We start from the raw sequence: 72,089 nt of genomic DNA on the forward strand, positions 1-72,089 counted from the left end.
CTCAAAGAAGCCCTCAATCATCCTCAGTAGAAGAAAGCTATGATAGTAGAAATGGAGGCTCCAAAGAAGAACGAAACTAGGGAACTGACTATAGAAATCACATTTCAGTGAGCTCTTCAGACAATATTCTACAAATAGCTAAAGCTTTCGTACTTTTTACTTCATATATATAAATATATATATATAACTTGCAACAAGAAAAAACAAGGAAGCACCAATTTTCAGATATCCTAACGGAGAAAAGTTTCTTCATTGAACGCCATTCGCTGGTAGAGTTCATATCCAAAACAGTCGACGCAATGGGCTGACATCAACTTTGTGTCAGCCCCACAAGAATCTAGCCTAATCTCGTTCGAGTCTTTTATGATAGTGAATTCAATGGACCAAAGGACACGACATTGATGGAAGATACAATAGTTCATTTCTCTCCAAGAATGGAACAAACAACTTCGAAGCGGGAGGCAATCGCATCATCGAGCAACCCAGTCCACATCACTTGGAGGATGTGATTCAAGTCATAGCAAAGCCTAGAAGCAGTTGGCAAATTTCACGAATCGGCATTATGACTTTAGCTAACAAAGACATTCTCTCTACCCATACTTGTGGTTATATGTTGTTAAGAACAGAATCATGCGTACCTTGCATAATGAAACAGTGTCGAGGGAAAGGGTGTTAGCCACATATTACATCACGCAACGCATCCCACTTGGCGTAGGACAGATCATAGTAGAACAAATAAAAAAGCATCAAGGGAAAGCCACATGGCCAGTTATATTTTCCATGGTTTATTTGTGCATTGTGTGAGCGAGTTGGCATCCCCATGGAGAATGACTTTGAAGAAATGGAAGGCCTAATGGACCTAATTCTAATTCGGCGTTTGATCAGGGTATCGTCGTATCAACCAGACCTTTCACCAAAACCCAAAACCTCCAAATCTCAACCTTCAAAATGAAAAAGGGAAAAAAGACGCATTGAGACATCAAAAAAAGAGCAAAGCAATGAAGCCTCCCTTAACGAAGAATCTAAGGCTGAACTTGTGTTAGAGAATGAAAAGTCTAAATTTTTGGACTTAAACCATCCTCCACTCATTGAAGAACTTGAACACAGGGAAGAAGACCTTACCTTACCTCCTTCTCAAGACCTTCAAACCCAACTTCTACCTTATCTCTATAAACCAGTAGGTTCAGAAGTCCATGATGAAATGCAAAAAGACTTGGTTGGTGAAGTAAGCCCGCCGCATTCACCTCACTACTCTTTGCCAACCACATTTAACCCCCCCCCCCTGCGACCACCTATGAACCAACTAGGCTTGGAACCAGCAATGCCCAAAATTTGCAATGTCCAGTTGGTGAGATGCAGGAACGCTAGTAGCAGACGCCTGAGCCTCACTCTAATCTTCTAACACCATCTGTCGTTAGCTTTAACATGGATGACCTCAAAGAATTCATCCAAGCCCAACTTAGACAAATAGCCGCATGGCTTGAAATGCTTCATCTACAACAAGCAACACTTCAACGTCAGAACGTTGCATTGAGTGATTACCTACACCAACAAACGTAGAGAAATCAGGACCACTTTGACTTCAACATGCAATACATCAATCAAGTCTTGATTGGGATGTTTTCCCCTCCTTCACTGCCACAAAATATGCATGATCCCCTTCGGTTTATAGATGAAGACCCTACTCCTGAATGCAAGGACGATGTAGTGCATTGTGATTAAATTTGGATGTGACGGTTTATTTGTTTCTTTTGTAATTTCATTTCTTTCTTTTGTATGTTTTGATCATATTATAAATTTTATGAATGTAATTTTAATATTTTGTCTACTTGTGTTTGTATTAAGAATTCCCTTATGCTTCTTTAGTTGCTTTTCTGTCTTGTGTCCTACATTGATACATCAATGACTATACCAATGTTAGACGACTAAAGAATCTTTTGATAGGTGTTAGAATTAAGTTTAGGAACTTCTCCAAGTAAAATATATCTTTGATTTTTTTTTTATGCATACAAGCCTCATTTCAAACTTCTTTTCGAAATTTCCTCTAAATTTTTGGGGGGGGGCGGGGGGGGGGGGGGGGGGGAGGAGGGCGGAGAGGTACAAGTTGATGCATTCACTTTAATGAAAGATCCTTTTCATAAATACATATAAAAAAGTTTATTTAAAAAAAATAACAAACTTCACTATAAATGCAAGGAAAAACCAACTAGATATGAGTTTAGTTGTGAATGACACTTACTCGTAGTTGGATATCCACGTGACACTCGTGGGGGCAAGCCAAAACGAAGGTAGGTAACAAGGACCAATGCTAAGCATAAAACATCCCAAACTCCAATGTCTAAGCCTAAGAAAAAGAAAACATATAGCTTAAACAAGAGTTTAGTCATGAAGGGTACTTGCTCGTAGTTGGATGCCCGCATGACACACATGAGGGCAAGCTAAAATGAAGGCGAGTTCCCTGAATCAATGCATGAAAAAGACATTAAGCAATAACAATTGGAAAAAGAGCTTTTAGAAAAAGTGAACCTTCCAGTACATTTCTGAATTTGAAAGATAAGAAAATCAATGATATATATCTTTGAAAAGGAAGAAAACTTACATTACTATATGTTGATTTAAGACTCTCAAGTTGGAAGATGTGATGAAAGGTTGAACTGGTGCATTGAGACTAAGTGAGTTGTAAAGGAATTATTTTGGGAATGCTTGAGGACAAACATTATTCAAAATTTGGGGGTGTGATAACTTTTAGAAATACAAGTTATTGTTCCCCTAAAGTTAGAATAATTAGGGTCAAATAATGAGAAACACATTCATTTCAGTAGAAAAGCAGATAAAATTATATATATGCATTCAATAATACAAAAGCACCCTTGAAAAATGCACTACTAATGCTTGATAATGCAAGAATCATGGAATTTCACTTAAATGTTGCAGAGAAGCCAACAAAGGAAGCATGCATTGGAACCCAGTAAACACAAGATGATACATTTCACTCGTGCACTTAACATTAAATCTCAACTTGCAGTATAGGAAACTTGAGAGACGGTATCTGAGCAGATCAGAATGGCAGACGGCTACAACAGGGTATGGAAACTAATGCTATCACATCACAAGTTGCTGAGCCCAAGTGCCTATAAAAGGAAATGTTGCCCATCTGAAAAATAGTTAGAGAATTAGAAAGTTAACCACTTCATAATTAGAAGTAGACAGTAGAATCTCCGTACAAAGTTAGTTTTTCAGCTGCCTGCAAAATTAAGAGGAGTCTGACTACCATTTCCACTACCGAATACAGAGGTTCTGTCGAAGTTAGAGCTCGAGAGAGACAACCATCAGCAGGTCCTCACCCCAGTCACAACAGCAAGCACTTAAAATCAAGTCAAAAGGAGCAAGAGATTGACTCCAGTAGCTTGAGACTTTCCATTCCCTTAGTTATCATTTTCTTGCATTATTTGTCTTGATTGAACTGGAATTCTGTAAAAATATTTCATTAATATTAATTCAATCATGATTTCATCCATTTCCACATTCCATCCATTTTCACATATTTTCTCTTACTTTCCTTCATCATGGGTAGCTAAATCCATTGTGGGTTGGGTGAAACTAAATGTTAATTTACTAAGTTATATGTATGTGCATCCAACTTGCTTGATGTTTACTTAAACGTTATATGCTTAAATTCCTCTGATCAATCGATTTGAGTAGTAATTGTGGAACGTATTTAGTAATTGGGTAGCTTTAGAGATAAATTTAGTCATATTGATCGATTCATATTAGTAAATGCATGCATTTTAGAGATTAGATAAATGTGACAAACGCGTCGAGAGTTGTTGGAAAGACTTAAGTAGAGAACAAAATCTAGATGCATCACACATGTATAGTTAGGGATTACCAGTTAGTATTCCCAACCCCATCTCATTCCATTGATTTCATACAAACTTGTTGTCTGTTACTGAGAAATCATCACATTCCATTCCAACACATTACATATTTTGTCAATGCATCCCATTTCTCCAACCTCTTTCTCTTGCATGTACGCTGTCTTAGTTTAGTTTATAATCTCAACAAACATATGTATACTTGAATCATCACTGCGAAAGATCATTTCATCATCTTGTTAGCACTAACTAATCCCTATGTTCAACCTTGGGCTTTCCAAGAAACTTGGCTAGGTTTATACTTGGATCTATTTCAAGAAAACTTATATTCAACTAGATCTTTGCATGAGATTTTAATCTCTGTCACCTAACGCATAGTCTCAAATTAAGATAGAAAACAGCACACGTGTAAAGAAAATATAAAAATGCAACATAGCACAAAAAGTGGATGTCTTCCCAAAGTTTATTATTGGACTTTCAATATTGTGGAATATGTGATTGTCGTGTTCGATCCATGTACTCTAGAGCATGCACTAATCATGCTAGTCTTAAGAATCTTTTTTTATCGATGAGTGTTTAGTCTGTATGAAGAATTCAGTGATATAATCTAGAGGATTAGTGAAAGCAGAATTTAAAGCACTTCTAATAATAGACCATACAACATTAGTATAGAAGCAATCAATTGTGCTCAAAATCTTCTCCACTATTTTTGCATATCAGACATCTATTTGAGATGAGATGCACGCATTAAGTTTATTGCCCCAAACTCATGGTTTTTAAATATAAAAATAAACCGTTGACTATTAATAAATTAATCGTTATTTTATTTTATATTGTATAATTCGATCCAATAAAAAAAATCCAAGGTTATTTATATGTGACTTGAACGATATGTAGTTGACATATAATAGATTTCATTTAGGTTATGAACCACTTTGTAATCATTACAAACGATGTAATCCAAATCATTCAAGTAGAGACATGTTGTTGGCATTTTAAATTGATGCGATGAAATGCCTTATGGTGTGCTTCTTCAATATGAATATTTCTTAATCTAGATGCAATGCTTTTTTCTAGTAAAATCCAAGTATAAATCTAACTAGAGTTTGACTCAGTGTGATCCAAGTGTCGAACTCAGGGATATGCAATTAAAATGTGTGATAAAGTTTTGCTCGATCTTGACGTAGTGTTTTGATTATAGAGTAAGCGATGAAAATGTATATATCTAACTATCCTATTTAATCTAAGCGATGTGATGGATGAAATAGATGCAATGATAATTGCTGTACAAAATAAATGAGTGTGCAACGAGAACGAATGAAATACAAATAGATGAATAGGGTTGAGAAAGATTCATCAACATTCTCCTAAGCAGTGTATAAGTTAAGTGTTCATGCTAGAAACTCATAATTAACGAACTTCACCTCTCAGTTCTGATGTCATACTACCCTATCTCTAGGATGGATGCGTTGAGTTTTGATTGCGAAAGATTATCTTTATCTCCAAAGTTACTTCTTTCCTTGTTAAACAAGTTTCACAATTGCTTCCTTTCTCAAGGCATTAATTGTTTTGTACTTAGATCAAATCTCAATTTAATCTTAGCAATTCGATAAGCACGTGTTAGAATAAGATGAATGCCTACTTATGCATCACTTAGTGAGGAACGATAACTACTCTCCCTCAACCCATGGATAATTTAGCTACTTATGCTTGTGGAAGAAAACAGAAATGTATGAAACATGAAAGGAATTACATTCATACTAAAAATAGTATTCTTCAATCACTACACTTAATATAAAGGAACAGAGGATGCAAGAAATAAAAGATAAGTGAAGAAATCAAGTCGTAGGTGACAATCATTTGCTCCCTAAGGCTCTTAGTGGTAACTGCTTTACAGGCATAAAAAAGTGAAGATCATCGCCTCATTTTAATGATGATATGATTCCTCGCATTAAATTTTATGTCTTGTTGCGCTGCCTACTACGCGTCAAAGATCCACTGGCGATGCAATGAACCTATCACATCGACCATCAACTTGCTCTATTTATTTGACTTCCACCGCTCACGCATTTGTCATTTTCTTTTTGTCATGTTTTGTTTCATTTAATGGCGCTATGTGTTGTAAAGTTGATATCCACGTTGATGCATTTTTGGTTGCTGCTTATTTTACTTTCTTTTTCATTCATCCTGCATTCAAAAGTGACATATTTCATATTTTTTTTCAAGGATTGTTAGTTTTGTAATCTCATGATTGCAAAGTATAATTATTCGTGTTGATTCTTTGTCAAGTTGATGCAGTTTCTTTTGATTTTCTTAATTGTTCTTAATAAAAGAGCAGAATAACTTGTACTTCTACAAGTTATCACACCCCCAAATTTAAAACAATGTTTGTCCTGAAGCATATACTTAAAGTCTCAATATATCTCAACTTACTATGATGCAAGAGATAAACCTCTCAAAGCGCATCATAATTCAAGTTTTATTAGATTCACGTTTCTTTTTAGCTTTATTTTCCTACCTACGAAAATGTTTCTAAATCTTAGATGCGACAATCTTATTCTTAAAAAATTCCTTACTCATTTCCAAGGCTATCTAAATATTTCTTTTGTTTTTTTTTTCAATAATGGGCTTTATAGTTCAAAATTAAGAAAAAAATTTCCTTGATATTTCTTTATTCTGGTTTAATTATGCATTGATCAATGCATCTCACCTTAGTTTTGGCTTGTCCCCATGGGTGTCATGCAAATTTCCAACTAAGAGCAAGGCGACCTTTTGAGACTCAACTCATGCCTTAGGAAAATTTTCTTTTTTTAATACAGGCAATGGAGTTGCGGTCAAATATTTTCTACGTTAATCATGATTCCAACCTTGATTTTGGCTTGCCCCCACGTGTGTCATGCAGACATCTAACTACGAGCAGGTTTTCTCTTTTAGAAGCTAGCAGTATCCTCATTATTGAAAACTAAATTATGTTATTGCTTTGGAAAATTTTTTGCAAAAGAGGTTTGAGATAAAGCTTGCACGCATAGTAATTGCAAGAAATGTTTCCTAAGACAACATCCTAAAGCTAAGTACTAAATACTCATCGTAGTAAATCAAGTATTGGCTAGCACAAGTATCATCATTAAGATTATTGGCAAAACACATAAAAGCAAGGGGAAATATCAAGATAGTAAATTTAAGCAAGGTACAAACGCACAGAAAAGGCATGTGGTCAATGAGTAACTTGTCAATTTATTCAATTCGATTAATATATAAGGCGATTTGAGAATACAAAACATTGAATCAAAATTAACAAATCCTACAAAACACCTCCAAATTTAGTTTCCTCCCACATTTTTGTTATCATTAGGCGGGGCAGGAAAGACTTCTTCAACTGGGAAGTGTAGTGGCGTTGTTGAAGATGCAGCGAGATAGAGAGGCCATTGATTAATTAAGCAAGCACTTCTTGAATGTATTGCACAGTGAATCAAAATTGTGTATGCTGCCACTACGTCTGATATCGGTTGAAGTTCCTCGGAGCTGTTGTTGTTGTTGTGTGAGCTCTTGGTGCTATCACATGATTATGGCTTGTTGGTGTGTCAGCTCATCAAGTCCTTCTAGGAGTGGCTCTCGGACATCATCGTGCAAGAATTGTTAGAACTCATCAAAGTTCGTGTGTTCATCTTTAGACATCTAAGGAAAGTGGTGTTGAGTTCACTCTTCGGCATGTGGTGGACGCTTGCTAGCCTCACCAATGCCTGATTCTTCCCCTTAGTGAAAGATAGAAGGTGGAAGGCTTGGGTCATCAGTAGCAGACGTTGAGAAATGGGCACCTAGAAGATGTTGCTAAAAAATTAGATCCTTGCCCTTGTTGCTTTCAGGTGGTGGATAAGGTGTGTTTTCCCTTGGCTCATTTGGTAGTAGGGGGCAAAAAGGATTTTCATTGAGGACAAGAAGGTGCTCATTCAAGTCAACATTGAGTCTAGGTAACTCCTTCCTCACCGCTCTTGAGGCGAAGAGATGAGCTTTAGAGTCATGAGCGGGTGAAGGAGTTTACTCCCTAGACTGCGACATAGTGGATCTTTATTCAACTTCTTCTTTTCCTTCAGGCTAAAGGCAGAGAGACAATGATCGCATATTCTCTTCAATCTTGGGCAACTCAATCACAGTTCTTTCTTCCACAGAAGAGGAAATGCGTTGTTTGGCTCCGTCAATCTCAAGAAACTTCTTCGTTAATCTTTTTCTTTTAGGCTGCAACGGTTGTATGGGAGGCACCTCTTGAGAATTAAAAGACCACTTCTTAGGATTTTCTTCTTTGACCACCTCAAGTTAAAGCGTTGAGTTTTTTAACAGCCTACAGAGAATTTTATTTGTAATGATTTCCCGCATAGGTATGTCTTCAACTTCTTCAAACACTCCCTGGATTACACAGAGCTTGGTGATTAAGAAGGGAAATAATAGTTACCCCCTTGGTTTAAAGAATATGGCCCCCTTGGTTTAAAGAATATGGCCTTCATTTGGGCTGCAATGATGCACCCAACATCAATAGGGATGCACCGCATTGTGCAGTAGATCGCCATGACTTGATACCTTGAGATAGAGCTGTAATGCATGGTGGGGAGCAACTTTCTTTTAACGAAATACATCCACACGTTCACCTCTGGAGTGAGGCTATGTGGTGACAGTGTTTTGATCCCCTCTGCTAATACTGTCCACTTTGTCCCAAGTATGGCTACCATTTTCAATGCTTCATTAATTTCTTCTCGCATTGGTTTCTCAATGATTCGATTGCCTTCAGTTGTAGGGTTCGTGGTTAGGTTGAAGAATGTGTTGATTACTTTGATGTTGAATCTAACCTTTGCATCATCTATCTTGAAGACTATTTACTATTATGGGGGGTTCCTTCACAGAATGCATAGACCATTGTTAGGTTTTTCAAGGTTGTATATTTTCTATGTTAATTTTCCCAAAATTGTGTTGATAATTTTCTTTAAATGCTAATTTTGTAGGTAAAACAGTTCCCGGAGCGTTTAGGAGTCATTATAAGAAAATCGAGCCAAAAAGATTAAAAAATGACCAAGAAAATCGCCAAATTGAAGAGAATTGAGTAAATACCCATAATTACATCGAGTAAGACTGTTGAGTAATCGAGCATCGAGTATTTAGCATAATACTCTCGTGTATAACCGAATAAGAGTTGTTGATTAATCAACTATCGAGTCATTGAGTAAATACCCGTTGAATCTATTTTTTGGGATCTTCAGTCTACAAGTTGAGTTTTCCTCATGGTGATTTATCTCTCTATAGGCATGAGTCCCATCCTTTTTGAGGTTTTGAAAACCTTCTCTCTAGCCAGTCTTTTTGTCAAAGGATCTGCCATGTTTTCATCACCCTGTATGTGATCCACTCTAACTTCACCAGTAGTGTGGCATTCTTTTATGGTACTGTGTTTATGACGTATTTGTCATTTCTTTCCATTGTAATAATGGTTATGAACTTTTACGATTACTGTAGTATTATCACAATGGATTAATATTGCAGATACCAACATTTTCCATAGGGGAATCTCTTATAGCAAACTTCTAAGCCAATCTACTTCTTCACTAGCTATTACTAGTGCTATCATTTCTAACTCCATCGTAGATTAGGCTTAGATGTCTGTTTCTTGGACTTCCAAGAGACCACTCCGCCTACTATATTGAAAATATAGCCACTTGTAGCCTTTGAATCATCTGAGAGGAAGTTTCAGTTAGCATCACCAAACCCTTCGGGGACAACAAAAAACTTTTGATAATATAATCCTAGATTATGGGTTTTCTTCAACCTCATAACCCTTTTTATAGCATTCCAATGCTCTTTACTAGGTCTGCTTGTAAACCAATAAAGTAATCCTACAACATAAGATGTATCGGGCCTAGTGCAGTTAGTAGCATACCTAAGACTGCTATGATGCTCGCATACTCAAATTGATTAACACTATCACCAATGTTCTTGAATAACTTAACACTAGGGTCATAAGAAGTACAAGCTGGTTTGCATTCAAAGTAATTGTATTTCTTCATAATCTTCTCTATATAATGAGATTGATTCAAAGAAATTCCATTTTTAGACGTAGTTACTTTTATACCTAAGATTACATCTGCTCTTAAGTCTTTCATATTGAAATTTTCATCAACATGGATTTCACATCATTTATAACATGTAAGTTTGATCCAAAGATTAACAAATCATCTACGTACAAACATAAGAATGTTCACATATTTTTTCAACCTTATAGTAGATGCATTTGTCAATTTCATTGGTTTTGAAACCTATAGACCGGATTAGGTTATCAAATTTTTTATGTCATTGCTTAGGAGCTTGTTTCAAGCCATAAAGAGATTTATCTAACTTATAAACCTTATTCTCTTGGCCATGGATTACGAATCCTTCAAGTTGTTCCATGTAAATCTTTTCTTCAAGTTCATCGTTCAGGAATCAGTCTTTACATCCATCTAATGAATTACAAGATTGTTTAGGGCAACTAAAGAAAACAACACAAGGATCGATGTGTTCCTAGTCACAGGAAAGAATGTGTCAAAGAAATCTATGTTTTCTCTTTGTCTGAAACCTTTAGCTAAAAGTTTGGCTTTGAACTTGTCAACTATTCCATCAGGTTTGAGTTTCTTCCTTAGGATCCATTTGTAACCTATTGCTTTGCAATCAAGGGGTAAGTCAACCAAATGCGAAGTCCTATTTGACTCAAGAGAGTTCATTTCATTATTTATAGTTTCTTGTCATAAGCTGGCATCTACAGAGGACGTTGCTTCTTTTAGGTCTTTAAGGTTTTTTTCTATGTTATAGGTCTAGAAGTCATTCTCAAAGTCTTTGACAATTCTAATTCTTTTGTTTTTCCTTGGCCCTGGGTCAGCTTCTTCATTAGTAGTTAGGCACCTAATAGGTGGTAAACTACTAGAACTCGAGCCTCCACAGTTCTTAGATTTAAAAGGAAATTTTTCCTCAAAGAAGTCAGCATCATTTGACTCAATGATCACTTCGTTTACTCGGTCATAGAACCTATAGGCTTTACTATTTATGACATAGCCTATAAAGACACACACCCATAGGCTCTACTAGCAAGCTTTCTTATTTTGAGGTAAGGAATTCAAAGGGTAGACACCCTCAAGTTCTAAAGTATAACAAGTTATGTTTCTTATTCTTAAGAACATCGTAGGATGAAGGTTTTTAGATTTTGGTATTCTATTTAGGACATAACACACAGTGAGGATGATTTCACCCCACAATAAGATGTAGCTCCTGAATTAAGCAAAATAACAACTACTAATTCAGATAGAGTCTTATTTTTTTTCTTTATGCTTTTCCGTTCATTTCAGAAGAATATGGGGTAGTCTTTTCATGTATTATTTCATGCCAGTTATAGAAAACGCTAAAATTGTCTGAGTCGTACTCAGTTCCCCTATCACTACGAAGTCTCTTAATCTTTCGGTTAAACTGGTTTTCTACTTCAATCACAAACAATTTAAAAACATTAAAAGCATCACTTTTATTTTTCAGCAAGTATATGAACATGAAATCCGAATAGTCATCAATAAAAGTAATAAAGTATCTTTTACTATTCCTAGTCAAGATACCATCAAATTCGCATAAGTTAGAATGAATTAAATCTAGAGGCTTAGATATCCTAAGTACAGATTTATGCAAAATCTTAGTTATTTTAGCCTGACTACAATATTCACATTTATCAAATTCATTCATACAAAATTTAGGAATCATTTCCAACCTAATCATGTTACTAATTAAACTTTTATTAACATGATAAAGTCTAGCATGCCAAACATTAAAAGAACACAACATATAAATAGAAGATTTCATTTTATCTAAGTCTAGGTTTAATTTGAACATGCCCTCAGTTGCATAACCCTTCCCTACAAATACATTATTCTTAGTGAGGATGTATAAATCTGCCCCTATTGTCTGAGTAAAGTCGGCCTGGCTGAGGAGATAGCCCGACACCAGATTCTTTCTTATCTTAGAGTGTGCAGGACTTCTTTCAAAGTGAGAGTCTTCCTGGAGGTAAACTTGAGGTCCACCTTGCCAATTCCAAAATTTTTCGTTGATTGATGGTCCCCCAACAGTACGTTTTAATCCTTAGTTTCAATATAAGTTTTAAAAGACTAAGGTCATGACAGACATGGCGCATAGCACCAATGTCTATTCACCGCCCTTCAAAGCCATCAATCACATTTACTTCTGTAACCATGGCTACTAAAGGCTTCTCTGTTAGGTTTGCTTGCTCAGTAGGACGAGCCTGTTCCTACAGTTCCTAGCCATATGCCCAAGTTTGTTATAGTTAAAATAGAAGAACTGTACCATTTCTCTAAAAAGGGTTTCTATTTCTTCTAATTGTTCTGGTTGTTGGATCTATAGTTTTGACCTTTCCTCTTGGTTTCTTTTTGCTTTCGGTCAGTTTTCATAGCAGCTGAGGTGAGCTTTCTCGATACTATGTTTACCTCCTCCTTCTAGTGCTTCTTTCAAGCCTGCTCCTCAATCTTTAGACGGGTGATCAGACTCTGCAAGGAGAGTTCCTTGGTTTTATGCCTCAAGGTATTCTTAAAGTCTTCCATAATGGAAGCAATTTGTCAATAATAACAACAATTTGAAATTGCTCATTTAGGGGCCTACCTTCACTTATAATTTCATGGGCTGTCTTCTGTAATTCATGGGACTGGGCATCTATAGACTTGTCATCTGTTATTTGCTACTTCAAGTATCAGTTGACGACATACATTTTCAAACCGCCTCATCGGTTGCGTACTTTTTCTATAGGGCATCCCATACTTCTTTTGAAGTATTCATCGTTTTATGATAATCATACAGATCATTAGTCCAACCATTTAATATGAAGTTTTTAATAAATAAAATTTTCTCGAACGAAACTGCACTGGAACCGGTTGGAAAACTCACACCCTTTAAAGATTGGTATGCTTGGTAAACCAAACACGTAAAGCAAGAAGAAGGAATTGGGAGAGAAAATGAGAATGAGATTGTGAATTTTCTTTTTGTTGTGTCAAACTGATGAAAAGCTCGTGCCTTTTATAGGCCTCGAGGACTAGCGGTGGCACGAAACGGAGTGTGCCTAACCTCTGAACGTGCACGTGTAGACTTAAATTAAGTGTGTAATGTCTTAATCTGACTTATAAAAAGATGAAAATGCAGGTGTAAAAAGTTGAAAATAAGTTTTGCCACTTTTTTTTCCCCTCTATTTGAAAATAAGTTGAAAATTGATTTCACTCGTTAGGGACAATGACTCACCCTATCCGATAGAGGAAGGGATATAATTTTGATAGCATTTGTTAGGGACAACAACTCTCTAACTATCAACACAATGATATGATATTTCTTTAATTTTATGTTTCGTCTTATTTTTTGTTTTCTAAAAATCATATCGAAGTATAAGAGTCATGATCAATTAAAGATGACATAGGAATATAGATGATTCCTTTTTAAATAATGAACATGTGGTACAAGTTAAGATAGATCGGTGAAGGACAAAAAGTCAGAGGTTAGAATTTTCAACTTCACTTATTTATTAAAGACCTAATTTAAAGGTCTAAATGAATCAGAGGTTAAAATACCCAACTCATATTGTGGAACTCAAAATTATAATAAGAATAATAGTAAGAAATAAATAAAATAATTTTTCATTTGTAAATTGAAAGCAAAAAAAATTGAGTACGAAAATTTTATGCCTTCACACAACCATATAATAACATTGTCTATGAAATTTTGACTAAATTGCACTATATTAAACCGAAAAAAATGTTTAGTTTTAAATTATAATTTTATATTTGTACTTTAGTTTTTCTCAATTTTAAGCTTAATTTAAGGATGGGATAGTGTTTGAAATAATTGTTAGTAGTTGTCTTTTGGTGGTAGCATAAAGTGACATAAAAATAAAAAGTTGTTATGAAATAGACAAATAAAGAATATAGAAAGCCATATAAAAGTAGAGAATCGACTCAGAGGTTTAACTTAGTTCATTAATAGTGTGTCAACTACGTCCATAAGGTAGAGAAATAACAGTTTTATTACATAGAATAATACAAACTACATAACTGAGACATCTCTAAATCTCGACTTCGGACCTTAACTCGTTGATTGGGTAGTGAGACTCTCGTATTTAATCGTCCGAAGCACCTCACAAACTAGATTCAAAATATTTTAACAAAAATAAATAATAAATTGTAAACGATTAGACGAATGAATCATTAAGATGAATTATAATAAAAAAAAACTTTTTAAGACTTGAGTAAATAACTTATTTCCTTATTTCTTTATATAGAATTTGTTGACATCAAAATTTAGATAGAAAACTCTTCACGTGACAATAATAATAAGTTTGTTTGACAGGTTGGTTTTGGACGGTTGCGATACTTGATTATTAAGAGATAGGACGTGTCCACCGACTGACCATGCAAGTGGTTGGCCAGCTTTGGTCGATTCAACAAAGTAAAGGGAAATAAAATACTAAAGGCCTAAAAAAGGAGGAAAATGAGAAAAATAGAGAAACAAAATAGAGAAGAAAAGAAAAAAAGAAAAAAAGAAAAAAAAAATGGAGAAAAAAAGAGAGAGAATTGGAAAAGAAATAAAAAAAATGTATGATTTAAAAAGAATGAGGTAATCATTACCTTAAAAAATAGATAATGACTATCTATATAAACCAGTTGCTGGTTTTGAGACCCCAACCCAATTGGTTTGTCTTCTCTTTTCCATCTTTTTTTTAAAAAAAAAAACGTTGTGTTCCGTGGTTAGATCTTGAAAATATCGAAGATGTCATAAGAAATTTTGGAAAATTTTATGAGAATTAATGAAAATCGGTTCAAATGGTTATAATTAGTTAATAAAAATTTTATTGTCGTTGATTAGATTATAATTGATCATTTTTAATCATCATTTCTATAAAATAAGATAATATTTAGATATATATTTTAAAATATTTGTGTAAATGTTGATGCAATGGCAAAAATTTTAAAAAATAATTATCAAATATTAACAATTGATTATAAAATTAAAAGACATGAGATATTTGTATATAAAATAATTATAAATTATTTATCAACAACATAATAAAAAAAGAAAGGAAAAAAACTCTACAAGTAGATAGAGTTTGAGATAAAATAAAAGGAATATTAGAGAACTCACGTTAATTCAAGTTCGAGGTGAAATAGTGTGAAAATTCAATAGAAAATATCTGAATGAAAATATGTGGTTTTTTTAAACTAAAGATTTTTTATGATAAAATAGAAAAAGCTTCTCTTGCACTTCCCTTGAGCTAGCGGAGCTAATTGCTAAAAAAATCCTCAAAATTTCGATGGAAATATTGAAATATTGACAAAAAATTTGAAATTTCAAGAAATTGAGGAAAATTTTCTTAATTCGACTGAAATTTTGAACTACGGGTGAGATCAATTTTCCCTTCAATTTTGAATACTCCTACTTCAAACCTTGACGAATAAGTGTATGTTAATTATTGTTAAGTTTTAACTCATTTTAATAAATAAATAAATATACATATATATATATATATATACACACCCTGATTTGATTCATTACAAGAATTCTGGGCTTTAATGTCGACTGACAACCGACATTAAAGATAGTGTTATTAAAGTCCTTTAATGTCGATTGTCTTTAATGTCGATTTTAAACTATTTTTGAAGTAATTTCATTCCAACATTAACAAATTTCAATAAGCTTAATCATTGGAACTAAACATAAAATTAATGAAATAACACTTGAACCACACCAAGTCAAGCTTAATCAACCAAGTAAGGCCAAGTTAGTTTATATATAATTGAAAGAAAAGGATTTTGATATACACTTGAACCACACTAAGTAAGACAACCAACCAAGTATATATTCTTCAACTAATTTAATTTCAACATTTCAAAATTTCAAGAAGCTTAATCATTGGAGCAAAACATAAAATTAATGAAATAACACTTGAACCACACCAATCAAACTTAATCACCAAAGTAAGACCAAATTAGTTTATATATAATTGAAAGAAAAGGACGTTGATATATACTTGAAACACACCAAGCAAGACTATCAACCAAGTACATATTTTTCAACTAATTTCATTCCAACATCAACAAATCTCAAGAAGCTTAATCATTAGAACAAAATATAAAATTAATAAAATAATACTTGAACCACACCAATCAATAATCAACAAATTTCAAGACTACCAACCAAGTATATATTCTTCAACTAATTTAATTCCAACATTTCAAAATTTCAATAAGCTTAATCATTAAAATAAAAATAAAATGAATGAAATAACTTTAAATTACTAAATTGAAAATTCATATGAAAATAAAAAAATTTTACCTTTCCAAGCAAACAACTTAAACAACCATAAAATTGAAGAGATCTGAACCGGAGCTCGAAGATTGGAACGCCGGCGAGCACAGACCCTTGCAAACAGAGTTGAGCGGGCAGATCTGACAAACGGCGAGCTGACCACGACGTCGGCGAACCACCTCTACAACTGGAACCAGCTAGACGAACGATGAGCTGACCCACCGAAAGAACAACCACAACGAACAACCACCGGAAAACCAACTGGAGAACAACACCATTTAAGGGCCACACGCCGGCGAAAAACACCCCGAAAGAACACGCGAAGAACCACCGGAAAATGTGAAGAACAACGGAGAACCCATGTGCCAACGAAGAACACTCTGAGAACACCAATGCGCCGACGAAAACCAACTGAAAAACAACTGGAGAACATCCACGGCGATGACCCACCATCGGAAGAAGCCCACGACGATGGAGATCCAAGCAACACCAGTGACAACCATCCACAGGAACACCTCGAGAACACCCACGCATCGACGAAGACCAACCGAAAAACAATTAGAGAATACCCACGACGATGACCCACCACCAAAGAAGCCCACGACGACGGGGATCCAAGCAACACCGATGACGAACACCATGAAACTGATGTGCACAGCGAAGCTAAGGAGAGAGGATAGGGTTTGGTAAGAGAGGGTTTAGTAAGAGGGAAGTGAAAGGAGAGAGAAGATTTCATTTAATTTGAAATGGATTTTTATTAAAGTAAAAAAAAAAAAAAAAAAGAGGCCTTTAATGTCGGTTTTAAACCGACATTGTAGTCCATCTTCAATGTCGATTTTAAACCGACATTGTAGCCCATCTTCAATGTCGGTTTAAAATCGACATTAAAAATCCATTTTTTTAAACAGACATTATACATCCGATTTAACTTTTTTCAACCGACATTAAAGCCCAAAATTCTTATAGTGATTAAAATTTTTTGAAAGTATATAATTGAGGTCTTAATTTTACAAAACTTTCTAAGCAAATATCTATAAAATGTCGATGTCAATAAATATTTATGAAAAATTATACAAACAAAAAAATTAAAAATAAATTTAAATGAGTAAATAAACATTTTTATATGCTTTGGACAATGACTATCCTAAGACTATAATAACCACGTATTGCTACAGTAAATATTATTTTGTATTCTCTAATTAGCTACAGTCAACATTATTTCAAAACCCTCATTTGCTATAGTTTTTATTCTTTTACATCCATCATTTTTTAATTCTTTGTCTTAGTGTTTACCATTTCATTCTCAAACTAAAATAGTTTATACTTTAAACACATACTATTATAATCCAAACTAAAACAATCTACATCTCAAATATAAATCATTATATCCCAACTATAATAACCTAGGACTATAATAACCAACTTCTTACTCCAAATGCTCCCTTTAAGATTTTTAAACAAGTTAGCATGTGTGTTATTTATATTATATTTTCATTTTTGACTTTTTGTTATTTATTTTGTATGTCAAGTAAATTTTTTCTACGATATAATGAAAAATTCGATGGATCCCTTTTCTAATGTCGAATTTAAAAAATATAAAATTATTGATGGAAATATAAATATATCATGTGAAATGTTATAGTATTAGGTAAGAAGTCAAAGTGGCATGTATGTGGCATAATTTTATTTCAACCCATGAATCACTGTCATTAATAATGCCACAAAAGAAGGGAAAAAAAAAAAAAACCACATGGGTATGGGTCCACTCAAGTATGATGATTCTAATAGGAGAGAATAGTTATCCCAAAAGAGGACAATAAACCATATAACATGAGTAATTGAGGTCTTATTTTTTATTCTTGATCATTTTTTCTAATTTTTAAAAATTAAATTTAAAAACATTACTTCTATCTAATACTATCTACTGATATTGATAAATTATGTCTATCAATGTCTATCGATGATAGGCAATAACATTTTGTTATATCTAAAAATATTTCTAATAGTTTTGTCCCAATTACCTTTTTTAATTTATAGATTTATATTTCTTTGATATTATATTTTTTAAGATAAATTATCATAACAAAACCTAACTCCTCACCTAATTGTCAAAAAAAATTGTCTTCATTTTCCTCTCTATATGTTGGAATGCTTTCATTTTTTATTTGGCATTTTGAATGACAAAGCACAGGGTCTTTTAGACTCTCTAACTAACTCGATTAGCACCTTTGTAATTTGTAATATGGTATTTTTCTCTCTAATAATAAAATTATTCTCTCACCCGCTTGTAGAGGTAATTAATATGCTATTAGTAAACTAAGAAAATCTCCGTGTCAATTACTCTATTGTCTACATTCTTTGTTTTTCTTTATTTGTCGATTTTATAACAATATAAGATTTTTTTCTAATGTGTCTATTTTATTTTTATTTTTATTACTTTTTTGTCTGTAAGTTTTCTTTTCGTCACCTATTGGAATATCTTGTATCTGTTATCTGGCGCTTCGAACAACTAAGTTATTTGTATATTTGTCATCTTTTTGTTTTTTATGTTTTTTATCTTAGGGTTTAGAGAAGTACACTACATAAACTTTCTAACCGTAGAGGTGTCTTTATGTATTTCAAATTATTTTCTCTGATAAAAATTGTTCTTCTTTTGCCCTATAAATGGAGTTAACACTGCTAGTGAATCACATAAAATTGTGTGTTGATTCTCTACTATTTTATATTTGTCTACTTCCTTAATTTGTCAATTCTATAACATCACCAAATAATTTATCTCTACAATATCTCTAATTCTAGCTTCTCTTTTATAAAATGTCTTTTCCCCTAAATTTCTCTCTTTTTTTAAACAACAAACACAAAAGAGAAGGGTTCAGTAGGTGCACCCAAGTATTTCAACTAAGTCGACCCATATCTATCATATTTGATGTGTCCTCAAATTTCTCTCTCAGCTCTAACAAATTTCTCTTATGTTTTTTTCCTCAAAAGGTTTTCACGTCTTCGTAACTTTTCTTCCATCTCTTATATGCTCTCTAACTTGCACATTTCTATCTCTCAACTTATATATTTTCTCTAGAATAATTGCAATGGAAAGCATTTTCAGAGCTAATTAAGTATATAGCAACATTTGAAAGAATTGCATATATAAAAAATCTATCAATGATAAACTTCTAGAAACATGATATCTTTAGGAGCTGGATATAAATTTTGTTATGTCTATAAATTCTTCATCATTGTGTTATATTTGCTAATGCTTTTAGTCATATTGTTACATTTGCAACTACTTTTCTTTATAACAGAATTTTCTAAGGTCTATTATTTGATAACCTTTTTTGTTTTATCTTTTATGTTTTTGAAAATTCTTGTTTCATTCTCATTTTCATATTAAGATTTTTACCTCCTTGAATTTTCAGTCAAATTCTAAAACAAAAAACAAAATCGAAACTATGGCCCTATTTGATGAGCATTTTCTTTTTTATTTTGGTTTTGAAAAATTAAGCCTATTTTCTCTCCATTTCTTACAATGATTTGCATATTTCTTAAGCACAATGGTTGACTTCTTAGCCAAATGCCAAAAACAAAAACAAGTTTTTAAAAGCTATTTTTTTTAGTTTTCAAATTTTTGCTTGGTTTTTTTAAACTATTGGAAAAAAGTAGATAACAAATGAAGAAATTTAGAGGTGAAAATAGTGTCTACTGGTTTAATTTTCAAAAACAAAAATAAAAAACCAAATTGGTGACCGAACGGAGTCTACATTTTTAGTTTTCAAATTTTAGCTTTGTTTTTTAAATCATTAAGGAAGAAATTTGAAGGTGAAGTAGTGTCTATAGGCATTTTCAAAAATAAAAAACAAAAAATCAAATAGTTATCGAACGGGACCTACAATTTTTAGTTTTCAAAATTTAGCTTGAATTTTTAGGACATAATCAAAAATAAATAACAACACAAAAAAAATTATAGACGTGTAAAGTACATAGTGTTTATAAATTTAAAGTTTAAACGCCAAACATCAAAAACCAAGTAGTTATTAAAACGTGTCCAAATAATTAATTTGACGATATTCATGTTAAATCAACAGATAATAAATATGAAAATATTTTGAACTAAAGGATCATTTTGCAAATGAAAAATATGTAAAAAGGACCTAATAGTGAAAGTTTCCAACAGCATTTGCAGTAACGCATGTGAATCATGCAAAAGATGGCTGGGAACTACAAAGAACAATATTTTCAAGTTTTCACACACTTTTTTCAGCTATAAATACTTCAGAAATTCGCATCTTAAAACCATCCCATTCTTCAGTTAGTACAGAGAGTGAAGAAAATAGAGAAAGAAAAATGATTGGAAAGATTCTAGGAGATGCCCTTAAAACCACCGACGATGCACGTAGAACAACTGAGGACGTTGCCGGGTCCGTCATAGATGCTGGAGGGAACCTTATCGACCGTGCTAGCGGTATCAGAAGGCTGGGGAAGAAAAAGATCAAAGGGAAGGTGATTCTCCTGAGAAACAATGTCTTGGACTTCACTGAATTTCATTCCAGTGTTCTTGATGGTTTCACTGAGCTGTTGGGCAGTCGAATTGTACTGCAACTTGTGAGTGCAACTGAGATTGATCGCCATTGTAAGTTTTCTTTTTAATAAATTACTTTTTTTATTATTATTATAATTGATTAAATAATTAAAAATACCTTTAAACTTTGGAATTGGTTTAAATTATGTTCTCGAATTTTTAAAAGTTTCATTTTACGATTAAAGTTTGATTTATTATGTCTTTTCAAAACAACCCTTAAAAGGCTTTTGTCGTTACAACCATGGATGAAAAGGTTTGTATTTGCTTGTGTGGCTTAAATGAAAAAATTGAAACATATACGATACAAGAAGTAAATTTTGTTTCAATCAATTATTAAAAATACCTTTGAATAATGGAGTTGGTTTCAACATCTTTTAAAAATATCATTTTAACCATTAGAGTTTATCATTAAAAAAATTTACCACTAAATTCATGCACGAAAGTTTAGTATCGGTGTATGTATTTTCTTAAATGAATAAATTGAAACAGATAGAATAATACGAGAGAAGTAAAATTTGAGGTAAATGGCTAACTTGAGCAAAGGAATTATAAAAGAAAGAACAGAAAATTGAGGGGATGGGAGTTGAAAGAAGGAATAGGACAATAGAGTATGTTCACATATGTATCACCTGTCTTTATTTATTATTATTTTTTTCATGTATGTCTTACTGTTTAGATTTGTCGACACATAAGCAGGTATATATATTTTTTCATCTATAAATTATTTAACGACAAAAACCTACCAAAGTTAGTTTGAAATAAATTACAAACTTCAAAGGTTAAAATAAAAATTTTAGGACCAACTCTTCCCTATTTTTTTGCCATTATATATTTTGTTTAGTTTTATTTAGTGATGTTGTTTGTTAAAGTGTTAATATAATATTAAATTCATCGTAATCTATCAGCTTAAATTTTTTTATTGATCGGTGATTTAACGCTATGTTTGAATATAGCAAATGACCCACGAGGGAAAGTTGGAAGTCGAGCTTATTTGGAGAGGTGGCTGACTTCATTGCCACCATTGTTTGCTAGACTGCTTCTTACTCGATCCTCGATGAGAATTCCCTTCTTCGTCTGATGAGTCTCTATTAAATCCTCGATAGAACTCGATGACAACAGAACTAATACTAGATCGTACTCGACGGTTCTTGAATGATACTCGGTGCGACTCGAAGGTGAAAACAATGTACTCGAAGCTACTCTATAGAGAAGAATCGATGCACAGTTGACTCGATAATCTGATTACTCGATGCGATTTGAAAGATAATTGAATGGCGCGCAATTTACAATGAAGAAACACTCAAACGAACAAGAAAGATAAGGGAAGAAGAAGGAGACATTGTGTTTACGTGGTTCGGCAAGATTGCCTACGTCGACGGAAAGATCTGAATTCTTTTTACTGATGAAGATTGCGTACAAATTTTTGTTGTTACAGAAAACTAAGAAAATGATGATAACTCGGTGATTTGAATTTAAAATCAGTGGTATTTATAGAGTATACCAGCTGATCATTATAGAAAGTTAATTATAAACAAACAAAATCTGAGGTATTTAAGTCAGAGCTTCTTCAGTTACCTTGTTGAGTTTATTTCTACTGAAAGTTTGTGGTTTCAAAATATTAGCGATATTGAAAGTTACATATTATATACACATTAGTTTGCTTGTATGAGTCATTACCATCATAAATTAATGAATATATGCATACTATTAAGTTATTGAATATTTATGTTTAGGTCATCATTGATCGTGATTATGCCCCAGGTGAACATGTAAGTTTTCATTTTTATATTCAACATCAACTAAATGTACAAGTTCTTCACCTGCTCTCTAGGGTGAATAAATGAAACATCTTTGGGGGAGTTATTTTCTTTATTGATTGCTTGTACTTTATTATTTTCTTCCTGGATGACTTGTATTTTCTTACTTGATATTGGGACTTGGTTTTGGAATACTTTCTATAGTAATAATTGTACATGGAATGTATTATTCTTGTTTTTCATGGCTTGTTGGGTTTATTTTTCTATGCTACTTAGATATCTAATAGTGTCATCTCACGTGGGACGTTATTAATGCATTATGAGTTAGTTTGTGGTTTTATTTAATTTCATGTGATTATTATTTTTTGTATCTACAAGTAATAGAGAAATAGTATTGGACATGTGCGTAAGCAATTTTTTTCAATAAATCAACAATGACAGACAATGTCGAACAAACTCCCTTAATCCGTTATTGACCAACTTCAAAGATGGATGAAAATAATAGTGTAGTACCTACTACACATAAAACGTTTTTACGAACGATGTTATAGCATTCCACATAATTTCAAACAGATATAAAAGATAGATAGAAAGAACACCAGAGATTGGTAACCCAGTTCAGTGAATACCACCTACGTTTGGGGGCAATATGCCCAAGAAAGATAACTTGACTAATGTAAATGATAAGCAATTACAACATCGCACTTATTTGTAATGACAACAAAATTACAATGACTCTGGTAGAGCTTAATCACTCAACCGTTCACCTAGGTTCCCCTAAATGTGAGACTCCCTCTCTTAGTGACTTAGGCTCCACCTAAGTAGTAATAGGCTTCCCCTAAGATTGAGACTCCCTGTCAGTTAGACTTAAGCTTTCCTTAAGTCATGAGACTTCCTCTCACTTGAACTTTATCTTTCCATCTCGAGCAAAGACCACTTCACTTGTTTCGCTTAGACTCTCATAAGCTTGAGAATCCTTTGCGAAGAAGTCAATTGATGAAGCACATAAATAGCTTGGAGTATGTATCCAACCTTACAACAATACAATCTTCAACGCCTTCAAAGATTGACACAGTACTTGTGACAAAACATCACTTCACAAGAAAATGACACTCAATATCTTTCGTCAAATTGGCCAGCCAAAAAAAAAAAAAAAAAAAAAGAGATTATGAGTCTTTAAATTTGCAAAGCGAACACACAGAAGAGAAACCTTAACTTCCAAAAATAGTTACGCACAAAGAAGTCAAAAGATCTACAAATATATTATATGTAGGATTTTCCATAGAAGGAACATATTTTGCAAAGTCGGCATTTCCAAAAAAAACATCCTTTTGTTAAATAATTTATATGTAGAGATAGTCCAAGAAACATCTATCAGCCTCAAACAAATATTATCAAAACACAACCTCTAACAGTGGACCGACATCAAAGACAATCGACATTGAAGAAAGTGTTATTATATGTGTTCAGTATCGATTGCCTTACTATCGTTCAAAAATCAACATTATAGGTGTCTTACATTAAAATGTCAATCATGTATAATGTCCATTGAAAACCGATATTGGACATCTTTAATAACACCTTCTTCAACGTTGATTGCCAATTGACATTGTACCTTTATAATGTCTTCATCTGACATTATAGCCTAGTTTTTTACTAGTGTTTGGTGAAAATTAGAATTTTCCTACAATTTTGAAATTTTAAATATAATTCTTATGGTTTAATAAAACCTTATAAATAGTCCCTATGGTTTGATAAAATCTTCATAAATAATCATCTACCATATGGATTCTTTATGAGAGATTTATCAAACTATGGGAACTAAATTCCAATTATAAACAATAGGGACTAAACCCTAATTTCTATAGGCTATAAGGACCAAAATTTACAATTTAACCTAATAAAGAAAATTTTTCCACTTCAGCTAAGGTATATGAACTCTAACAAGATGAAAGAGAATAATGGAACCACCAAGGAAGAAGGGGAATAATGGAAGCACCAAAAGATTTTAGGACTTAAATGTTTTAACAAAGTTGTACGTTAGTAGTTGAGTATGCGTTAAATAGACAAGTATATTTTTTATTTGACTATTTTCCGTTTTGATATGTTCTAAGGAGAGATTTTGATTTTGGTTTTGGTCATATATATATATATATATATAATTTGTTTTAGAATTTATTTTTTTTAACTCAAGAAAACTTCAAACAAATTGATCATTATACTAACTAGAAACTTTTTTTTTTTTGCAATATTATAGTTATTTTTGCAACGAGGTATTAACTATTTTTGTTCATATACTAACTATAATGTTATTTTTTTAGAACTTTTTTAAGTTTAAGGATATTTTTAAAATTTTTGAAAGTTTAAGATCTTTTTTAAATAAAACATTAATGGTTTCTATCCAAAACTAATAGTAATTAAGGGTATTTCTCTCTTTTTGTAAGTTTAAGGATATTTTTTAAACTTTTGAAGATTCGGAGGTATTTTGTACATAAATTACAAAGTCCAAGAATATTTTTTTTTAGTTTAGCCCAAAAAAATAATAATTTTATAGTTAAAATATCATTTTAGTCTTCATATTTTAAAGTTTATTCAATTTTAGTCCCTGTACTTTGAATTGTTCAATTTTAGTTATCATACTTTCAATAAATCTTAAATTTAGTCTCTCAAAGTTAATTTTTACTGAAATTGGTTAAATAATAATAATAATTACCGTACAAAGAAATACAATATGTGACTATGTTTTCACAATAGGTAGGTTGAAAGCTATCCATGGTTTATCTAAAACCATGGGAATTAATTAAACATGATTACATTTATTCCTTTCACAACACAAAAAGTAAAACAAAGTGCAATCAAGTTGCATACATAAAAATTTTAAAATGCAGCTGACACATTCAAATCCAAACCTACCCTTAAGCATATTCTCTTTTTATTTCATATAGCTTAAGAAATAGCTTGGCTTTGATCTTCAAACTAAAAAGATAAAACATGCAAGACAAATCCAAATTACATAATCATAACAAACAAAGAGGCTTAATTAGATAGAGATACTATTAGGAATTCCTCTGCCGGTGAGTCCTTCATTACTAGATGGAAGAAGCAAAGTATAAGGCACATTAGCAGCTCCGGTTCTATTCTTGAAATTGATATTACGATTCCTTTCCATAATCCTATCTTCAACTTCATTCACTTCTTTACCAAAATTCTCAAAAGCTTCTAATGCTTCTTTATCATTTGTCCATTCTAAGCTACCTCTTTTTCCAAGGTAAACTTCATCAGAAGCATGTCTTGATAAAATTTCAATAAGTGAAATCCCAATAAGGCATTGTAGCTGAGAATTTATGGTTTTCAAGAAGGCTTTTTCAGGGAAAGATTCAAGTTCTTTATACTCTTTACTACCAACTTCAGGCATAAATCTTCGACTCGTGGTTGGTCGATTGGGAATAAAGCCTCCATAAGGATATTGTCCAAAGTTAACTGCGGCATGAAGAGCCGAAGCAATCCATATTATGATGGTGCAAGATTCAATTAATTCACTTAAAGTTTGCATCTTTGGCCACCATGGTTCATTTTTCTTGTCGGCATGGCCTTTCTGTATAACTTCTTTCCACCAAGATTGGAGTTCAATGTCATTTTGGATTGTATTGTCATCTTTGTAGTAGATAGAGCAATATTCTGATACCCAATTTTTTATTGTTGACCAAATTTCAAGTCCATCAACAGCATATGGATAATCCTCTATCAATAACTTAATTCCATGTGGAGAATGTGAGTCTTGAATTGCTATTCCTCTACACAAAAAAATATTCAAAAAAAAGCAACGGCATATTGTTAGTATATGAAAAATATTTAGGTGCTTGGGTTGCACACCGGTCTTTGTGGAGCCACTCAACCCAATTTAAATTTGCCATATGACAAATATTTTTTTTAAAATAAAATTTTAATGATTATTGTTTTTTTTAACTATGTAACAAAAGAGAGGTGTAACCTAAAAGGTACATAATCATTACTCTTAATATATACTTCTAATTATGATTCTTCTTATCAGAGATTTGATTATATTAATAGACGACGACAAAAAATAATTTCAATTAAATTAAAGTTTGTGTATGCTTTATGTGAATAAATCTAAACACATATATATGAAAAATATGACATATGCTGCATCTGTAAATCATATCTATTGTCATCTTAACTCCTTTCATAACTCTAAATCCCTAAATTTTGTCTCATTTAACTTTTTTTTTGCTAACCCTAACCCTCAATTTAACTATTTCTCGTGAATGTTGAAAATTTGTTCACTTAAGCAACACATAAGCATAGATAAAATTTTTGGTTATGATCAATTTAATGACAAAAACCTTGAGGACTGTTCAAGGAAAAAAATTCAAAAGATTTAAAATGAAACTTTTCAAATTTTGAGAATAATTGAAACTATCTCTACAGTTTGTGGCTATTTTTAATAACTTAACCCAATATAAATTACCTCTTGATAAGATCTGCCGGCAAGGCTTGTTCAAGGAAATTCCATTCTCTATATATATAAGAAGACAACTCCATGGCATATTTTGATTGAAAATGAGTTGATTCAAGAAGTCCATCAGCATTAATAAGGGTTTGCCTTGCAAATGCATTTATGAACATTGTATCTTTATAATGTGGAGCTAATAACTTATGAATTGGATGAAGCACACTTAATTGTCGATTTGTTGCAATCACAAAAGGCTCGAGTACTGCATGCGTATGCAACCTACAATTTCAAAAGGTAGAAGATCATAATATTAACAAACTCAATAGTACTAAAATCAACCTAACTCAATTGACATAAAATACATTTACTTAACTAAAAGATTAGATATTTGAATCTCCCGTTAAACAATAGAAATTGATATATAATAACGTAGAATGTTATGAGAAATTATACCAATGGCAAATAAGTTGATGGTATCCAGCATCATTTACAGCCACATAAGCCTTGGCTAGTTGCCAAATTGAGCCTTCAACACCTTTTTCAACTGGGAAGTATAGTTTGCTAATAGCACCAAGTTCATCTCCTTGAGGGTGTGGTAAGCTCAACTCAATAACCAATGGCTTCAAAGTGCCATCATCTTTCAAAAAGAGTAGTGTCCTTGTGGCATAAGTCTTTGTTGATGTTGAGTTTATCCTTTTAAGATATGGCATCAGTGCATCATGATGATCCAATATGTATAACTTGTTTTCCTTCATTGCCTATTTCATCAATCAAATCAACCATATTCTTTTTGTTATTTCCATTAGATAATAGAAGAAGCAAATGAAGCATCATTTAATTAGGATTTTTTTTCTTTTTGTTTTTAGAAAATTTTAATTAATACCCCTAAACTGTAGGGTTTCTATCAATTTAAACACTCAACTAAAAAAATGTATCGATTTAAATCTAGATTTTTTGTAACTGTATCAATCTACATCATCTATTATATTTTGTGTGGAAAATTAGTGTGAAACATAATAATTGTTTCAATTAAACTCCTAAACATTCATAGATGAATCAATTTAGACTCTTAGACAAAATTTCTTTTGAAAATCGTCCATACATTTACTCCAACCGTCTATTTTGTAAACTGACATATGAAGAAGTCTACACGTTTAAGAATTAATTTGTGGATGATTTTCATAGGTAATCGTAATGAAGAGTCTAAATTGATTGTCTAATGAGGGAGTTTAATTGACCAAACTATAAGTTTAACACGATATTGATCGAACAAAATTTAAAAGAGGGTGTAAATCGATACACTTAAAGTTCAGGATTTAAACTTAATACAATTATTAGTTCAGTTGATATAACTTCAAAAGTTTAGGGGTATAAATTGGTATTCTTGCTTCTTTTTATCTACCTTCTTAACGATATATTTATTTTTAAAAAATATTTCAATAACTCTTCCTTCATTCATTAATATATTATAACTTATCTTTTCCTTTTTGTGTGAAATATTCACAAGGTAGGAGGGATTAGTAGATGCATCGAGACATCTCAACTAAGTTGACATATCTATAGCATCTTCATCACACCCTAAGATCAAAACCAAAATTTTTTCTTAACTTTTTTTAAAAATATTCTTTTTAGTAAAGCTTTTCAACAAATGCATCAATGTCATGTTAAGTTAATTTGAATTACCTCATCAACACTGAGTCCTTCCAAGCCATTCTTTATTTGTTCTTCAGTGATTGTGCTATTTTGATTTCCATAAACTTTAGGATCAAGCTTGCTCAATGGTGGAAAATGCTGTGAATAAAACCAAAATTGAAAATAAGCACTCATAAGAAGAAACTATAACAGTATATGACGATTAAACAATAGAAATTAAATAGAAAAAAGAAAGTTACTTGAAGACGACGAATGAGAATAGGGTTAACTCCAGCTAGCATTTCTCTCGCAAATTCTGAATCAGTCCTCCAAGCAGATTTATCATCTATCCCAAATAAAAAACCAAATTAATTTACAATACTTTTTTCTATTTTAGCCGACATATTATTTAATTATTTAGCCTGTTTGATAACCATTAGGCCCGATTTTGTAGACATTTTTTTTCAAAATTATGCTTATTTTTTTTCAATTTCCTTACAATGATTTTTACTTTTCTTATCGAACAAATTCTTAAATAAAATCTAAAAATTAAAACAAGAGTTTAAAAAAAAATTATTTTTAGTTTTCAATACTTCGTTGATTTTCAAAAACATCAATAGAAAATGAACAACGTAATATATAACTTTAGAGGAAAAATAGAATTTTGAAGCTTAAGATTTTCAGAAACTAACCGTCTATTTGGTTGGCAACCTGGATTCTGTTCTATGTTTTCATATTCATTGAGTTCAAAAACTAAAAGTCTATCTGTTTTATGTTTTCAAATTCATTGAGTACAAATTTCTGTTTCCAAATTCTATACCTAACAAACCCTAAATGATTACTAAATAGGGCACCCTTGATTTTTTTTATTGATTTTTTAAAATTAAATTTATAAACACTACTTCCAACAATAAATTCCTTTGTTTTGTTATTCAATTTTCACCAATAATTTTTTAAAAAACCAACCTATTTTATAAAAAAAATCGAAAGAAAAATTATTTTAAATGATAAAAATGCTGAAAATATTTATAAATAATAGCAAAATATCACATTCTATCTACAATAGATCGCAATAGACTACTACAGATAGATACAAATAGTAGTCTATAACGATCTATTGTGGTATATCGTAGATAGATAGTGAAATTTTGATATATTTATAAATATTTTGGTTCATTTTTCTATATTTGAAAATAGTCGTTTTCAAAAACTTATTTTTTTCCCTAAAATTTGACTAAATATTAAAAAAATGAAAGTCATGGTATGAAAAATTTAAAAGAAAACGAGCATGCATAAAATTTTTTATAAAAAAAATCCAGAATATAATTTATTAGTACCTTTGATGACCTGAGGAAGTGGAAATCTAAGGAACCTTTCACCATCAGTTCTTAAAAGCTCTTTAAACAATGGTGCTGTGAGGCCATCAGTAAGGTTCTTAAAAAGATTTTGTGGAAGAGGAAATCCTCCCTCGTAGAGATTGTATAGTTCTTTGAAATTGTCAAATTCTCCTGGTGTTAAATCAATTACAGTTTGAAGCCCTGGTTTTAGGCTTGAAGAAAGTGCCTTCAATGCATACCCAAGGAAATCTCCCATTTTCAAATGTCCAAAATTTTCATCTCTGGGTACATAAATGTTTAGCCCTACTACTGATTGTAATCTCCTCTCTGAATTTGGATCTGCAAAATTCACAAAAAAAAAAAAGTAATAATAAAGTATTATTTATAAAATTATTACAAATTTTGTTTTAATTCTTAAAGAATAATTCTTTTTTCTCATATTTTTTCTTTAAAAAATTGTTTATAACTATAATTGACATTGCAAAATATTACTTGGGTATAGAGTTGCAAGATTGAGTTTCTCAATAATTATGAAAAGTAGATTAAAAAAGTAAAATGAAATTACTTTATAAATGTAAAAAGTATAAAGAAATGAAAAAATATACAAAATACTTGAAAAGTTTGAGATCTGTTTCAGTTATGTATCTAGATTTTGAAAAGTTTCATTTAGAAAAATATACTTTTTGCTAAAATAAAAATGAAAATTAGTGCAGTAGTTGTATAAAAATTAGCTAGAATGTGTCGGATATAAAAGTTTAAGAACGCTGTAATCATTTATTCATTTCAAAAGATATCGTTAGAATTTTAAATAAACAGCAACTCCATGTTTATATTACATAAATGATATTTTAAATGATATCGTATATACTCTTTCAATTTTTACTGATTAAAAAACATTGCCCAAGGGATTTTTTCAAATGACAAGTTTCAAAGTTGAAGGATAAAAATGTATTGCTACTGAATCCAGGATATGATGAAGGTGCTACGGATGTGTCAACTTAGTTGAGGTACATAAAGTCATGGATAATTGTTTTAAATTATAAATCTGCTAAAAATACTGTCAAATATAGCAAAATGTCATTGTCTATCAGTGATAGATCGACCGTGATAGACATCTATCACTGACACTGATAGATGTCTATCTCTGCCTATCACTAATAGATAGTGAGACTTTGTTATGTTTATAAATAATTTGGTTCATTTTCTTTTATTTGAAAACTCTCTTAAATCACTGATATATCTAATACAAAATATATTTAGTATGGCTATTGTGTGAAATATATATGTACATATAGGTGAGTTCATGTCCTATCCTCGTGCACTAAAACAGTGTTATTTTCTTATCATATTTAATTGTGATAATTTTGAACTAGTTTAGGGTATGTTAAGAATATATTTTCAAGTGTTTAATTTAAAAAATAAATAATTTTAGAAGAAATTGGAGTGTTTGGTAACCACTCAAAATGTTTTCAAGTGTATTTTAATCAATTTTTTTTATCAAAAGTGTTTAAATAAAATGATTTTTTAAAAAAAAAACATTTTTTTCTTAAGTGAATCTAAATAGACATTTATATTTTTCATATCCTATCCCCGTGCACTAAAACGGTTTGAACTATCCATGTAACATGAAACTTATAAATCAAATCCATTTATTCAATTCGTTGTGACAAAAACTGTTGGCATATTCAATAATAGCCATTGGAAAAATTATGTTTGGTAATTTTTTTAACACATGAAATTTAACAATTTTTAATTTTGGAAACTACATACATAGATTTTTGAGAAAAAAAACATTGGTTTTGGTTTGGTAGCATATTTTGGTTCATAAATTTTCAAACTCTGATATTTTAATCTATGAGCATTTGTTTTATAACTTTATGATTGTTTCCATCCATAATATCTATACTATGATTTATTTTCTAAAGGAAATATTTGAATTCTTAATCAAATTTAAAAAACTACGTTTAATGTTTTCAAAACTTTACTTTATTTTTAAAACATGCCTAAAAAGTAGATAACAAAACAAATAAATTTATAGGTAGAAGTAGTGTTTCTAAGCTTAATTTTAAAAAACCAAAAACCAAAATCCAAGTCTCTTGTTTGGTAACGGTTTCGTTTTTTTTTTTAATTTATGTTTATTTCCTCCTAATTTTCCAGTTATGATATTCACGTTTGTTAAAGAAACACTTGGACTCCATGTCAAATTTTTAAAACAAAGTAGTTCAAAACTTAGCCTAGTTTTTTAAAACATTAGTAGAAAGAAGATAACCAAACATAAAAACTTGTGAGTATGTAGAAGTGCTTATAAGCTTAATATTTTAAAAACCAAATAGTTATCAAATGGTCAGATCTAATATTTTAAAATCATTTTGGGGTATTGTGAAGGTACTAAGAATGGTCAACGTAGTTGAGATATTCGGTTGCACCTACCGATCTTATATTTATTTTAAAACCATTTAGGTAGTTAGATGTGAATATTATAATTATTTTGAACCTCTTCTAGTTCGTGGTCTTCCAGTTCTTCCTCTACGAGGATAAGGATATTGAGCCCCTCCAAGAATAGGACGAATAAGTTTATCACCAGCATCAGGATCACTAATGTCATTGTAAACATCATAGTCATAAATTCTATCCCATTCTTGACGCTCTCCCTTTCCGTCTCCTCTTAGATTCAATAGTTCTTCCTCTCTATACTTACGAAGTGGTTCTGGTGTTTCATTTGGAAGATATGTCTGCAAAAATAGAAATATGACATAAAAGAGAGATAACTAACAACATTTTTAAATTAAGAAAACAAAAATTTGTTGCCTCTTTCTTTAAACTAATTTTGTTTACTTTCGTTCTTACCCATTTTAGTTTTTCATTTTGATCCACGTATTTTTTAGTCTCTATATTTAACTAAAGACATTTTTAGTCTCGATACAAGAGGAGGTGAGATCAGGAGATGTACCAAGATATCTCAACTAGGTTGACACATTCTTAGCACCCTCATCATCCCCTAGATGTAAAAGTGATGAAAAACCAAGAGTTATATGCAAAGATGCTTGTTTTAGTCTCTATATTTACCTTTCTAACAAATTTTGTTCATTATTTTAGTTTCTACTACTTTCAAAATGTTTATTTTAGTACATGTACTTTTAATAACTTTAATTCATTTATATATACCTTGCTAACAAATTTTGTTCATTATTTTAGTTTCTACTACCTTCAAAATGTTTATTTTGGTACATGTATTTTTAATAACTTTAATTCATTTTATTCCTGTACTTTATAAGTGAATTCATTTTGGTTTTGTACGTACTCTTAGAAAGTGATCATTTTGATCCTTTCATTTTTTTTTAGTACATCAACCGCAAGAGTTGGGGATATCAGATAATTAACCATTAGGGAGGAAGGTCATGTTATTTTTTTTCATCTTTAAGGGACCAAAATTATCACTTTTTTAAATTTTCAAAAACCAAAATAACTAAAATATAAGATTAAAAAAAAAAAACCAATATGAGCATTTTGAAAGTACAAGAAATAAAATGATTCGATATTGAAAGTATCAGAAGCTAACTAAACATTTTGAAAGTACAGAGAGATTGAAATGAACCAAAGCCAAAGTAATATTTAAACCTAAAAAGAGAGAGAAGAAAAATTAATTAATTACCTTGTTAGCAAAGAAGATGCGATTTTTGTTGTATCTTCCTTGAGGGTAAACCCATGAATTGCAATCAAAATGGACTTTTCCATAGCCAGGGACATCTTCAAGGGTGAGAGACTTAAGAAAGAATTCACTTGTATGTCCATTTCTTATATAGAAAGCTCCTGGATATCCAAAATCATCTTCCCATTCAAAGTTAATTTGAAACACCGACTCTCCAGCAAACAATGGTGGCAATGATGTTAGCCACCTCTCCAAATAAGCTCGCCTTCCAACTTTCCCTCGTGGGTCATTCGCTATATTCAAACATAGCGTTAAATCACCGATCAATCAAAAACTTAAATTTATAGATTATGATAAATTTTATATTATTACAACACTTTAACCTATAACATCACTAAATAAAACTAAACAAAATATATAATGGCAAAAAATATGGAAGAATTGGTTTTAAAAATTTTATTCTAACCTCTTAAAATTTGTTTCAAATAATCCTAGTAGGTTTTAGTCATTAAATTCATAAATGAAAAAGTATATAGGTGCGAACAAATCTAAAACAGTAAACACACGTGAAAAAAATAATAAATAAAGACAAATGATACATATGTGAACATACTCTATTTTTCTATCCTTTTTCATAATTCTTTTGCTGACATTAAACATTAACCTCAAATTTTACTTATCTCGTGTTATTGTATGTATTTCAATTTGTTCATTTAAGAAAATACATAAATAAACACAAAACTTTTGTGTATGAATTTAACGGCAAAAACTTTCGACGATAAACTATAATGACTAAAATGAAATTTTTAAAAGCTCGAGGGTGTAATCTGTTGAAACGAACTTCTTAATGCAAAGGTACTTTTAATAGTAGATTTAAACAAAAATTACTTCTTATATGGCATGTGTTTCAATTTTTTCATTTAAATAACACATAAGTAAATACAAACTTTTTCATCCATGAATTTAATGACAAAAACTTTTATGAATTGTTTTGAAAAGAAAAATAAGAAATCAAACTTTAATGATCAAAATGAAACTTTTAAAAATTAAAGAACATCGTTGAAACCAACCCTAAAGTTCAAACGTATTTTTAATAGTTTAATAAAAAAAAATAATAATTAAGAAAAAAAATAACTTATTAAAAAGAAAACTTACAATGGCGATCAACCTCAGTTGCACTCACAAGTTGCAGTACAATTCCACTGCCCAACAGCTCAGTGAAACCATCAAGAACACTGGAATGAAACTCAGTGAAGTCCAAGACGTTGTTTCTCATCATAATCATCTTTCCTTTGATCTTCTTCTTCCCGAGCCGACCGATATCGCTAGCACGGTCGATAAAGTTTCCTCCAGCATTTATGACAGACCCAGCAACGTCCCCGGTTGTTCTAAGGGCATCGCCGGTGGTTTTGAGGGCATCTCCTATAATCTTTCCGAACATTTTCTTTATCTCTCTTTTCTTTTCTCTCTTTGTGTTAACTGAAGAATGGGATGGTTTGAAGATGTGAATTTCCCAGGTATTTATAGCCAAAAAGAAAGCTGTGTGAAAACTTGTAAAGATATAAATGAAGAGAAACGACAAGAATTATTATTTCTGTGGGCTCTCTTTATAGTTCCCAACGACCTTTGTTGCATGATTCAATTGCGATAGTACAAATGCTATAAAAAAAAACTTTCACTATTAGCTCCTTTTTGCATTGTTTCATTTGCAAAATGTTCCTTTTCCTTTTTTTTTAAAGGAAACTATCAATGGAGCTTCATTGATAACAAGAGAGTATAAAAGGCTAGAGAAAAGCCTCGAATCGTTTTAGGTCAAATTAATTTCGTATTTATCTCTTTTCTTAATGTGAATATTGTAAATGATTTATTTGTAATCCGTTTGAATACCATTTAGGAGCCGTTTGGATTGAGGTTTTCTCAATGTCCAGGAATTAAGGATGTCTGGGAATAAAATTACTGAGAATCAAGGATGACTATGTTTGGTTGTGCATGGGAAAACAATGTCTGGGAATTAAAGATAACTAAGCTGTTGGAAGGAAGGGAAAATGGTGGTAGGAAGGGGAAGAAGAAGTGAAAACCCGCACTTCTCAATGAGTATGTAATTCCTTCACTTGTGTGGCTAAAAGATACCTAGGAAATTTCTTTTCCAAGATAAATAAACAAAACCCACCAACCAAACATGGGTTTTTTAAGCCCATTCCCATTCCCATCCTCTTTTCCCTCCAACCAAACAGCCCATTAATTTTTTTTATGATTAGTGTGTGAAATTTAAGCTTATAAATACTACTTTTTTTAACAAGTTACAAAGATAGTGAAATCAGTAGATGCACCTAAGTATTTCAACTAGTTTGGCACACTCATAACACCCTCATCATACTCACATCCCAAAGAGCATCATTGTTCAAAAAATAGCACAAAAGGAGCTAGAGAGAAATTCAATGTCAATAAATACAATCAAGGAAAGGCAATATAAAAGTCGTCCACTAGCTTATAAACACAGTTTTACACACATCTATAAATTTCTTTGTTTTATTATTCATTTTATGTCTATGTTTTAAAAAATCAATCCAACCTCTGAAAATTAAAAATGGTAGTGTTCAAAAATTTGTTTCACTTTTGTTTTTAGAATTTGACTAAGAATTATATTCAAGTTTTCTTTAAGAAAATGGTAAAATCCTTAATTAGTACGAAAATTTAGGAATAGAAAAGTGTAGCTTAGAAAAAGGGAGCGGACACATTCTTAAACTATTGATATAATTAAATTTAGTATCGCTCATAGAGTCGATTATTATTTAAAACAAGTTAGAGAAAAAGAATAAAAATATTATNATTTGAGATATTAATTGTAAAGAGAATTATTTGGTGACAATAAAGAAAATGAAATTTGCAATGGCAAAACCAAAATCTATTATTAGAGGCGTGTCTTCAACGTAATATGGCCAAATTCTCAAATTTAATTTTTCATTTATTTCGTATTTAATTTTTTTTTTTTTAATGAATTCATATTTTTTGGTATATTAGTCAATTAATATACCACATTTAAAGTATATAAGTTGTATATTTTTTTATTGATTTGTGTACTTTTGCATCTTTTATTTGTAGTAATATGAGTTATTACTCATTTTAATTTTTGTATTTGCTATACTTTTTTATCCCTTTTATAATTTTTTTTCTTTTTAAATGATGTTGTTTCTTTCATTTTTAAGTACAAATATACAATAGGTCGGGGAGATTCAACCTAAAAATCACAACACTCAATTTAGTATGTTCATTTTGACCATTTGGCCATGTTTGGAATAATGGGAGAAAAAGTGTTCTTCAGTAAAATCATTATTATGATTTTTTAAAAATACTTAAATAACCAATCATTTTCAACCGTGCATCAATAGTATATCAAGTGTATCTCAAATGTGTATCAGTACTGTATCAAGTGTACTAGGCGTATACAAGTAGTGTATCAAGTGTATATTAATATCTTATCAAGTGCATCAAAGGTATCAAGTATATCATGTAGGTTGAGCTTATTTTTGCTATTTTTACAAAAGTAATAAGTGATGGCTATAAATCAAATATGTAAGAAGCCCGTAGAACAAATAAAAGAACTAGGAAGAAAATATGTTGGAAAAAAATAAGGGTGAGTTGTAGAGAGAGAAAAAAATGGATGTAAACTAAAGAAGGGAAAGAGAGACAAAAAGAAGAAGAAAAAAAGAGCCTTCTCAGAAATAAACCTCTGCTTATTTTCCTATTTATTTTAAAAAGTTACTAAATATTTTAAAAAAGAAAAAAGAAAAATTAACTTTCATTAAATGGGTTGGTACCAAACAAGTTATTTTTAGAAAAGAAAAATAAAAACAAAAACTAGATAAAGAATTGTTTTCAAATGATAACAATTTTATTTTATGTTAATTACAACATCTCTATGATGGAGATAGATCCATTTTAATTCCTTTTTTAATCACAATCTTTCTACTAAAGTTCTTAATTTAAATGTTCTCATTTAAATACCTCTCATGGATAATGTGGTATCTTTAAAAAGGAGAAAAAAGAGAGAGAGAGAGAGAGAGAGAACAAAAAGAAAAATAAAAAGTTCCATACCAAATTGTACATTCTTATCCTTATATATAATAAGAAATAATTGTCATTTCAAATATAAAATTTAGTTATCTTTTTCCCTTTCCATTCAATTATTTAATTTTTTCCCCAAATTAGGTGGCAGTTGAATAATTATTAATGTTTGGTTTAAATTGACCTCATTTTTTTTAATAGTTCAAAGGATAAGGAGATATGAACTCTAACCCTTATTTAATGATTTTTACTGCAATATGATTGACTAATTTTATTATAGAAAAAACTTGAGCAAAATATTTTGTAATAATATGTCTTGTATTACGTCAACAACATGTTTCGTGTCGAGTAAATTCTATTTGGAGATCCTCTCCTTATATGTTGATATGTGTAGTTCAAACTTGTTGGCTTACTTTTCCATCCTCGACGTTATGCCTTATATTATATCAAGAAACATTTCTTGTATGATGTCAAGCAAGATGTTATCTGACAGGCAGATTTTGACCGAATATCGTCATATATTTCCTTATCTATTAAAATGTGCATCACAGATTTACTCGTTTTCTTTCCCTTTTTGGTATAGAATATTTTCTCCTTCCTTGAAGACCTTCTTAGGGATGAATCATATATATTGTAGTCTTATTTATTTTATAAAGTTAATCCCTTATTGGAAAGTGTGTGCATTAAGAGTTTTGAGTTTAGGATTGTCTAAGCTTCAACCTTTACTTTTTGAGTTTAAAAACTTTACATTTTTTCTTATTGAAGATTTGTTCCAGCAATCAATTAGTCTTGGTTAGATTATTGTGAGTATAGCAATGGGGAGTAGGAGTTGTGATTTCCACTCCTTGCTTGGCCCAAGGAGCTGGTGGAACTGAGCAGAACTCAAAAACTAAGTGAGAACTAAATGGTAAATTGAAACTTGGGGAGAGTCTAAATTGAAATTGAAGGGTAAATTGTACGTGAATGATTAAAGAGGGAGTTCATAAGATAATTAAATACTTCATTATAATTATTAAACTCTTTAGATATTGTGAATTTTTTTCCACTATGTGATATTGCACCAAACTATGTTATCATATCTCTATCTCTATTGTTATTGCTTGATATTAAGTTATTCTGTTTACCAGTTATCATGTTATAAAATCGTGCTAGACATTTGTACTTTGTGTTAGATCTACTTAATTTTTCATTGATCTATATCTTAATTAATTGAGTTATTCTAAGTTTTTAACGTCAATTATTTATATGTCACGTTTGATCATACTCATTTATTTTTCTTACTTTTTGGTTTTTTAAATTGTTATTGTTTTACCACACCTTCCTTACAATAATTGGTTATACGCTTACAGGAAAATTTCTAATAGATTTTAAATTTACATTGTAATTTTGATAACATCTCTAAAATGTTAGATACGGAGAATTCATAGATACTAGATAAAAGTAATGTTATAAATTTAATTTTTAAAAATAAAAAATCAAATAGTTTTCTTAGTACAATAAAGGAGAGATTTGAACACACAAATTATATATCAATTGAATTATATTAATTTTGATATTAAAAAAACATATGGTAATGAAACTGTAATGGTTTCTATTATCTTCTATAGTGAATCAGCAAGCTTGGGTGGACTCGTACGTACCATGTGACATTTTTAATGGCATTTACGATTCTTTAAATGGTTTAAATAAAACTCTGCCACGTACATGTGCCACTTTGAATTTTTAACCTACTTACCTCTACCCTTTTAAATTTAGATAATTATTTTAAATACTAAAATTATTGAAAATATTTTCAAATATAACAAAATATCTATTAATATCTATGGGTATCTTTCATTGATAGACAATCAAATTTTGTTATATTTGACAATATTTATTAGCAGTTTTTTATATTTAAAAATAGTCCTTTAAATTTTTATAAAACCTTATAATTTGCTCAAAAGTCATATATAAATTTGGTAAAGTAACTTTCGCTTCGTGGTAATTTACCTACACTTTTTTTAAAAAAATTTGAAGTTTCAATTATTGTCCTGAAAAAAGCCATATGTATTTATTCATTCATTTATTTATTTTGAGTACAAAGAATTTGATATATCTTGCTTTTAACCTAATGAATTAGATTATAACGTGTGTACAAATGTTTAAAGGACTTTTTAAGGTGGTTTATATAAAGAGCATTTAATTGCTAAACCAACCTTGAAAAGTTTAGGGTGTTTTTAGTAATCATTTGATTTTTTTATTTTTTTATTTTTTAAAATTAAATCTATAAATACTACTTATACCTCTAAATTTCTTCATTAGTTATCTATATTTTACCAATGGTTTAAGAAACCACGCCAAATTTTTTAAACTACAAAATTATTTTTGTTTTTTAAATTTGATTAAGAATTAAATCGTTGTACTAAAAAAAGATGAAAATTATTTAAGAAAGAAAGAAAAAATAGGCTTAATTTTTTAAAACCAAAATCCAAAAATAAAATAGTTATCAAACGAAACATTAATTATTTATCCACAATCTTAAAACTCTTCCCTACGCTTATATTCAATATTGGATTGGAACTAGCACAAGGCCCACTTAAATAATTGTCAATATTCTCTGATACTATATCAAATTATCATTTAACTCAAAAACTGAGTTTATGGTCACAATAAACTTAATCTTATATGGGTGTTTTAAGAAAATTTGTAAATATAATAATACTCCATGATCAATTTGCACCTTTTAATAGATTGAATTTAGGAACAATCGTAAATATAGACATTAGATCAAAGTATTAGCAAATATAACATAATGTAAAAAAAAATTATAAATATGACTAAATTTAAATAGTCTATCAGTGATAGTCATATTATTAGTAGGTATCAGTAATAGACCATATCACTGGTCAGAGTAGCAAAAAATCATTGTAGGAATTTTCTAATAGATAAGCACTTCATTGTAATCATTTAATTCTGTTTTTGTGAAATTCTTTTCATCGACACTCTACCCCTAGACGTAGGTGTCATTAAATCAAATTAGGTAACCAATCTCTGTACTTTTATAACTTCGTTATTCTCATAGTTTAGTTTACTGTCTTTTGTATTGTCTGTAACATTGTATTTGACTTGTATAGTGACATATTAGATTAACCGAATATTCATCTCTATCATCAATTTGCAGCTTTCAAAAGTTTGGATTCAAATATTCACGTTAAATCATATTTTTCGTTCACTATATGCCTCTAAAAGGAACCAATTTAGTCCTTATTTGCAAATTCTTAACACAAAATCTTACACAATAAAAAATAAAATAAATTGAAACTATGACAATGAAACATTAGTAGACGTTTTAAAAGTAAGTATCAAATCTCAAAATAAACAAAAGCTAAAATTATGTAAATCAAAATAAATATTATTTTTAAAGTTACAAGAACTAAGGATTGCTTTTGTGATAGATTTTGAGAGCAAAAGTGATTTTGGAAGAAGTTTCATTACTATTATTTTTATTATAATTTTAGTAACGATACATGAAATTGAAAATTATAACCTCAGATTTTCAGTTCTATATCCCTTAAATCACTGGTTCCATGATAGATATATTATTGAAATTCTAACTTTTGCTATATTTACCAAATCGTAATAAAAATTGGTGTAATCATAATGAAAATTCATTGATAGATCAATTGTAATGAGCTTGAATCGCATAAGAAATCGATTTTGTCGCATTTACTTAAAGTTATGAATTTGGTCAAATTCACTGTTATCATTACCTCTACTTCTACTTTTGAGGTCAAGCAGTAACATTAACAGTACAGACAACAATAACAGTAAATATGTCAAAATTAATAATTTTTCAACTGTAACAATAACAATAATAGTAGCCGTAACAATAACTATAGCGACAATGATAACGATAGGACGTAATTCTAAGATGCAATTGGATTGAGTATTCTTTATTCATCAATTAGATTACGTTATTTCATTACAGATTTGGATGTGGTATTCATGTGTCAATACAAAAGCAGAACACAAATAAATAACATAGAAAATAATCAAATAGGACCTTTTTCTTTTTTTTTTACTCTCATTGATCTATCACTTTTTTTTTTCCTTCAATTATGTTAAATAAATCCATCCTCCTTTCCTCTCTCGTCATTTTTGATTATGTCTTGAACCCTACATTAATCATTTTTGGAAGGAAAGGAAAAAAACAAAACATTGGTACAAAGAAACGTCTACATTTTTTCTTCTTCACACATTGGGAAGTGTGAAAAAACAAGGTGCAAAAGTTTTAGATACACGTCGGTTTAAGACATTATACATCTAATTTAAATTTCATGCGTACATCTTGACTCCAACATCATTCATCTAAAAAAAAAAAGAAAAGAAAAATAATAGTCTTTTTTATGTATTATTATTATTATTATTATTTGGTGAAAGAAAGAAAAATAATACCCTTTTGTATGTATAATATTTACCTTTTTGGTTAAAGTACATTTTAATTACTTCTCTACAGTATCCGTCCAAAGAATAAAAAAGGATAAATGTTCGATTTTAATTTAATTTTTAGAAAAACCAGTTAAATAACCAAAATTATAATAATAAGACTCATGCAAGAAACTTCACTATATATAAAAATATTTTCAAAATTTTAGAATTAAAATGTTAATAGTTAATAAAAAAATTGAAAAAAAATTAAAAACTTTAAGACTCGTTAGGAAATTTCAAAGTAAAGACTAAAATTCAATGAATCTCATAATACCTGAAATTGTATTTTAATTTAATTTTTAAACAAATAAATAAATAAAATTAATGTTAATTTTTTATAAACAGATTTTTAATCGTTAAAATGGAATAATTATCTCCTTCCTCTTCCACTTGTTCATAGGAAGGTATTTCAATGAATTTTATCCAATTATTTTCATATCTAAAAGCATTAAAACATTATTCACAATAAAAATAAAGATAATTATTTTAAATGGGAAACTGCTAAAAAAAATTTTAAAAGATAATGATAGAGGTGACAGATATCATCGGTGACGCCATTTATCATTAAACAACAATAAAATTTTGTTAAATCTACAAACAATTGGCCTCATTTTCGAAAACAACCATAAAAGTAAAAAGGAAAAAAAGAAGTGTGGCGAAGCGTTCATACATATTTCATGGATGTTCAAACAAGAAACATGGTTTTCATATTTGGTTTGAGGCTTTAACTCGTAGACAGACCCAATAAATTTAAGACAGACAAAGGACACTTGAAAGAGGCCATGATCAACATCCGGCCAGGACTTTATTATTTTTTGGAAATTATTTTTTATTTGAGTTTAATTATTATTTTTATTTCTAAACTTAAAACTTTTCAAATTTTAATTGATCGTTTTTTAACATTCATCTATGATTTTATTATAAAATTTAGTTAGGATTTTTTTTTTTTTCGTTTAACAATTGTTAGGGTGGGAAAGAAAGCTTTCAACTTTAGAAAAAAATAATAAATGTGTGTTACCTATAAAATTATGCATTTATTAGCCTAGTCTCGATTATTTATTCTCAATTAATTATTACATCAAAAGATGTGTTATCTTTCACTTATGGTGGTCTAATTTTCATTTTGAAGATCCTTTTGCATCTAATTGATATGTGTTATCTTTCGATTATCGTGGTTTAATTTTTTTTTTTTTTTAAGATTCTTTTGCATCTAATTAGTTTAATTCTTTTAGGGAGATCTACCAAGTCTCAAATTTGATTTATAATTAGAGATTCTAGTTATTTTTTAGTAGGTTTTTTTTTTAATAAGCTAAAGTCTATAGAACTTAAGGGGTCATTGTACAAAATGATCCAGAAAGTAAAAACTTCTCTATGATTGACCTCTTCTTGACAACATGTTTGTTTTTCTATCATTTTCACATATGAAATACCACTTTTACTTTCAATATTAAATGTTTCCCTTCTTCTTTGTTTCTTATGTCTCTTTTGCTCTCTCGTTTCAACAACCAAAAAATAAAAATTCAATGCAACATCACTTTGTTCTCCGTTTTAAATAAATCACTTCTCGTTTCTCCTTTGGTTTATCCTATATGTGTTTCTTCCTATGTTGCCAAAAAATCACATACCAAAAAGGACGATCTAAGTTTAAACTTGATATATTTATTTGAAAGTAAAGATACTTTGACATTTTGCTCCATTTATAATCATAATCATAAATAACACGAAAAAACATATGAAAATAAGAGGCCATTTAATTAAAACGAAGTTGTATTGACGAAGAAATAAACATGTTTTCAAGAAGAGATCAATCATAGAGAAGTTTTTTCTTTTTCTTGGGTCATTTTGTATAATTTTCCAACTTAGGACATTTTAGTAAGTTTTGGGATCCTCGTCTATTAAATACATACATGCAAATTGATTGTCTATATCCTGAGACCTTTCAACTAAAAAGGTAGTTAAGAAATTATGACCAAAACTTTTCTCAATTTTTTGCCTCTTACTTCTTCTAGGTTCATTTTCATGCAAGCTATCAGAAGAAGAAGATAAAGAAATAGATACTTTATCACTATTAAATGTACTAATTATATATGAATTGGTATAATTATAAGATACCTTTTATAACAATCAATAAATAACAGGTAAAAATATTAATATAACAATATATAACAGGTACAAATATTAAGTCGTGACTCGTTAATTACCTTGATCATGAGAAATTTATGCTACTATATTCACAAATTGCTTTATCATTCAAACACATAATTAAATCTATATGCAACACTATTATTAGCATAATGAGTAAAAAAACAGTCAAATGTTTTAGATCCGACCATAGGTTTCTTGAACATAGGATATGCTACCTTAGCTAAACACTCTCCCACTTTTAGGTAATTAAGGTTAGGTGAATAACCTCTCTACAGTTTGTATTGTGTCTTATCTAGTTTTTTGTGAAGAACACTGTTCAGAACGAAACAATCAGAAAGCAAAGCCTACCCCCATATATTATCAGATAGCTTATAACTTAAAAGCATAGCATTTTTCATTTCCTTAAGTGTTTTATTTTTACATTCAACAATACCATTTTGTTGAGGTGAATATGGTGTAGTCATTTCATGAATAATACCATTCAATTCATAAAATTCATTTATAGATTTATCACTATATTCACCCCTTTATCTAATCTTAACTTTTTAATCTTTTTGTCTAACTAATTTTCTACTTCTACTTTATATTTCAAAAACATACTAATGCTTTTATGATTTTGAGTTGTTTTTATGAGCTTTCCCAGTGGATTTTGACTGTTTTGAAGATTTGCTTGTGATGCGCCCACATCGTTGAATTGATGCACCTGCAACAGAAACCCTAATTTTCTAGAATCGCGACAAGTTGTTTGGGGTTGCTATTTTTTGGTCCACACCCGTTAGTCAACACTGAAAATGTTCAGTAAACGTTCATAGCACCATTTCTTACCACCCTTCAACAAATTTAGGCCTATATAATGGTCAAGAAGTCTCTTTCAAGAATCAACAATCTTAAAGAGAGGTCTCATTGATCGAAAATTTCTTCAAGAACAAGAGTTTCTCTGAAGAACCCTAGGTTTAAGACATTTGTACCCGATGAGAACATACGTAGAGAGAGGATTCATCCTCGAGTAAGGCAAATCTGCCCTAGAGAGTCTAGAGAGTGAGAGATTTTCTCAACGAGCCCTTGTTGTAGTTTCCAACATGACTTTACTTTTCTTTTTGCACATTTCCATTTTATTTCCTTTATTCTTTAAATGTTGATATCATAATCATGACTTTTGAATTAATAGAATCTATTCATTCTTTCTTAGTCATGAGCTAAATTTCTAAGGGGTTTGGTCATATGGATACCCTGAGATCTTATGGTTTATGAAAATGCTAACTTATTTTTCCACTTTGAATCTTACATTTCCTTTGTTGAGTTTAATGATAACTTGTTAAGTTAAATTGACCACTTAATTTAACATATTAGTGGGGTCTTAATGTTGAGAAAGTTAACATAAAAACTGATTTCACAGAGAAATATGAGACTAAGGGGGCATTTGGGACAGGGACTATCTTAAGACTATGATAACAACTTCTTACTATAGTAAATACTATTTCAAAATCCCCAGTTAACTATAGTCAATACTATTTCAAAATCCTCATTTGCTACAGTTGTTACTATTTTACCTTCATTATTTTTTTATTCTTTGCTACGATGTTTAATATTTTCTTCTCAAACTAAAATAGTTTACACCTCAAATACATACTATTATAACCCAAACTAAAATAATCTACACCCGAAACAAAAACTATTATAACCCAACTATAATAACCAACTCCTTACCCCAAACACCCCCTAAGAATCTAAGATACACCATAGGATATAGAAATTTCATGAAAATCATTTAAGATTCAATTACCCATAGAGATATGGGTCAAGCTACTTAAACTCCTAAAGGAACTTGATACAAGACCGAATAGAAGAAGTTTTTGTCCATGTTGAGTCACTATCAATCTATTGCAGTTGCATAGCCTAAGCCATAAGTCACTTTTGGTTGAAACTGGATTGTAATTCCTGTTTATCAACTATTATTTATTGTTGTCATTCAGCACTCAAAATCAACACCATTTATCTATCTAGTTACCACTAGTTTCATTATTTGTATTGTTTTTATTAAAATCTAGTCACGTGGCATATGATACTTGAAATACTCCCAAGTTTATTACTTATTGACAATGTATTATTGTATTTAGACCACTCTTATTTACATTTTTATCATATCCATACACATCCGATCAATCACATACTACATGTTTCATCCTTTGATTTTAAAAGATAAATTTTAGTGTATTTAGAAAACAACAAAGGATATATAATAGTTTTTACCACCATTATTAGTGGTGTTTTTGAAATCAACCAAATCAGAATAAACTAATTCAAATAATTTCGTAAAAGGCTTTTTGGTAAACTGTGCTTTTACACATATAGAGCTTTTACCATTTTCATGTGTTATAGATGCATTGATAAGATTTAAATCCTATTGTACCAATGTACCAAGCCACACATCAAGAGATTCGATGATATAAGCAGATCGGGAAGTACTTTAATTCATCTTAAACAATAATAATATTTAAAACAAAAAGGATCATCAGCTCAGTACCCCTTACGAATAAAGTCACCATTTTCGATGAGGATAACTTTGTTAGCTTCAAGTGCAATTTTAAGCCCAATCTGGTTAAACAACCTTCCAGACACTAAGATCCTACATAACGAAGATACTATAGAACATCATCCAATGATAAATTTTTTCCAAAAGTGAGTTTTAAGAGAGAGTTCTCAGTTTGAGTATAAATGTCTCGAGGCTCCAATGTCAAGGATATAGTCATATTTATTTTCTATCAAGTTGACTTCCACGACCCAACAACAATAATGTCATTTTGCTTGGCATGGAGCATGTCATTGTTAATAAAAATAGTAAACGAATAACAGAGATTACATTTAAAATTCATTGAAAGTACTAGGACTAAAATTCGAAATTTGAAAATATAAAGACAAAAAAATCCCATACTACAACAACCGAAATTATATTTTACTAATTATTAAACAAATAACTTATAAAAAAAAAATAATCTTAACTTTTTACACATCTTTTTAATCGCTAAAATGAAATAATTATCTCCTCCATTCCTCTACATGTTCATAGGCAAGATATTTCAATGAATTTTATCCAATTATTTTTGTATCTAAAAGCATTAAAAAAACTATTTACAATAAAAACAAAAAGAAAAAAAGGGTGTTGCGAAAAGTTCTTACATGTTTCTTGTTGGAATGGTTGTTCCAACAAGAAACGTGTGTCATATTTGGTTTGAGGCTTTAAGTCACTGACATGACCAATAAATTTAAGACAGACAAAAGGACAATAGGAAGAGACAACACCCCAAGACTTTATTATTTCTTGAACATTATCTTTTCATTTGAATTGAATTTTTATTTTTATTTCTACATTTAAACTTTTCTAATTTTAATTTATGGGTTTTGAACTTTCATCTATTTTTACTATAAATTTTAGTTTAAGATTGTTTTTTCTTTTTTATAATTTAACCAAGGTTTGAAATATCGATGTTGATGAAAATATTCAGTTCTCAATATTATAGAAATATTGATATCGTTGGAAATTTTGAGAAACTTTATGGAAATTGATAGAAATTGATGGAAATTGTTATATTTAATTAATGTAAAATATCTATGTAAATATCGATGCGATAGCATACATTTAAAAAAAATAAAAAATAATTACAAAATAATATCAAATATTGAAAATTAACTACAAAATTAAAGGGCATGAAATATTTATATATAAAATAATTGTGAGGATTTTCAAAAGTGGAAAAATAAGATAAACTATTTACACAAAATAACAAAATTTAATCATTTTAGACTTTTATCAGTTTCTATCACTGATAGACACAATAGACTTTTATCATCCTCTATCAATCATAGACTTCTATCACTTTCTATCACTAATAGATGTTGATAGAAGTCTATCAATATCTATCAATGTTTTTTTTTTGCTATTTCTGTAAATAGTATGACATTTTTTCCATTTGTGAAATTTTTCCTAAAATAATTGTAAATTGTTTATTATAAAAATGAAGTGGATACAAAAATGAAAAATCATAGCATTAAACTACATAATATAATAAGAAAAAAAATAAAAAAAATCATAATATTAAACATGACAGAATATAACGAAAGAAAAAGAATTAAAAAAGAAAAAAGAAAACTCTACAAGTGGATAGAGCTTGAGAGAAAATGAGAGGGATATTAGAGAACTCACGAATTCAAATTTAAAATTAAATGATGTGAATATTCAATGAAAAATGTTTAAATGAAAATGCATGACTTCTTGAAAATAAAGATTTTGTATAGTAAAAGAAAAAACTTTCCTTACACTTTTCATGTGCTCACATAGCTAATTACTAAACAAAAAAGAAAAGATCAAATTTTTGAAAATTTGATGGAAATATCGAAATATCAATGAAAATTTTAAAATTTCAAGAAATTAGGGAAAAATTGAAATTTCCCGCCATAATATTGAGCCAACTATAATGAATGTGTTCCCTTCTAAGTTATGCTTTTATTAGCTTAGTCTCAATTATTTATTGTCTCAACTAATTATTACATCAAATATTTGCATTTTTCACTTATACTACTCTGCATAATTCATACCATCTTGAAATTTGTTTAGCCTTTTTTAGCTGTTCTATCATTTAATAATATTGCTTCAATATTTTAGTAATGTCAGGGGAAAAAAGTTACCAATAAACTTGGCAATATATGAGCAAGCAAATTAAACAAATCAAAACTAATCAACCCAAAATGAATTGGTTTAGTTTAATCATATATATAAGAAAAGTTGGACTTTCTCATATGTAACGATAAAGTCGGCAATAATGTTAAATTGTTAATTAATTTAAAATAATTTTAAAAAATTATAATTAATTAAGATTCACTATTTTTTTCACTATTAAAATTAATTTTAAAATTTCAGCTCCAAATTATTTTAAATTATTTACTAGACATTAATTACAATTTCAAAACGCGTTATGATAACAATTTATGGAAAAAAAAAATTGTCTTTGAATTTGTAGAAATAGGTGTGCTAGATTTCTAATATTACAAATTGATCTTATTAGTCTTTGGATATTGAAATATAAGGAGGTGTTTGGCAGCCCACACTGAGTTGGGTTGGGTGGGCTTTTTAAGCCACTCAACGTTTGTTCCAATGATTTAAAAAAAAAAAAAAAACAGTGGGTTTAATAACCCACCGTTTTACTCCTAATTTAACTCTCTTAAAAAGATGTATTCTACGTAACTCTCCTTTGTCGTTTCTCTCTCTCACTCATCCATCGCTTCCATTACTTCCATTTTTATCTCTTCCATCTTCTCTTTTCTTCATTCGTCTGGTTCATCCTATTCGTCTCCTATTCGTCTCCTATGTTTCTCTTCCTCCACCTCTCTCTTCTTGTTTGATCGTATGTGTCTTTTCTTGTTGAATCACTCTTTCCTCTTCTCTGAATATTTTTCTGCGACTGTTTTCATGAATTTTTCGAAGATCTATTACGTATATGTTGTTTGTTGTACATCCGACTAAGTTTCTTCTTCTTCTTTTGTTTTTAGAGGTTTTTTTGGAGTTTTTTGTTCAGATCTTTTTCTTTTTGGATTTTTTTTTTTATTTAGATCTACCTTTTTTATTAGTTTTTCTTATGGGTTTTGGATCTATCTTCTCCCCATGTTTTATTGTTCCTTTCATGTTAAATCTATAGTTTTTTTTTTATTCAATGGATTTTTGGACTTCGATTTCCTTATTATTTTTTTCCTTGGATTTTTGGGTTTCCATTTTCAGACCTCTAGCGTTCTTTTGTTCAATGGATTTATGAGCGTCGATGTCCCGAGTAGGTTTTTGTTAGTTGTCATCAAATTTGGATCTAAATCATTATTGTATCGTGGAAGATCCACTGTCTTGAAAGTAAAATTGGTGTGACCTCAATGCTAAATCATCAGATGTCGGTTGCTCCCCAAGGTTAACACAACACTCTTCTCAGATGTGCACTTGTCGAAGAAGGATTGAAATCGAGTGAGAACTTTGCTCATAATTAAATAATTTTTAATAGAGAAAAATATCATGTCAAACTCAAATCTCACTTAAGGACTAAAACAATTTTTTCTTTTTATAAGAATCCAACAAAAATGTTTTTCTAAATTAAATGTAGAAAACATTTCAGATATTAATTAAATATAAAAATGTTTCATACCTAAATTGAATATTAAAACCTTTCATATCTAAATTAAATAGAGAAAATCGTTTTCAAATTTGAATTAAATATGAAAATATATTTAGAAATCTTTGGCTAATTTTATGACAAGTCATTCCAATAAATGACTAATTGACTAGTCATTCCTAACAATTCCCCACGAATGACTGACAATTAAAAAACAATAAATAATTTATCTGAGCAAATATAGGAGAATAAACTTAAACACCAATATCTTTCGATTTAATTGATTCATAGTGAAGTAGGGTAACAACTTGATTAGAGAGAGTGAATTACATCTTGAATTTTCAATAACTATGATTGAGACCGCCACAATACGTTTTACTCCTTAAATTTTCATCGATTCGACAATAAAAGCATGCTATTTAAAGCTATGCAAATAGAACCTAAGGTCAACGTGAAAGAAAGCTTTAGAAAAAGACTCTTAAACTTTTCCATAGAAGGCGGTCACACCTTCACAATCACGTTAATTACTTCTCAAGTCTATTACAATAGACCACTCAGAAACTGAGTCCACACAAAACAATTCTCTCTCCTGATCCTTTACAAGAGCACTTTCTCAAAGCTTTTATACTACTTACACCTTTTTCCCACTCTAGAGAATACATAAAGGAAATTTAACTAGAGCTATCACACCCAAGCTTAAAGTCTTTCTAACTGGGACAACTTGAAACTAGAGCCAAATACTCCTTTTATAGGCCTGGAGCTCATCCCTATTTTTAATTTAAACGATGTGGGACAAATTACACTTCTACTATACCAGGCCCAACTTCATCAAGTTTGTCAAAGATAAACCACTCAAAACTGAGCTATGAAGATTTTACAATTATCCATCAAGTCCAAGCCACCCAAAAAGGGCTATGAAATTTTTAAAAGTTTTAGTTTTATCCATCAAGTCCATACTAGGACCACCCAAATGAAGGGCTATGGAACATCAAGTCTATCGCAATAGACTAACCACATAAAGGGCTATAGACCATCAAGTCTATCACAATAGACCATTTAGATAAAGGACTATGAACCACTAAAATGGTTTGAGTCCCATATTCGTTGAAAATTCTAGAATTACTCTCCTTCTTAGGTCTTTAGTGAGATGATTTGCAAAATTCATCTCAAACCTTACAATGAAATAATCCTCACTTCAGTAATTGTTTCACAACTCCATGCCTGAGGCGAATATCCTCCTCTTACCATCATACACACTATTCTTGACAATTTCTATGGTAGCTTGTGAATCATAGTGCAAAGAGACTGTATTAATGTCTACCCATAATGGTACATCTCCCAGTAGACTTCTAAACCATTCATATTGATGTCCCCCACAATTTTGCATCTCCCAATAGGCCTCTAAGCCACTCAACCTCTTGTCCTGCTAATTTTAGAGCAAAATATTCAGACTCCATGGTGGACCTTGTTATACAAGTTTGTTTTGTAGACTTCCATGAAATAGCTCCTCTACCCAATAATATTTGAAGATTCATTTAAACCTAACTGGTTTGTTTCCTTTTAGAAATTGAAGATCCATTTTTAATTCATAATGTCTCTTCAAAAGTTGCTAAATCGTATAACAACCATAAATCATCAATCTTCATTTTCTCTTTTCAAGATCCAAGACATGCATACTTTTAATCAATTGAAATTATATATTATCCATGATCATCTCCTTATCTAATATATGTGATGATCATCTCCTTATATAACCAATGTAAGACTTTGGTCGCATTCCCAACATTCCTCCCTTCAAATAAAGGACCACTAAGCCTCCCCTCAAATAGTCATTCATCCATCTAACTCTTGTCTAGGCTAACTCCTCTTCACTAGGGCACACTGTCTATCTATCAGAGTTCAACTATAGATCATACCATGACATACTTTTAAGGCTCCACTACATCTTTGTTCAACATAGCTAAATTAGGGGCATGACTCTAATACCACTTGTTAGGGACAACAATCTTCCAAATATCTCCACAGTGGTATGATATTATCTACCTCGCAAATTTGCTTTTGGTTCCACCCCAAAAGACCTCATACCAATGAAGATAACTATCCTCACTTATATACCCATCAAGATCTTGAAAAAAAAAAACTTATAAAACATTACACATCTTATAGCGAGATGATGTCTCAAACTATCATCAATTCTACAAGCTTCTACATAAAATGATAGGATTTATATATATTCATATGACAAGCAAGTTAGATGATGGTCAAAATAATGTATAGGGTCAAACTTAATTTAAAAGTAATAATAATATTTTGTGGAATTAATGGCCATACATGATAATATATGACATAATATCATGCTCAAGTATATCACAATAGCATCTCATTTAAGCTAATATATTTTACTACTCATGAAATATTCAAATATGTACTAATCAAGTTATATTGAATATCAATAAAATAGCAATAAAGTAAAATTGCTAAATTTTCGTACTATATGTAAAAATTAAATTTGTAGAACAATCTGACAAACCACCACCACTTGAGCTAACTATATCAGCACATGCCACATCAACCTTATCAATCAAGAGCAAACTCAACCCAATAGTTCAACAAAGAGATTGCAGTCCAATGGATCAACAGTCAACACCTCAAACAATGGAATGATGCATAATTTCATGACAAATTTCCAATGGCTTTAATATCTAGTATTGCAAATGTTATTTTCCTTATTTTGATATTACACACAACAAAGCCTCACAATTTTTCTTACATAATAGCTCTCACCATGAGCATATTTCTCTATTTTATATTTCCTTCTTTTTGAGAAAATAGTCCCTAATACATTTTCCAACTAATGTATTGTTGACCTTTTTTCAAAACCAATGATGAATTAATTATTAGAAAGATTATTATAATTCTTTCCTTATATTCAGGAGCTCTCCTTTGAGCATTATGGTTTGGACTTTTCAGGAGGCTCGTAGAAAATTGCTCACATAAAAAAAAGTAAATTCTTTGGTTATTATAATTGTATGTCAAGATTTCGTAAGTAGAGTTCAAGAAGTCTCTATGACATTTAACCCAATGTTTAACCCATCAAAATATCTTCAACATATGTGAAACTTAATCAAATCAAGAAAAAGATCACTAGCAACATCATCAAAATTGACAATGATGGTTAACCACAAAATTCAATATCATTCTACAATACCCATATATTCCAAAAATTCTATCACAAGAACATAATCAACATAAATTAATCACTAATTTGTTCACCATAAAGTGGAAACTATATATATTGAGTTGTCTCTCCAAGATCCTCAAATCATGTCTCTAGTCGAATGATTTTGTCAACAAATTATTAGTATTTAAAATTATTAATAATAAGTACACCTATTTCCTTAATTTAGTTTACCAAAATTAATACTTTCTATCTTTTCTTGATTTTCCTTCTTAATTTGGAATGAAAGTCTCTCTTCATTTTAGATCATCCCTTATAATCTCAAAACAAGAACCAAAATAAATATCGCTTAAAATTTCTTCCCAACACAAATCATTCATGAAGAACAAAGTAAGCTAACAATCCAATTATGCTTATATGTTAAAAAGAGAAATTATCCTCTTAATTTTGTACCTCTTCATTCATTGAATCCAAGTTGATCCATAATTTCATATTTGAAGTTCCTCACCGACATCCAAAGAGATAAACTTTCTCCTCAAATAAGAACGCCATGTATCATTGCCTCCACCGACATCCACCGCGGACTCCATTCGGAATTCTTCAAGTTCCAAATTGATCGACTTGGCTAAGATGACCACAAATGTGGATTCCAATTCGAACTCGACCATGAGATGAACCTTTTCGAATCCTATTAAGTTCTTTTTCGGCGACAAGATCTGGTTCGGAGCAGTTGCAAAGATGAGAATGGTGTGAGATCTGTCAATAGTTCCTGTGTTCTTGATTCGATATGGAGAGGGAGATTGAAGATGGAGGTGCAATCGATCGGTATTCCTTAATTTTGCTTTCAAATTGTTTTGTCATCAATTTTGAATCTCAATCATTGTTATGCCATGGAAGATCCACTGCCTTAAAAGCAAAATCAGCGCGACCTTAGTGCTAAATCACCAGAGGCCAATTGCTCCCCAAAGTTAACACAATACCCTTCTCAGACGTGCACTCATCGAAGAAGGATTTGTTGGACAGGTACCAGCACGCAGCGGAAGAGATTAGGATCCATAAGCACTCTAATTCATTAATTTTGGTACAAAAGAAAACATGCTCAAACAGAATTCAATGGGTTTCAAGACATACCTTTGAAGAACCGTTGAAATCTTGATTTTCAGTTGCAAAATCCTCCAAATCTTTGTGCAGACCACCACAAGATCTTTTCTACTATTCTCTTGGTGTTCTAGATTGAGTTCTGAGGCTCAAAATAAGCTGGAATCAAAAGGAAATTGGAGAATGCTCACTGAATCAACCCAATGAAGAATACCTTCTTCACTCGAATTTTTAGCTAAAATTCTATCGGTTTTATCACCTCAACTTCCCTTCAATCTCTTCAATATATTGCAGACTATCATGCAAAGAGATTTGCTACATGGGATGCAACTCATTCTTGAAGTTATTGAACGTTGAAGATGGTGGATCCCTCGTGAGTTAGTTGAAGATGAAGATGAAAAAACCATTTTTTCTTTTTGTGTAATTTTCTATTTCCAAAATCCAAAAATGATTTTAAAATCATATTTTATTTCTAAAATAAAAATTTATTAATTTTAAAAATTAATTTCATAACTTAATTTTCTAATAAAATTAATAAATAGTTATTTAAATAATTTAAATAATTCTAATTAATTTAATATTCAATATTAAATTAATTTTACACAATTCCATCTTCGTATATTTAAATCATATTTAAATATATATTCTCCAATTCCGTTTAATTCTAATTTGAACGTTTCAAATTAACTTATCACGCTACTCTAGAGCTAATCCATTTTCAAGCTAGTAGAGGGATCTCGTGGACCTACAAATCATGGGCTCCAATGATCCGAGATTAATCGACTAAACTCATTAGACCGATCTAACCCCCATTTGTTAAATAATTGGTCACTCCACTAAAGCCCATAATTGAACTTCTCGCACTATAGAAATATTATGTCTACTCGATATAACCATGATTAGTAAGTCAACCCTTCACAGGTTGTTCGTAATAACGGCTAGGTCAAATTTCTGTTTTACCTCAAAATTACCTCTTGTTCCTTAAGTGTCACACCCCCTCCCAAGCCTTAACCCAAGACTTAAGAAAGAGTATGAAGAAATCCCAACCTAATTCTAAGACAACATTTATACAAAATTGATTAAAGACGATAGTTGATATATCAAGTTTTACACAAATCTTAAAAATTCCACTACCATTGTTCTTCTATTGGATCCAAGTCATGTCCTGTAAGATTACTAAGTTCCTGGTTGTGGACGTCTGACTTCTCCCTGAACGCACCGCTCGGCTACCTGGGGGGAAAGAAAACATTTGGAAAACATGAGCTAATAAGCCCAGTGAGTGGTATTTTCTTTATAAACGTAACATGGGCTATCGAAAATAAACTTTTGGGAAAAACAACATGCAATGAACGATACATTAATACCATTTCATATTCCTTTCCTTAGCCCAAAATCGTTGAATCGTTTCCTGTTGATAGTCAACTACTGTCAACCCAACAAAACAACAATAATTTTATGGAAACTTTCCCTATACCTCATTTTTCCGCCAATGTGCACATCGATCATTTCTTTCCCGCTAGTTATGCTTAGGGAACTTGGCCATTTTTTTTCCCGCTTGTCATCACCGACTGTCATTTCCTGCCAACCGAAGCTGACCAGATTTTTCCGCCGATCGAAGCCGACCATATTTCCCCGCCAAGTACCCTTTTCAAGCATACTGACCATATCCCAGGTATAATTCTAGTTTCCATCACAATATAACATGCAATATCACAGCAATCACAACAGAAATCATGCATCTCTACTCATGCACATTTGACATTACCCTCTACATACAAGGCTCATATATACATATACATACATAAATCAAAACAACACATAGTAACCACTCACCGTCAGCAAATCCTCCTAATGCAATTTACTTGTAAATATCTTCCCTACTCAAACAGAATATGAATCTGTGCAGGACCTCCTTCAAATTCCTTGCCTCCACCACCAACGGGCATAGCTTTCCCACTAAATGCTCACTCTCTACTTTGGATTTTTACTACTGAAATTATTTGGAATGAGTTTAACCTTCATGCCGAGACCTTCTTATTATAGCCATTCCCAGCCTCTTTCCTCACGACAACTTACCATACAAATGGCTCTTCTTTTAGGCTGCCCACATTAACTCTGGCTAGTCGAGCTTTGAGTTGTCTAATTCTGGGTTTGCCAACCAAAATTATCTTAATTTGCATGTAATCTCAATCGTACACCACCTACTTAAGTTGATAAAAATCTTCCTGCATGTAATTTCCTTTTGCCACTTCATCTGCTTAATTTCTGATTTATTTATCCAAATTACTAATGAACGCATCCAATTCTCTTCAAATGGGTCCATATGTCCCAATCTCGCTGGTTTCGCTTTCGTGGCTCTCACTCTCTCCATCTTTCTCGTTGGTTTTGCTCTCGTGGCTCTCGCTCTCTCCACCTTTCTCGCTCAAACTCTCACTCTCTCCCATTCTCTCGCTCTCTCACTCTCGTTCTCTCCCATTCTCTCACTCAACCTGCTCTCTCCAATCTCGCTCTCTCCCATTTTCTCGTTAAAACTGCTAGCTCCAATCTCGCTTGGCATCACGTTATTTCGTACTTAATTCATTTTTCTTTGGTTTTTCCACGTCTAAATTCCTCTTAATTTAATTATATTTATTGTTTTTAATATCCTATTTCCTCATGCCTTCCAAATTAGGATTAGGGTATTACATTTACCACCCCCTTAAATAAAATTTCGTCCTCGAAATTTAAACCGACAATATTTTGTACCCACATTTTATTGATTGAACGAGTACAATTATATACCTAGCTTCTACTTTAATTCTCTAAGATTTTCGTTTTCCCTTTCTCAGCGTCGGGCATATTTTCTTCCCTGGTCTGTGTTATTCCGTATATTTGTCCAATCGTCTTTTTCCCTATTTCATCTCTTCTTCCTCCAACACTACCTCCTTCCCTTGTAGTTGTTGGCTTCATTCCTTGGTTATTTCTTTGTTGTGTATTTTCGGCTTCCAAATTCATCAACTGGAGACATTCTCGTTTAAAGTGCCCTGGTTTGTTACAATTATAACATGTACGTGTTTGTCCTTGGGTTTGCTCCCAATATCTTCCCAGTGATACTGGTTACAGATCGTGCATCTAGGTTTCTGGTTAACACTTGCCATCGACTCCTTTATCAAATTTTCTTGTTCGGAGTCCGCTTTCGTACCTGCAATTCCTTTCTTTTTCCATATACTTCTGTTTTCAATTTTGGGGGTAAAATTCTTCCGTTCCTCTTTTCGTCATCGGTTCGTTGATGTGTTCATTTCTGGTCTTAGTTTTTCAGCCACTAGGCTCTTCTCTACTCTCATTTTCGCTTCCATCAGTCTTAAAAGTCCTCCCCATTCCGTCGTTGCGGTGACAAGGGTTCAGATTTCTTGTCTTAGCCTTGACTCAAATCTCCTACAACGTTCCTTTTCATCCTCGATTATGTTTAAAGCATACTTTGAAAGTTCAGTATACTTTAACTCATATTCGGCTACGGTCATATCTCCCTATATAAGCCATAGAAATTCCTCTCGTTTCGTATCCCAAAACGATCGAGGATAAAATATTTCGAAGAACGCGTCTCAAAATTCACCCCAACCGATCTCTTCTTGGTTACCCCTTCTATTCTTCAATATCCTCCACCAGTCTTCGACTTGTTTTTGCAATAAGAAAGTTCCAAGACTTACTTTCCTATTGTCGGGGCATCTCATCACCTCAAAACATTTTTCCAATTGGTTCATCCAAACTTCCGCATCCATAGGGTTTGTTGTTCCCTCAAAGTTTGTGGCCCCCAGTGACCGCAACCGTTCTTTCCCATACTTTTTCTCGGGATTCGATTGTAGATTTCCCAGACTTTCTTGAATTATTTGGGCGAACCTATCCATTTTCCCTTCTTGCTATACTCTTTCATGTGGATGACTTGATGCATTTTCGCTTTTGTCTTCAGGGGGCAACGTAGTTCGACGTTTTCTTCCCCTCCCCGGCATTTCCTTTCTTTAACTACAAGCAATCACATATAAATTAAATGTTCAACAGTAGTACACAACATGTTTCTTTTATTTATAAACATAAGTTATTTACATCTGATGCCTCACAATTCTTACTACTTTCTAGGCTTTTTAGAGTTTTACTTTTTTCATTTCCATCCTGCAGATCTAGTTTTCCAAAGTTAATTCGTAACTGATCGTCCTGCCATGGACATTTTTCTGTACATGGCCAACTTCTTTACAGAATATACAAAATTTATATGTTTCTATTTTACTAGACTGAGTAGTAGGTTGTTCATTAAACTCTATTACTATTTGTCGTGGTACATTTGTTCGAACTCCTCATGTCCAGATTTGAGATGAACTCCCCACCTTACAGGTTCCGTTAAATTTCTGATCAATTTGTTGCTCCGGCATTAGCATCTCATCATTGCTCCCACCGATTGAGTTTTCAGCCATTTTCCAGTGGAATAGATCCTATAGTTCTAGAGTTTTCTTTTGGAAAAAATGACAATTCTTTCGTATGTGGCCATTTTTACCACAACTGTAACATAGTCCGGTTCCCATCAAACATGGGCCACGATGATTTTTGCCGCCTCTCGGGCATCTCCTAGTATCTTGGAGTTTTGTTACTCCCGTATTAGTCATAAAAGTGGAATGTTCAATGCTATCATTTAAGCATAAAAGTGGAATGTTCAATGCTATCATTTAAATTATATCCAAGTACTCCAAGATTTTCCCCAGAGTCAGCGTCACAGGTTGTTTCCTGCGTCCGGGAGTACCACCACCAGGTCCTTTCGCTTGGATCCATTTCCTACAGTGGACATTATTTCGGTTATTATCTATATTCTACTTCCCTTGCCTAACTATTATCATCTACTCAGTTTTTAACATTACCCGACTTCCACTTCCATAAGTAAATCTCTTCCCCAATACTGACCTGACATCACATATTGTTTCTATTCCTCCCAGATTTTAATTTTTCTAAATTTGGTTCGTACCATGCTAGATTCAACTTTCCTAGGTTTTTCGTAAACCTTTGCTCTGATACCAAGTTATCACACTCCCTCCCAAGCCTTAACCTAAGACTTAAGAAAGAGTATGAAGAAATCCCAACCTAATTCTAAAACAGCGTTTATACAAAATTGATTAAAGACTACAGTTGATATATCAAGTTTTACACAAACCTTAAAAATTCCACTACTGTTGTTCTCCTATTGGATCCAAGTCATATCCTGTAAGATTACCAAGTTCCTAGTTGTGGGTGTCTGACTTTTCCCTGAACGCACCGCTCGGCTACCTGGAGGGGGAAAAGAAAACATTTGGAAAACATGAGCTAATAAGCCCAGTGAGTGATATTTTCTTTATAAACATAACATTGGCTATCGAAAATAAAATTTTGAGGAAAACAACATGTAATCAACGATACATTAATACCATTTCATATTCCTTTCCTCAGCCCAAAATTGTTGAATCGTTTCCTGTTGATAGTCAACTACTGTTAACCCAACAAAACAACAATAATTTTATGGAAACTTTCCTTATACCTCATTTTTCCGCCAATGTGCACATCGACCATTTCTTTCCCGCTAGTTATGCTTAGGTAACTTGGCCATTTTTTTTCCGCCTGTCGTCACCGACTGTCATTTTCCGCCGACCGAAGCCGACCATATTTCCCCGTCAATTACCCTTTTCAAGCATACTAACCATATCCCGGGTATAATTCTAGTTTCCATCACAATATAACATGAAATATTATGGCAATCACAACAAAAATCATGCATCCCTACTCATGCACATTTGACATTACCCTCTACGTACAAGGCTCATATATACATATACATACATAAATCAAAACAACACATAGTAACTACTCACCGTCAGCAAATTCTCCTAATGCAGTTTACATGTAAATATCTTCCCTACTCAAACAGAATATGAATCTGTGCAGCACCTCCTTCGTATTCCTTGCCTCCACCACCAACGGCAGCTTTCCCACTAAATGCTCACTCTCTACTTAGGATTTTTACTACTGAAATTGTTTGGAATGAGTTTAACCTTTATGCCGAGGCCTCCTATTTATAGCCTTTCCCAACCTCTTTCCTCAAGACAACTTACCGTACAAATGGCTCATCCTTAGGCTACCCATGCTAACTCTTGCTAGCTGAGCTTTGAGTTGTCTAATTCTGGGTTTGCCAACCAAAATTATCTTAATTTGCATGTAATCTCAACCGTATACCACCTACTTAAGTTGATAAAAATCTTCCTGCATGTAATCTCCTTTTGCCACTTCATCTGCTTAATTTCTGATTTATTTATCTAAATTACTAATGAACGCATCCAATTCTCTTCAAATGCATCCATCTGTCCCAATCTCGCTGGTTTCGCTTTCGTGGCTCTCGCTCTCTCCACCTTTCTCGCTGGTTTTGCTCTCATGGCTCTTGTTCTCTCCACCTTTCTCGCTCAAACTCTCGCTCTCTCCACTCTCGCTCTCTCCCATTCTCTTGCTCTTTCCACTCTCGTTCTCTTCCATTCTCTCACTCAACCTGCTCTCTTCAATCTCGCTCTCTCCCATTTTCTTGTTAAAACTACTCTCTCCAATCTCGCTTGGCATCACGTTATTTCGTACTTAATTCATTTTTATTTAGTTTTCCTACATCTAAATTCCTCTTAATTTAATTATATTTCTTGTTTTTAATATCCTATTTCCTCATACCTTTCAAATTAGGGTTAGGGTATTACATTAATTCCCCACTGATACCCTAATGAACAATTGTTTTGTGATTCAATCAACAAAACCAAGTCCCTCTCAAGCCAATAAGAGGGTGGGATCCCTTGTTCAAGACCCATAATTAGCACTTAAGAGAACAACCTCTCTACTATCCCTAAAGCGGGTAGGAGTGAATTCCGTCTTGTACCCTATGTCCCCAGCTATCTATCCAGTCTTACCCTTGAAATGGGAGTCTTATTGAGTTGGCACTATTGAGCCAACCCTCACCTATGAAAATCTAAGGGTAACCCCGAATAAACAGGAGTTCATAGTTAGCTTAGGATTAAGGTCAAGTTACCTAGGTCATCGCTTTGAAATAGTCAATCTTAAACAATAAATAACATTATAAAGTAAGAGTGACTCATTTCGTGGTCCGATATTGTACAAACCCTTTTACATAAGAACACCCCCACTCCTCATGTCCAACATGAACGAATTAGGATCACTTCGTTTGTAGCACTTTACAACTCCTTGTAACAACTACAAAGCAGGCCGTATCCAATAGTGTTACCAGAATAAGGTACCCAACCTTATTCATATACTATAAATCATTTTGACTATTTACTCGAACCTGATCTACATTTATGTCTCCACATAAAGTTCAAGTACTCATCCAATAGTCAAGGGCCTTTCAGGTTTATTGGATTTCTTATTAAACAAAACATCCATTCAATAACAACTTTATTGAATTTTTCAGAATAAGTTCTATTATTTACCTACCACAAGTTTTAGGACATAAAACCCAACAGGATTGAAATCGAGTGAAAAGTTTGCTCAAAATTAAATCATTTTTAATAGAGAAAAATATTATATCAAACTCAAATCTCACATTTGAGGACTAAAACAACCATTTTTTCTTTTTATGAGAATCCAACAAAAACATTTTTCTAAATTAAATGTAGAAAACATCTTAGATATTAATTAAATACAAAAACATTTCTTATATAAATTAAATAGAAAAATGTTTCACATCTAAATTAAATACATAAACCATTTTCAAATTTAAATTAAATATGAAAAGACATTTTATAAATCTTTGGCTAATTTTATAACAAGTTATTCCAAAAAATGATTAAATGACTAGTCATTCCCAACAGTTTTTTCGTTGGCTTTTTGGTTTCGATTTTATGAGAATGTGTTAGACTTCTAGGTTTTTTTTGTGAGATATTGGGTTTCAATTTCCTTATTAAGATTCCTTGTTACTTTTATGTTTTTGTTTTCCTTTTTACTATGTCTTCACAATCTTCGTTCGGTCGGTTCAACCCATTTTTTTTCTTTTCTTTTCTATTTTTTTTTGTGGGTCTCCTATCCGCACTTCAATAACAAATCCATCTCTTATCTTTTTTGAGGATATTATTATTTGCTTGTAGGTAGTTATTACATATTATACTATTCCATGTGAGTGTCATACATTTTTAATAAAAAAATACAATTTTTTTTTACTACATCATAGGAATGAAATCAATTTATATTTTTCTACAATGTTATTTATAATATCTTGAAATGTTCAAAACCATATCAATAGAAATATATGTCGAATCCATGAAAAAAAGGCTTGTACTTTAATTTTCAAGAGTTGTTAAAGTACAAAAATTTTCAACGCTTTCATTTGAAATGCGAAATAAATTTTTGTTGTATTTAATGATCAAAATACAATAAATTTTGGTCAAATTGTAAATTTTAACTTGAGTGGAAAGACCTAGTTTTTTTTAAAAAAAAGATTAATCCATAATCCACAAATTGGGAAAAAAAATCATATATAGTCCTTTTCTGATTTCAATGCTTTATAAATAATTTTTTTAAAAAAAATTAGTTGATAGATAATTTTTTTAAAAATAGTTGGTATATAGATTTAAAATAAACATACTTGGTAAATTAATTTTTTAAAAATTAGTCGGTACTATCTCTTTCAAAAATAAAAAAGGTAAATAATTTTTTTAAAAAAGAACTTGGTTGTTTAAATAAATTTTATGAAGTAGTTTGGAAACCATTTTTTTTAAAAAAAATTTATTCGGTAAATTAATTTCATAAAGAAAAAAACAGGTAAATAAAAGTTAAAAAGGAAATAGTAGGTAACTAAATTTTTTAAAAATAGTTGGTAAACAAATTTTTTTTAAAAAAAATCCTTTGGTAAATAAATTTTTAAAAAAGTATCAATAAATTAAAAAAATTGGTCAATAAAATTTTAAAAAAATATTTGGTAAATAGATTAAAAACAAAAACTAGTTAGTAAACAAATTTTAAAACAAATAATTGGTAAATAAATTTAAAAAATATATATTTGATAAATAAATTTCAAAAAAATGTTTGGTAAATAAAATGTTTTAAAAAATAATTGGTAAATATTCTTTGCACACTTTCATCTTGACATAGATGCTGCATAAATTATTAAGGTATCGACTGCTTGAACATTTATATGTAGAACATGTTATTTTTTTATATATATAATAATGTTAAGTTAGTTAGATTAAATATATATATAAAAAATGGTTGTTTTTAAATATAGAAAAATGTACTAAAATATTTAAAAAATATAGCAAAATTTTAGAACTATCAATGATAGATGCTGATAGACTTCTATCAGTGACATTGATAATAAACACTAATAGAAGTTTATCCGTGTCTATCAACGTCTATCATTGATAGTTCTAAAATTTTGTTATATCTTGTAAATATTTTCAACAGTTTTACCATTTGAAAAATTTCCCTATAAAAAAATCAATTTAAAAGTAATTGAGAGTTAAGAAGTGATTATCAGATAGAATGAAAAATATTCATTTTAAAATATAATTGTGTGATTAAAATTAAATTTGTTACAAATTTCAAAAAGAGAAAAAAAAATATTGTCCAATTTTTAAGATTATTCAGTGTTCATGTTTGAGTGATAAGTACTTATGTTTTGTTATAATTTATTTGGAATATGTTTTGTGTTTACAATTGAAGAAAAAATATTTTATGTAATTAAGTGCTAAAATTTGAATAAAAGATTTTATGTTTAGTATATGAATACTTTGTAGAGAATCTTTTATGTTTTAAGAATGGAAAAAAATGGAAGGTTCTTTCTTTGTCTTAAAAAAGTTAGGAAAATAGTTGTATATAAATTGGAAATTAAAATTAAAAAAATAGGCAAAAAAAAAAAAAACAAGATATAATCAATTTCATTTAGAAAAATTGCACCAGATATTCTAACTCAACTCTATATCCCAAACACAGATAATAATTAAATTAACTCTACAATTTAAATATGGACAATTTATTTCTTCAAATAATTTAACTTTTCAGACAATAATTACCAACTCAACTCTACATTTTTATTCTACGTTCAAAATGTCGTGATAGATGCTTTAACATAGGACTAAGGTAAAATTAGAAGAAAAGAAAGAAAAATTAAGCAGAGAAGGTTTTGATATAAGTTTGAGAAAAATTAAGCAGAGAAGGTTTTGATATAAGTTTGGGCAAAAACAACCACATACACCAACCGCTAGTGAAGATAACCCTCAGAAGGGAGGTGGGTCTGATGTGAACAGTATATTTGGAGAGTGCTCTTTACTTTAACTGTATCATTTTGAAGAAGAGCTATGGTGAACCAGACAAGGACAACAAGGTGGAGCTTTTACTCCCAAGTCTTTTTCAACTTCTCCAATGGTGGGTCATCTTCTTCTCTCTGATTTCTTTAACCCTATCTTTGCTTAAAACATCATCATAATCTTCCACGCAGATGCGACAATAGTTTTATCTAATCTTGCTCATCTCTTTCTTCTTATGAAAATTTTCATAGCTTTGATCTCATAACCTAAATCGTAGGCAGCACTAAAGAAGGAAAAAAAAAAAAAAGATAGAAGAAGCTAGAAACAGTGTACTACTTTTTAGATTGTATATTTGTTTGATTTGAGAAATATGGTCATTTGGTTCGGCTCACCATCTGAAATGAATACCCTTTTCCCCTCTGTAGCAACTAGAAATAAGCAAGAACCAAATTGCAAATTAATATTTAGATTCATCATCGTTGTCTACAGAAGTCTCCTACTTATGAAGATCATAGTTTACAGATAAAGCAACCAGCGAAAGCTAGTAACGTTGCAGTCCTTGTACTGACCTTCACACTCCACTAAATAATGAAAAATTGAGGTTGCCATTTTATAGTTCAACCTACGAGGAGTTCCTTCTTCTCAATTACGGAAAATACTAACGAAACTGTTTTCCCCCAAAATTTTCCTTTAAAAATGACAAAAAAAAAAAATCTACAAGCATTGGTAGACCAAAAAAATGGTAAAAAAGATATGTTAGATAAAGGTGAAATTGAGACTCACATTAAATGAGGAACATAATGATATTTCTGAAAAAGTAAAAAAATAACCAATAAAAACGTAGCTCAACTGTTCATATTATCAATCTCATGGTTTGAGATTTGATTTCCCCATCTCACACTTTAATTATAATATCTTTTAAAAAATAAAAAAGTAAAAAATAGGTAGAAAAAGAAGTTTTTTTTTTTTTTTTTTGAAAAAAAGTTAGTTTTATGGACTCGAAAACTTTTTAAGTTAGAAATACCAATTTCCCAATTTTAAAAGCACGTTTTCAACTTTGCCCTTGCATTTAAAGTCTTAAAACTAGAGACGGTTCTTAGCTAAATTATTATCTATATTATTATTTTAAATGATCAACGCATTCATTTTTTATTACTATTTTAAACTAGAAAATTATTTCTTAGAAAAATACTTCTCCTCTCTAGAATTATTTTTTATACATATTTTTGTAATCCGATATTTCATATAATTATAAAAGACTAAAAAAAAAAAAGTTTAGCAACTTTTAAAAATATTCTTAAAAATTTGGGGACAAAAAATTACATTTCGAAAATTCGGGACCAATACACATATTCTAAAGAACTCAATGACTAAAAATGTATGTTTTAAAACTTAAAGACCAAACACACTTATCATTTAAAATTGGTAGACAAAAAAGTTAATTTACCTTTTTCTTTTTCACACACACATTTTTTTTAAAGAGCCAATGCCTCTCTATTTGAATGTGAGTGAATATGGCTAAATTGTTCTCTATGTTAAATTGGGGATAATTGGCAGCCAAAGGTAGTTTTGAAAGAAGAAAAAAAAAAAAAAAGGAAAGAAAGGTGCTTTTGAAAAAATTTAGGTAAATAGGATTATTTTCTTGGCTTTATTGGAGTGTTAGACATACGCATTCTTGTCTTTATGTGTTTCGTTATATTAACTTTTCAAACTCAATAAAATTAATGTACTAATTTGATTTATATTATTGAAAGTTATTTCTTATAATTAAAGAAAAATTCTTTAAATTCTCAAAGTAATAAAACTTTATGTGTTTCATCCTTTTATTTCTTAATAATACAACTTTTCTTTTCTAATATATTGTTGATAAATACTTTTACCATTTATAATTGATTAAATTTTTTAGGTTAAAGATTACATGATTTTTTACTTAATAAAAGGAACACAACATGTAATATATTGATCTATTATCTTTCCACTAATCATCTTAAATAAAATAACAATGAAAAAGTAATATGATGACTCCCCACCTGAAATATGGATGTTAAATAGAAAGCACTGACAAGTAATGTAACAACAAAAATACGAACAAATAAACAAGTAAAGGTACACTGAAGTTGTTAACCTAGTTCGGTGATAATCTACCTACGTCTGAAGGGTAGTATGCCCAGGAAAGATAATCCACTAATATAAAAGAGTTAAGCAGTTTACAACGTAATACTTATCTATAATACATGAGCACTATAACGATTCACGTGGAGCTGAACTCACTAATCACCTAGACTCTCACTAGATGTGAGACTCCCTTTCAAGTGTACTTAGGCTCCCCTTAAGTTTGATAATATTAATGTTAGACATTTCTGTTAGAGTTAGAAAACATGCAGCGGAAGAAAAACGAATCATTAAGCATTCTACTTCATTAATTTTGGCTTTGAATCAAGTATACTCATAAACTAACAAGAGGGTTTCATGTTATACCTTTGAAGAAACACTTTAATCACAATCCTCAACTGTTATATCCTTGAATTCAGCTGGTGAACCACCACAAGGCCTTCCCTACTATCCTCTAGGTGCTTTGGATTGAGTTGTGGGACTCAAAATAAGCTTGAATTGAAGAGAATTTGGAGGAAGCTTTTATGGTTTTCAGTAATTGAAGAACTCTTCTTCAACACCTGGATTTTCAAAGCTTCAGCAACAGATTGCCTCTAAATTTTCACTTAGCCTCTTCACTATTTATTGCATGACAATCAAGCCAACACTGTTGTTGCATGAATTGCAGCTCATGCTTGGAAGATTGACTCAATTTAGAAAGTAGAAAGTGAGTAACCTTCTTGGTTGGAAAATGGAAAAATCCATTTTCCATTTATTTTTTCAAAATGCAATTTTATTAATTTTATAAAATTAATTTAATAATTAATTTATTTAATAAAATTAATAATTAATAATTAATTAAATAATTTAATTAATTCTAGTTAATTTAATATCAAATATTAAATTATTTTATCACCAATTCCATCATCATGAAACCCTATTCATGAATTTAATATTTAAATCATATTTAAATCTTAATTGATTCTCAAATTTCGTTTAATTCCAAAATTAAATGTGTAATTATATCACATATAATTACTAATTCTTTTAATTCTAATTTGAACGTTTCAAATCAACTTATCACGCTACTTTAAGGTTAATCCATTTGCGAGCTAGTAAGGGGACCACGTGAACCTACAGATCATGGGCTCCAACGATCCGAGATTAATTGGCTAAACTCTTTACACCGAATTAACCCTCATTCGTTAACTACTTGGTCACTCCACTAAAATCCAAAGTTGCACACCCCTCACTGTACATATATTGTATTCACTCAATATAACTATTATTAGTAAGTTAACCTTTCACAGGTTGTTCGTAATAACGGTTGGGTCAAATGACTGTTTTACTGTCGAGATTACCTCTTGTTACTTAAGTCCCACCGATCCTCTAATGAACAATATGTTTATGATCCGATCATTAAGCCAAGTCCTTCTCGTGCTAATGAGAGGGCGGGACCTCTTGTTCAAGACCCGGAGTCAGCACTTAAGGGAACAACCTCTCTACTAACCCTAAAAGCGAGTAGGAGTGAATTTCATCTTGCACCCTATGTCTCCAGCTATCTACCCGGTCTTACCCCTGAAATGGGAGGCTTATTAAGCCAGCGCTGTTGAGCTAACCCTCACTTATGCAAATCTAAGGATATTCCTAAATAAACAGAAATTCATAGTTAGCTCAGGATTAAGGTCAAGTTACCTAGGTTATCGCTTTGAAATAGTCAGTCTTAAATAGTAAACAACGTTATAAAGTAAGAGTGATTTATTTTGTGGTCCAATCTTGTGCAAACTCATTGCACAGGACACCCCCACTCCTCATGTTATGACATATACGAATTAGGATCACTTCGTTTGTAGCACTTTACAACTTCTTGTAACAACTACAGAGTGGACCACATCCAATAGTGTTACCAGAATAAGGTACCTAATATTATTCATATACTATAGATCATTTTGACTATTTACTCGAACCTGATCCACTTTTATGTCTCCACATAAAGTTCAAGTACTCATGTAATAGTTATGGATCTTTTAGTTTATTGGATATATTTCTAAAACAAAATAAACAATTCATATATTCAATAACATCTTTATATAATTTTCAGAATAAGTTTTATTGTTTACAAACCACGAGTTTTAGGACATATAACTCAACAATTTTGACTTCCAACAGTGTTGAAACTCTTCTTACTGAGATATCTTCCCTTTAGTCAGCGAACTCCCTTCATTAATGAACTTACCCCTCCCCCTAGATGGAGAATTCCTAATCGCCTATTAAGATTGAGAACTCCTTTTCTGGCAGCAATGGCTTAGGCTCCCCCTAAGACCGTGATTTACTTCAAAAGTCTTGCACTTCAACAGACAAAGAACCTGCACTGCAGAATAGTAAGCAACAAACAAGAATACAATGTTGCACAATAATGGTTGTAGAACATAACACACCTTACTTGATTAACAAAGGCAACAATCTTAAATCTTCATCATAAATCTCCTTAAATAATCAAATCCAAGAAAGGAAACAAATTCCCATTTAAAAAAGATAAGTCATGCCTCAATAAAGGAACATATCAGACAGAAAATTGTAGCCGAAAATTTTTAGATAAGGAAAGTATTTTGCAGGAAAATAAACTATTGTCTGAAATAGATGTTAAAACTATATTTGAGATAATTGTAGAAACCACCAAGGACCTTGGTAAAATATAAAGCCAATCAACAAATCTCCAACAAATTAATAAAATAAATAATTAAAAAAGTAACAAAGAAAATTCAAGACCCTTGCTATACACATTCCTAAAATTAGATCAATTATTGATTCTTTTTATTTTTCAACAAATATTTAAAACAAAAAAATACAATGATCGTACAAAAAAATACAATGGAAAAACACCTTAATTATACACTCATTTCTTCCTAACAATGGGTAGACGAACACACTTATTCAACTTCATCAAAATTGAGGTGTAACATTGCAATCTTAAGATTCAAGATATAGATATGAATATGTATTCTTTGTAACTTGAATGTATCAACATCTTGAGATGTTTTGAAAATTGAAGAGACTTGAAGAGCAATGCATTAAGAGAAAAAAATGAATGAATAAAGCTTTAGGTATAAGATCCAGTTTGATAATCATTTATGGATTTTTGTTTTTGTTTTTTTAAAATTAAGCCTCACTACTTCCCCTCCAAATTTCTTTCTTTGTTATATACTTTTTACCAATGGTTTAAAACACTAAGCTGAAATTTGAAAACTAAAAAACGTAGTTTTTAAAGCCTTGTTTTTGGAATTTGGAATTTAGCTAAGAATTCAATCATGGTACTTGAGAAAGATGCAAATCATTATAAGAAATGAGGATGAATTTATGTATTATATTGTTAATTAATAATTAATTATTTATTACTTACTATTTATAATTAATATTTAATGACATATTTTGTAAATTAGTAAATTATAGGAGGGACAAAAGTATCCAAAAAAAAGTTCTTCCTACCTCCTCACTTTTTAATATATTATAGATTTTCTAAAGTCAGGGATAATGCAAGTTAATAAGAGTCACATTTAAATCTCTAATCTCAAATTTAGGGTTTTTTTTTTCTGAAAAAAAAAGTAATTTAGAAACATCTTTCCTTTTATAAACAATAGATATTTCTTTTTTTTTCATTTATTTTTTTTTTTTTTACTTTTTTGGACAAAAAAGGAACATATTCGGATTGACTAGTGAAAAATATTTTTTAAAAAAGTTATTTTATTTAAATTCTTTTGATAAAAAACTGTTTAAAATACACTTTGACTACAACAATTTTGGGCTCTAATGTCTATGGAAAAAAAATAAAAACGGATGTAAAATGTCAGGATTTTTTTTTTTAATGGATCTTTAATTTCGGTTTTAAACCAACATTACGGTAAGCTACAATGTCGATTTAAAATTGACATTAAAAATACCCTCTTTTTTTTTACCTTAGTAAAAAAATCTCTCTCTTCCATTTCACTATCTTTCTTCTCTCTCCTTTCTCACGTCTCTCTTCCAGACCCTCTTCCCCTTGACCATATAGATCATCACTAACTTGTCGTTAGTCTTGGTCGTTCAGCGTTGTCGTCGTCGTCGTCGTTGTGTCGTTCGCATTATTTCGGTTGTGCAGATCGTGTGTTGTTCACGTTGAACTCGTTGTCGGTCGTTATGGTTCGTGATGTTCCGCTCGTGTAGATCGCGTGCCATTCAGGTCGCTGTTCACGTCGGTCATACAACTTGGTTGTGGGCATCGATCTCATGTGTTGGATAAGTTGTACAAGCTCGGTTGTGCAGATCTCATGTGTTGGTTTTGATAGGGATATCTGTCAGCTCGCTCGCATGTTGGTTCCAGTCGTCAGATCTGGTCGGCCAGCTCCGTTGTGGGATTTAGCTTGTCGTCCAGCTCATTTCGGTCATGGAGGTGGGTCGCCGTCGTCGGATTTGTAGATTTAGTTATGGGCTTTTCTGATCTGATTGTCTATTTGACTGATCTACTAGTGGATCTTATGATTCGGTTGTCAGCGTGGTGATTCAACTCTATTCGCAAGGTCTGACGCTCATTAGCATTCGCCAGATTTGTCAGTCTCAGCTCAAATCTGTTCCAATCTTCGAGCTCCGGTTTAAATATTTTCAAGCTTGTGGCTTGTTTGAGTTTTGCTTGCTCCAAAGGTAAAATTTTCTTTTCATATTTATTTTCAATTTAGTAATTTAAAATTATTTACTTGATTTTATTTTTAATTCAATGATTAAACTTCTTGAAATTTCGAAATGTTGGAACTAAATTAATTTAAGACTATGTACTTGGTTGATAGTTGTGCTTGGTTAGGTTCAAGTGTATATTAGAACCATTTTTTTTTTCAATTATATATAAACTAATTTTGTCTTACTTGGTTGATTAAGCTTGTTAGTTGTGGTTCAAGTGTTATTTCATTCTTTTTATTTCTATTCCAATGATTAAGTTTCTTG

General features: G+C 30.9%; 2 protein-coding genes across 2 annotated transcripts; one reads left to right on the forward strand and one right to left on the reverse strand.

Moving 5' to 3' along the window:
• The first annotated feature begins 20,531 nt into the window (after positions 1-20,531).
• Positions 20,532-22,252, forward strand: LOC120080582 (linoleate 9S-lipoxygenase 1-like). The gene is made up of 2 exons (XM_039035299.1): positions 20,532-20,847; positions 21,750-22,252. Exons 1-2 carry the CDS (start codon positions 20,562-20,564, stop codon positions 21,872-21,874), a joined length of 411 nt encoding a protein of 136 aa, XP_038891227.1. The 5' UTR covers positions 20,532-20,561; the 3' UTR covers positions 21,875-22,252.
• Positions 22,253-25,308: 3,056 nt separating this feature from the next.
• On the reverse strand, positions 25,309-35,147 carry LOC120080269 (probable linoleate 9S-lipoxygenase 5). Its single transcript, XM_039034889.1, has 9 exons — positions 34,801-35,147; positions 33,649-33,938; positions 32,491-32,728; positions 29,997-30,335; positions 28,920-29,005; positions 28,711-28,818; positions 27,481-27,785; positions 27,043-27,306; positions 25,309-26,347 (listed from the first exon to the last, which is right to left on the reverse strand). Exons 1-9 carry the CDS (start codon positions 35,084-35,086, stop codon positions 25,594-25,596), a joined length of 2,670 nt encoding a protein of 889 aa, XP_038890817.1. The 5' UTR covers positions 35,087-35,147; the 3' UTR covers positions 25,309-25,593.
• Positions 35,148-72,089: the final 36,942 nt, after the last annotated feature.

Source organism: Benincasa hispida, chromosome 6 (assembly GCF_009727055.1).
Source record: "Benincasa hispida cultivar B227 chromosome 6, ASM972705v1, whole genome shotgun sequence".
Lineage (NCBI taxonomy): Eukaryota > Viridiplantae > Streptophyta > Magnoliopsida > Cucurbitales > Cucurbitaceae > Benincasa > Benincasa hispida.

Coding starts and splice junctions, on each gene's coding strand:
- LOC120080582 (XM_039035299.1), top strand. CDS start 20,562: ATGATTGGAAAGATTCTAGGAGATGCCCTTAAAACCACCGACGATGCA. Junction 20,848..21,749: donor AACTGAGATTGATCGCCATT/GTAAGTTTTCTT, acceptor GTTTGAATATAG/CAAATGACCCACGAGGGAAA.
- LOC120080269 (XM_039034889.1), bottom strand. CDS start 35,086: ATGTTCGGAAAGATTATAGGAGATGCCCTCAAAACCACCGGCGATGCC. Junction 30,336..32,490: donor AAGACCACGAACTAGAAGAG/GTTCAAAATAAT, acceptor TGAATTTTGCAG/ATCCAAATTCAGAGAGGAGA. Junction 29,006..29,996: donor ACTTCCTCAGGTCATCAAAG/GTACTAATAAAT, acceptor TATTTGGGATAG/ATGATAAATCTGCTTGGAGG.